Source organism: Sminthopsis crassicaudata, chromosome 2 (assembly GCF_048593235.1).
Source record: "Sminthopsis crassicaudata isolate SCR6 chromosome 2, ASM4859323v1, whole genome shotgun sequence".
NCBI classification, from domain to species: domain Eukaryota; kingdom Metazoa; phylum Chordata; class Mammalia; order Dasyuromorphia; family Dasyuridae; genus Sminthopsis; species Sminthopsis crassicaudata.
This window is the reverse complement of record NC_133618.1, coordinates 61,120,333-61,184,792: the sequence shown is the minus strand read 5'-3', so window position 1 is coordinate 61,184,792 and position 64,460 is coordinate 61,120,333. Positions and strand designations below refer to the sequence as shown.

Genomic DNA, 64,460 nt, shown 5'->3' with positions numbered 1-64,460 from the left:
GTTAGTTATAATCTAGTGGGTTGGCAATAAAGGAGGGGAGAGATATCACTGAACTATTTAAAATGTGAAGAAGAATGTTCAGAAGGAAACACTGACAAGCAGAAAAGTTTTTAAATTTGATAAATTTATTCCCTTAACAAATAAATTATTGTTTTTGGGTTTTGCACTTTCATAATTTTCCCTAGTATCCCTCCATACCTTTGGAGAGACAACCCATATAAGAAAAAAGTATTTTTAAATTGAGAGGGGGGGGGGGGAATGAAAAGGGAAATCAGCATAATCGATCAACATAGTGAAAATGTTGGGGTTTTGGTCTAAGAGAAAGATGGTCAAATAACTATTCTTTTATTAAAATACTGGCATCATAGCTGTCCCAGACCTAAAACTATTTTATAAATTAGCAGTCATCAAAATCATTTCATACTGGCTTAGAAACAAGAGATTGGGGCAGCTAGGTGGCGCAGTGGATAGAGCACCAGCCCTGAAGTCTGGAGGACCTAAATTCAAATTAGGCCTCAAACACTTAACACTTCCTAGCTGTGTGTCCCGGGGCAAGTCACTTAACCCTAATTGCTTCAGCAAAAACAAGAACAACAACAACAACAACAACAACAACCAGGGTAGCTGATTAGTGGAATAAGTGAATAAGTTAGTTTATAAGAGTCAAATACTATAGTAAATCCAAAGACCCCAGCTTCTATTTCACAAAAATTGCTGGCAAAATTGGAAAATAGTATAGCAGAAACTAGGTAATGACCAACACCTAACACTCTTTACCAAGATATGGTCAAAATGGATTTATGATTTGGACATAAAGCATGATATCATAAGCAAATTAGAAGAACCAACAAATCTGTGGAGAAGAAAGGAATTTATGGTCAAAGAAGAACTAGAGTACATTATGAAATACAAAATGGATAATTTTGATTATATAAGTTAAAAAGGTTTTGTACAAACAGAGCCAATACAGACAAGATTAGAAGGAAAGCAGAAAACCTAGGGAAAGGATTCTGATAAAAGCCTCATTTCTAAAACAAAGAGAGAAGTGACTCAAATTTATAAGAATACAAGCCATTCTCCAATTGATAAATGTTCAAAGGATATGAACAGACAATTTTCAGATGAAGAAATTAAAACCATTACTAGTCATATGAAAAAATGTTCTATATCACTATTGCTAAGAGAAATGCAAAGTAAGACAACTCTAAGGTACCACTACACACCTCTCAGATTGGCTAAATTGACAGGAAAAGATAATGATAAATGTTGGAAGGGATGTTGGAAACTAGGAGTATTGTCAACCGGTAATTAGCCTTAAGTGCTTGGTTGTCTGATTCCAGCGCACTAACTCAGAATTTCAGCCATTTACATCTCGCACTTTCTTTTGTTTTAGAACACAAGTGGTCATGCCATCCCTGACTTCTCAGGGAGGTAAGAACTCCAAAAAGAAAATGGTCACACATTCCTGACTTCTCAGGAAAGGAGGTGAAAACACCGAAAAAAGAGGTGATCATGTCCCCTCTCCCCCCCAACCCTGACTTCTCATGAAGGGAGGTGAAAGCACTAAAAAGGAGATGATCACATCCTCCCCCCCTGGACTTCTTAGGAAGGGAGATGAAAAACACCACAAAAGTAAATGGGGAGTCAAGCCATATATTGCTAACGGGTTTCTAGGCTAAAGGGTCTTATTAGAAGCAGGTATGCACAAAACCCATCAGCATGGGAGGTATTACACAAGCACATAGCAATAACACACAGGCTATTAGACATGACTCTACCCACAGCCGGTGCAGGCTCAATGTGCTGTAACAAACATGAAGTATACATGCAAATAGTGATAAAACAAACAATATAAATCAACATGGTGTTGTAAAAGATTTCTTGAAGTCCTAGAAGGAGGGTATGTAAACAACAGTCACACGTACACCTCCTTCAGCAGCCAAAAGATAGTCCAAAACCAATCTATTGTCCATTGCTTCACATGTCAGGGAATCCAATGATCTCTGGAAGTTTCTGAAGTCCTGCAATAGTCTTTTTATGTGTTAGGGAATCCAGTGATTCCTGAAGATTTTGAAGTTCTGCAACAATCTTATCATTTCTCAGAAAATCCAATGGTTCCTGAGGATTTTCAAGTCCTACAACAGTCTTATCATTTCTCAGAGAATCCAATAATTCCTGAGGGTTTTGAAGTCCTACAACAAAGTTATCATTTCTCAGAGAATCCAATGATTCCTGTAGGTTTTCAAGTTCTACAACAATCTTATCATGCCTCAGACAATTCAATAAGGGTTTTGAAGTCCAACAATTTTTGATGTCCATTAAGTCAAATACAATAACTGCCATGCTCTTTCAGTGGTGGGCACAGTCAGCAACGGAATCACCCAATGTTTCTTGAGTGTTCTTATTCGTTTCAAGGGTCTGCTCCATCTCTCTCCAATGATCAAGGCCAGGGGTTCTCAAACTATGGCCCATGGGCCAGATGCAGCCTGCTAAGGACATTTATGTGGCCCACCAGGTTATGGCAAATGGGCTGAGGGGTGGAGACAGAGTGTGAGTTTTTGTTTTTACTATAGTCCGGCCCTCCAACAGTCTGAGGGACAGTGAACTGGCCCCCTATTTAAAAAGTTTGAGGACCACTGGACAAGGCAAATACAGCTTGTTGGCACCCATCTTATTCCTTCTCCATCTGTAAAGATACAAGCAAACCCTCTCCCCGAAGCAGTTAACCTATCTGGTCCTTTCCATTCACTGCTTTCTGGGTCTCTCCACGTCATCTGGCGATTATCTAAAGACAGTGAAGCTGCTCGCACTGGACACTGCCCTTTTGGTGGATTATAAAACCTGTCTGCTGGAGCCAGTGCATCTTTGTTAAAAATCAAGAAGTTAATAGTATAAAGAGCTAGATTTAGAAGTTCTCTAGGGTTACCTGGGGCTCCCCCTTTCTTTTGTTTTTGGAGGAGCATCTTAATATCTCTGTTTCTCCTCTCTACTATTACCTGTACTTGAAGATTAAAAGGTATGCCAGTAGTGTGTAAAATGTTACATTGTATACAAAAGTATGCAAAATGTTTAGAAGTATATGCAGGTCTATTGTCTGTTTTTTATTGCTTGTAGCACACCCATAATTGCAAATGTTTGTATAAGGAATTCAGTGACCACTTAGGCTGTCTCTTTTGCTGCTGGTATTTCAAAAGTGAATCCTGAAAAGGTGTCTACCACAACATGGATAAAAGACAGACAACCAAAAGATTTATAATGGGTCACAAGCATTTGCCAAATTTCATTAGGTTTCAAATCACAAGGGTTCTTTCCGAGAGGGAGTATAGGAGCGTAGAAAGGAAGGCAAGCTGTACAGGCTTTTACTATGCTCCTAGCTTCTTCTCTTGTTATTCTAAATTGTAAATGTAAAGCTCAAGCAGCCTGATGGTATTTAAAATGAGATTCTTGGGCTTCCTGAAATAAAGCAGCATTGGCCAACATGGTTAGAAGGCTATCTGCCTTTGAATTACCATCAAAAATAGGACCTGGAAGTCAACTATGAGAGTGGACATGCAAGATAGAAATCTTACCTGGATGCTTTCTCACTTGCTCCTGAACTTCCTTAAAGAGCTGATATATATTAGAGGCTACAAATTTTATTTGGGCTGTGGCAAATCTTTGTACCACACCTACTGAATAGGCTGAATCAGGTATTATATTTCTATCTCCTGAATAATAAGTAAGAGCTAGAATGATTGCATACAATTCATTCTGCTGAGGACTGAAAAGGAGTTCTGACTATTCTCTTTATAGTTAAGCTACAAGAGTAGACAGCACAAATATTACGTTTGGATGCATCTGTAAAGATAGTTGGCCCTTTAAGAGGAACTTTAGAAACTTTTTCTTCAAGAATCCATCACCAATTATGTAATAGTCTGGTTATCTTTAATGGAAATCCCTATGTAAAATTTGGATCTGTAGCCATTAAAATTTGCCACCCTGGGATGGTTTCACAGGATACATTAATTTGTGCATTAGTATAAAAGGTGTATATCTTGTCAGGTGTCATCCCACATAATTGTACTGCTCACTTAATGGCCTTTAACAAAATTCTAGCCACAAGCACTGGGTAAGGAGTAAGGCTTTGTTCTGGTTGTGCTGGGAGGTTCACCCATTCTATCACACTGTCTCCTTGATGAAGGACTACTGTGGATGCCTCTTGTGTAGCAAAAACTGATATTTTCAAGGGTTTTTGAGTGACTCTTTCAACCACATAGGATAAAGCCAGTTTAACTTCTCTCAAAGCCTCTTGAGCTTCTTGGTGATCTGGCATGGTGAGTTTAAAGGAGTGTCTCCCCTTAAAATGTCATATAAAGATTGAAATTGATAGGTAGTTAAGCCTAACACTGGACGCATCCATTGGATATCTCCTATCAATTTCTAAAAGTCATTTAAGGTGTTTAGCTTCTCTGTTCTTAAGGAGAGTTTTTGTACTGTAAGTGTCTTAGGATATACTTCATATCCTAAATATTGAAAAGGAGCATGTCTTTGAAATTTTTTTCTGGAGCTATGTGCAATTTGTAGTTCCTTAGTGTTTCTATGGTCTTTTGTAGACATGCTTCTAGCATTTGTTCCTCAGGTGCACATCCCAATATATCATCTATGTAATGTAATAACATTACTTTTGGAAATTCTTTTCTTACTGGAGCAAGAGCAGCAGCAACACACATTTGACACATAGTAGGGCTATTTTTCATTCCCTGTGGCAAAACTGTCCATTCATGTCTTTTGTAAGGCTCAGCTAAGTTAACCCTGGACACTGAAAAGGCAAATGTTTTCATATCCTCCCTATCTAGAGGGATAGAATAGTAACATTTCTTAATGTCTATAACCCAAAGAGGCCATTTTCTAGGCAATTGAATAGGAGATGGAAGGCCAGGCTGAAGAGTTCCCATACTTTCCATCTGTTAATTTACCTTTCTTAAATCAGTCGACATCTTCCATTTTCCAGATTTCTTTCTTACACCAAATACTGGGAAATTCCAAGGACTTAGAGAAGATTGTAAGTGTCCTTGGTCAAGTTGCTCCTGTACTATAACTAATAAGGCCTGAATTTTATCTTTGGCTAAGGGCCACTGTTTTATCCACACTGATATATCAGTTTTCCATTGGATAGGAACTGGTAAAAATGTAGGCAGGCTTTCAACAGCAGCCCTGCCTAAAAAACCGAAGTACTCATTTGTCATTCTAATTGTTGTAAAATGTCTCTTCCCCAAAGATTGATGGGGATTTTTTCAACTATTTTTTCCCACATCAGTGTATGGATGGACACTTTTTTGTAAGTACTCTCAGGAGGTGAAATGGTCAAGCTTACAGTCTCTGGAGTCAAGGGATCCATAGGCTGGAGAAGAACAGATTTCACCTCTCCAGGGAGTATCTCAGTTGTCCCAGCTGCATACAACTCTATTCTCCCCAATTATAATACCTTTCTTCCATCAGACTTCCTGGCTGATTGATTGTGTAATCCCTTTCTCCCATCAGATTGCTTCCTGGCTGATTGGTCATGTCTGGGTATTGAACTACTAAAGGCTCTCTGAGTGTAGCATCAGTTGCCATTATGACCCAAGTATTTTTTGCCTTGGGCCCTGGGGCTGGGCCCCTCATCCCAGTTCCCTGAATCAGTCTACATTCTGATGCCCAATGGAAGCCTCTATTGCATTTTGGACATGGGGTATTGGGTCTTGTTCTCTCACCCTGTTTTCTCACTCTGTCTCTATGCCAACATTGAGCTTTCAGATATCCTACCTTACCACATTGAAAGCATTGACAAGTCTCTCTGGAAGTCCCTTGCCAAAAGGGACCCTGGTCTTCCCATGTTCGGATCTTGGGAAGTCTGCATCATAACGTGGCTATAAAAGGTATTTGTGCCCACTGTGGCACAGTTTCTTATGATCTCCTCTAAAGGAGCATTCTTGTGTAGTCCTAGTATAATTCTTCTACAAACCTCATTAGCATTTTCTTTAGCAAGGTGCCTTATCATAATTTCTGTTACTGCATTTTCACCAATAGTTCGTATGATAGCTATCTGCAAATATCCCACAAAATCAGCAAAGGGTTCATTTGGCCTTTGTACTATTTTTGTGAAGTCCTCTCCCTTATCATTTTTACCTGGAATAAAACCCCATGCTTTGATAGCAGCAGAAACAATTTGCTCATATGCTGATATGGAGTAATTAATCTGTACTGAAATGTCTGCATAAGAATCTACACCTATTAGTTGGTCATAGGTGATAGGAGTATTAACTCCACTTTGACTATTTTGTTAGGCTTGTATCCTACAGAGCTCACTATATTCAGAAAGCCACAAGAAGTTTTGTCCAGGTTCTAAGCATGTCCTTGCTATAGATTTCCAGTCCCTAGGGGTTAAGAATTCATAAGCCAAATTCTGTAATAACATCCTAACATAAGATGATGTAGTCCCATAAAAAGTGCAAGCCTTTTTTAAGTCTTTGAGGATTTCTAGATCAAAAGGAGTGTATCTTCTACTTTCTTGATCTGAAGAGTTAAACTGTTGAATCACAGAATACATTCCTATTCTCAAATCAGCTATATCCTGCCCTTCTTTTGTGGCTTTAAGTAGTGACTTTTGCAATCTAGTCATAAGAGGGGGTGATTGCTTGGGGGTAAGTATTGGTGGTATCATTGTCCCTCCCACTACTCCTTCTCCCTCCATCCCAGAAGATGGAATTGATAGGGGCATGTCAATAGCCTTCTCTGGTTTAAGCAGGGTTGAAGCTACCTTATGAGAGGGAGAATCACCATGCCCTTCAGCATCACTTAACTCCTCATGTCCTCTGGTGATACTGCCATTACTCTGTCCTTTGTCTTCCTCTTTTTCCTCACACTTCTTCATCTGGCTATTCTTAAAACTTTTCTTTTTTCTAGAACTTACAGGATTCTTTAAGATCAATTGTATTATATTGTATATATAGAATGTTTCCTTGGAAATTGAATCAGAACCTTTATCATTATAGTATTCACATAGCTGATCTCCTACTAGTTTCCAATTATCTGTCCCTATATCTTCTTCCTTTAAGAACCAAAGGGACGTGCATTCTAATGTACACAAGAGGTCATTGATTTGCTCCCAAGTTACAAGTAAGCTTTGTCCCTTGATCAACTTAAGTATGCTTTCTATAGTGCCCCCTTGGGGTAGGGGTGGGAGTGGAGCTCGGGATGGGGGAGAATCTTTTCCTAACATCTGCCCTATTTCAGCTAGAAAAGGTTAGTAGTGTAGCCCTTAACAAAGTAAGTTCCCTGTTTGTCTATTAAAATACTCACCCTATTTCCTAGTCACCAGGGACTTCTTCAGTGAAATTAGGATCCTTGGTTGGGTACCAAATGTGAAGTCCAGGTTAGTTCCCTAGGTGCCTTACAATCAGCCAGAGTCAGGATAAGCAAAAGTCCTTGGTCTTTAGGGGGAGAAGTGAAGGGAATGGATGCAAGCTTTTCATGACCTCCCTTCTCCTCATCTACAGCCAAAGTGACCCTTGCTTGTCTTACTCCACCCTCTAATCCCTCCTACAATTAATTATCTTTATACACCAAAAGATTGTGCCAGCACAAAATAGTAAGAAGGGCCATTTTCCAAGCATAAGCTAATAGAGTATTGTCCAATTAGTAATTAGCCTTAAGTGCTCAGTTGTCTGATTCGAGTGCACTCCAACTCAGAGTTTCAACCTTTTACAGATTGTGAAGACAATGTGAATCACAACATAGTATTTTCACTTTTTTTGTTGTTGTTTGCTTTCTTTCTGTTTTCTTTCTCCTTTTCCCCATTTTTGATCTGATTTTTCTTATGCAGCATGATAATTATGGAAATATGTATAGAAGAATTGAATATGTTTAACATATATTGGATTACTTGCTGTCTAAGGGAGTGAGTGGGGGAAGGGAGAGAGAAAGAACTGAAGCATAAGGTTTTGTAAGAGTGAATGTTGAAAACTCTTTGAATATATTTTGAAATAAAAAGCTATTTTTAATGGCATTATTAATAAAATAATTAAATTATCAGGGAAAAAAGAAAATAAAAAGTTGGAAAGCATGTGTAATATTCAACATCAATAATAAATCAGGCTGACGGGAATCTTTCTTCTAAATTAAAGCCCAAGGGAAGTAACAAATTGGGAAAATATTTTTAAAAGGAAAGCTTCTGACAAAGGTCTCATTTCCAAAATATGTAGAGAACTGACCCTGATTTATAGGAAACCAAACCATTCTCCAATTGATAAATGGTCAAGGGATATGAACAGACAGTTCTCAGATGATGAAATTGAAACTATTTCCACTCATATGAAAGAGTGTTCCAAATCACTACTGATCAGAGAAATGCAAATTAAGACAACTCTGAGATACCACTACACACCTGTCAGATTGGCTAAGATGACAGGAACAAATAATGATGAATGTTGGAGGGGATGTGGGAAAACTGGGACACTGATACATTGTTGGTGGAGTTGTGAAAGAATCCAGCCATTCTGGAGAGCAATTTGGAACTATGCCCAAAAAGTTGTCAAACTGTGCATACCCTTTGACCCAGCATTGCTGTTATTGGGATTATATCCCAAAGAAATACTAAAGAGTGGAAAGAGACCTGTATGTGCCAAAATGTTTGTGGCAGCTCTTTTTGTTGTAGCTAGAAACTGGAAGTTGAATGGATGCCCATCAATTGGAGGATGGTTGGATAAATTGTGGTATATGAAGGTTATGGAATATTATTGCTCTGTAAGAAATGACCAGCAGGAGGAATACAGAGAGGCTTGGAGAGACTTAAATCAACTGTTGCTGAGTGAAATGAGCAGAACCAGAAGATCACTATACACTTCAACAACAATACTGTATGAGGATGTATGCTGATGGAAGTGGAAATCTTCAACATAAAGAAGATCCAACTCACTTCCAGTTGATCAGTGATGGACAGAAATAACTACACCCAGAGAAGGAACACTGGGAAATGAATGTAAATTGTTAGCACTACTGTCTATCTACCCAGGTTACTTATATCTTTGGAAGCTAATAATTAATGTGCAACAAGAAAATGGTATTTACACACATATATTGTATCTAGGTTATATTGTAACACATGTAAAATGTATGGGATTGCCTGTCATCGGGGGGAGGGAGTAAATGGAGGGAGGGGATAATTTGGAAAAATGAATTAAAAAAAAAATTAAAGCCCAAGGAGGACAATGATTTCCTTGGAATCATGGAGCAAGTTTTTGGGAGAAATAACATGTATCCACAGAAACAGATACAAAATGTATACAAATTAATTACAATGTTGTCTCCTACACATAAACTTGCTTAATGTGTCATGATCAGATAGATTTTAATGATGTGGAATAAAATGTAAAATAAATGAATAAAGTCCTGTCAATTGTATCCATCTTCTTCCAAGTTATTTGATGGGTAAATTTTCCCCCAAGCATATACTAAGGTTTATAAAGAAAAGGAACATGGAGAGGGCAATCCAATTTATTTCTATTAATCTCATACGTTAAAGACAAAACAAGGACTATGCATTCCCTTCCCATCTTACAAGATGCCAGATTTCAACTAGTACTGGACAGTGTTGATGTGGTTCCAATTTTCCCAGTCTGCATTGGCCTGAATACTCTAGCATTCTGACTGAACTTGCAGTTTTACATTGTTTTCCACAATGATTAGATTAATTCACAATTCCAATCACACTGTATCAGCGTGCCTATATTTTCAGAGCGTTGCCAACAACTTCTTTCATCATTTTTTTCCAATTTACTAGATTTGAAGTAAAATCATAGGGCTTTTCAAAATTATATTTTTCTTATAATTAGTGATTTGACTAATTTCTATAAATTTGGTGATCATTTGCATTTCTTCTTTGAAAACTATTCATGTTCTATAATCATTTTTCTTTTAGGAATGCTCTTGGGTCAATTCCCTCTCTGTCTTGGTTATTAGATCTTCCTCAGGAGGTTTGCATGTTAAAAAAAATTTTTTCTTAATCAACAGTATTTTTCTTTTAATATTAACTAAATTGCTCTTTTATGCAAAAGATTTTAATCTTACACAACCAAATTGCTTTATATTTCATGGCTATCTTAATGCCTGGTTTATTTAAGAATACTTTTTATAATCAGTTTTGTAAAAGATACATGACATGAAATCTTATCTTTTTTTTTTTTCTTTTTTGCTGAGGCAATTGGGGTTAAGTGACTTGCCCAGGGTCACACAATCAGGAAGTGTTAAGTGTGTGAGTTCAGATTTGAACTCAGGTCCTTCTGATTTCAGGACTGGTGCTCTATCCACTGCGCTGCCCTGAAATCTTATCTTTAGGTCAAACGCAATTGGAACTTAGAATTTTATTTGCTTTAATATAGTGAACTACTAAACTGTTTTCTCATTTTCTCAGCAGCTGTTGTTGAACAGAACAATTGTGTCTGTGGGTTTAATGAACACTGAGTTACTCTGTTTAATTTCTTCTGGATCATGTTTATCTAGTCTTACATTCTTGATGATATAAGTCCTGTTCCTGATCATTTAATTCTCTTTTTAAACAATTACCAAATCGTTCTGATGATTGTTGATTTGTAATATTGTTTGAGATTTGTTTGTGATATGCCCACTTGAATTCAGATTTTTTTGGAAATTTTTTCATTTGAGAATCTAAGACTTTTTTCCTCCAAATTAATTTCATTAATTCTGTTATTATTTTTTTCTATTTCTATACAGTAATTCCTTTGTAATTTAAATGGCTGTCATAGGAGCTGTAAATGTGACACAGTGGAGACATAACTACATATATATTCTCTCCCATACATGAGAGACATAATCTCCATTGCCTTTTTGTACCATCTCAGTCTCTGGTGTTATTGGTGAAATCTGTAATGATTGGGGGGGGGGGGGAAGCTCATCCAAGATATATTAACAATTAACATGTATGTAATTAACATACATGTAACTAACATACATGCAATTAATACACATGCAATCAACATGCATGCAGAGCTATGTGAGCGTCTATAAACCAAAGCTATTCCCCGTCCATCCGTTGGGGAATGGCTGAACAAATTGTGCTATATAAACGTCATGGAATTCTACTGTACTTTAAGAAATGAGAACAGGGCGATTTCAGAAAAGTCTGGAAAGATTTGCAGGAATTGATGTTCATTTCACAAGAGTCACGTGAGCAGAACGAGAGCGCATTGTTTACTGTGTGATGACCAATTAGGATAGATTTCTCAGCCATTGATCCGAGACAATTCCAAAATTGGAATGGAAAATGCCGATCCACATTCAGAGAAAGAACTCTATGGTCAGAATGTAGATTGAAACTATTTTCATTAAATAAGTTTCATTTTTCTTTCTAGGCTTTCCCCTTTTGTCTGATTCTTCTTTCATAACAAAAGCAATATGGAAATACACTTAATATGATCATACATGCATAGGCTATATAGGATTGCTTGCTGTCCTGGGGGGGAGAAGGGAAGGAGAAAAATTGGGCCTCAGAATTTTACACAAATGAATGTTAAACACTAGTTTTATATGGAATTAGGGGGAATGAAATGCTGTTAAGTGGGGGCAGGTTATTTCCCAATAAACAATTGGTCAAGAGAGTCGACGCCTGAGACAAGGGACACAGCCCCGGAGGACTTGGAGGGAAACATGAGGCAGGAACGAGACCATCGGAAGCAAGCGAGGCTTGAGGGAGTTTTGCGACAGGCCTGCGTGGGTAGTGAGGTCAGTTCTGAAGTGCTTGACGGCATCATGGGGCAAGAAAGGCGGGAGTCTCCAGGCAGTGCGCATGCGCAGTGAGGCTCCAGGGCGGTGTCCCGAGGCGGGAAAGGCGGCACGCGGGCGGTTTGGGGTGGGGGGTACGGAGGGGCTATCTCGTGGCTGTTGCCGTTAACTACAGCGAAAAGCGGGTGGGGGGGCCCCGGAGCAGAGTCGGAGGAGACCTAGTACAGAGAGCTGGCGGAGCTGGCTAGGGCTTGCCTGTGTCATGGACTCCCAGATTAACTCCGACTCGGAGGAGAGGACTGTGTGGGGCTTCTTGGTCTCCATCAAGGGCATAGTGAAGATGATACGGCTGGTGAGGGGGAAGCTTGGCCTGGGGAGGGGGTGGCCACAAGTAGGGCACTTGGGTGACGGGGCCTCGTGGCAGGCACATTTCACCCTTAGTTCTGGGGCTAGATTAGACCAGGCCCCAGGGGCGAGGCCCCACCCCACCGCCAGGTCAGGGCCTTGAACCCTTCCGGTCAAACCCTCCCTCTTCCTCCCAATTAACAACTGAGGGGCGGGAGGACTTGTCCAGGTTGCAAACCTTTGAAGCAGGTGCTGAATCGGAGCCTGGAGCTGTTGGGGGAGGGATGGCAGGCAGGAACCAGACCCCACCTTTGGGAAAAATCGAGAAAAGAGCCTTAGGCTCCCGACCTGCTTCACTCTCTATACTTGAATATGGTCAATTTGGAAAATGGACCGAGAGGGTGTGGATGGTTTGAATATTTTGAATCAGTAAGATAATGATTGTACAATTTGAGATTTTCATGAAATATCATACAAATAGTCTTATATTTCAGGAAGTTGAGACTTTAAGATCTTAATAATAATGAGGTGTGACTATGAAGTATAACATTTTCACTAGACAGACTTCTCCTGAGCGCTTGCCACGTGCTGGGCTGGGGGGAGGGGTTAAAAAATTAGGGAGACCACGCCCCTGACCTCTGGGAATTTACAATCCAAGTAGGGGAGAAGAAGCGTCTGTCTAGATTATATAAATATCAGATAGAATTACTAAGTACCATTGGGAAGTAAAAAGTGCTGTGGGGACTTCCAAAGAGGAGGTCATCAGCTCCAGCTGGGGGCACCAGGAAAGGCATGGGGAGTCACCTTTTTTAATTCTAAGGTTTACAAAACTTTTTTTTTTTTTTTTTTTTTTTTTCCCCCAGCTCTGTATGGTAGGTTCATCAAATATCTGCTTTTTGTAGACGAGGAAGCTGAAGCTCCTAGTTGAAATGATTTGCTTATAATCACAAAGATAGTAAATAGCAGAGATAACATTCAGACCTTTTGGGGAGATTTGTCTTGAGAATTCTAGTTTGAGGTGATGAGGAAAGTGGAAATAGGAAATGGAAAGAAAAAAGGAGGAAATAGGATTCATAGGAGAGGATGAAAGACTATTTTTTTTAATAATAGTTAAATTTTTTATTGCATTTTGAAGTTAACAAACTGTCTGTGAAGGAAGTTTTTGTTTTTTGTTTTGTTTTTTTTAATTCATTTTTCCAAATTATCCCCTCCCTCCCTCCACTCCCTCCCCCCATGACAGGTAATCCCATACATTTTACATGTGTTACAATATAACCTAGATACAATATATGTGTGTAAATACGATTTTCTTGTTGCACATGAATTATTAGCTGATGAAAGACTATTCTAAGGCCTCCCACCAGATGGAGGGAGAATGATGGCGCTGTTGGTGATAGAAAGAAGTCAGAAGGAAGGTGTGAGGAAGGGAAAGGAAGAAGCTAAAAATAATGAGTTGTCTTTGAAAATGTTGGATTTGAGGTTATGGTGCCATGATCCTATATTTTATGTTTTGTTATTTACTGTATGAACAGATTTTTCTATTGTGAACCTGGATTCTAGTAAGCCAGTCCCTGAAGGGATGAATCTTGGGAAATTGATCATTGACCTGAACACTAAAAGATGGCTGGGAGAACCTGTTGGGCAAGAGAAAGGTCTCTTTTTGTTGTTGTAGTTGTTGGCCTCAGGGTATTTGTTTTTTCACTAGAGCCATGGAAGCTAAGAAAAATCATAGAAAGAGGTCCTTGGAAGGCATCTAGAAAGGTCTCTGTTGAACAGCTAAACCAGGAGTTCTCAAACTATGGCCCTTGGGCCAGATGAGGCCCACTGAGGACTTTTATGTGGCCTGCCAGGTTATGGCAAATGGGCTGAGGGCGGAGACAGAGTGTGAGCTTTTATTTTTACTATAGTCCAGCCCTCCAACAGTCTGAGGGACAGTGAACTGGCCCCTTTTTAAAAAGTTCAAGTAGTCCTTGAACTACTGAGCTAAAGAAAGCAAGATTTTGGGAATTTGTCCCCATAGTTTCTTTGAGCTATACTAATCCCTCACCAACACTTGGCAGAGATCCAAATAGTTAGCATTTACATAAATTACTTATTACCATGTTCTGTGCTAAGTGTAGGAGATACTAAGGAAAAAAAAAAAAACAGTCCCTGCCCTCAAGGAATTTACATTTTAATGAGGGAGACCACAAACCAGTGTATGGAGAAAACATCCCAAATGAAGAAACTGGAAGCCAAAAATGAGCCAGAGCAAGTCATATTCTTTCTGTGTCTTAGAGGAAGTTTCCTTATCCAGAAGTTCCATGTATCAATGAAATTGCACATCCCATTCTTTTCTCCATTACAGAGAGTGTGGGACAGGAGTAAGACTCCCTTTCCCAAAATAACTAGTCAGAGACATCTTCAGGTACAAAGAGAAAGCATTTATTTAATCCCTGCAGGGAGAGACCCAGCACGCCCAGGAGGCATCCCAGCTCCTGGAACCTGGCCAGCTTCTGACTTGTCCAAGATTTAAAAGCAAAAGACCTGAGCCTTTTCATTGAATAGACTAAAAAGACATAATCATTCTTGACCAATGGTCACCAATGTTGTCTGCTTCCTGTGCGTCACGTCACTTCCTGTAACTTCACTAACTCTGCATCCCAGAGTTCAAGGCTGGGAATAGGGATCATGTGACTTAGGCCTAGTCTCATAAACTTGAGAAAACTTCATCCACTCAGTCCCATTCAGAAGGTAACCTTAAAGAAGATGCTAAGGCTAGGGGAAGCAGGAAAGGCCGTCTAGAGAAGGTGGCACTTGAGGTAAATCTTGAAGGAAGTCAAGAATTCTAAGATGAGGAATAGAGAGTGAGTATTCCAAGCATAGAGGATAGCCAGTGCAAAGGGGAGAAGTCTGTGAGAAGCAAAAGTATGTCTGTACTTTTGAGTGCATGGAGAGGAGTAATGTGTAAGAACACTAAAAATAAAAAAAGATTCCCTCCTTGTGACTAGTTTGAATATGAAGCAGTGGAATTTCTATTTGATCCTAAAGATTCTACATTCTAATGCAGAAGACCAAACAGTTGTAAATTTATAGATCATAAATATAAAGTAATTTTAATGACAGTAGTTAAATAGGTGGTAGGAGAGGCTAAGAGGTAATAGATATTTAAAAAAAAGAATGCCCATACTGATGGGAACTCTAAACCAGATTATTTACAGAAATAGCTAAAACAAGCCCATCCTGTTTCTATTATCAGTCATAATCAGGTCAGTTTTCCCAGCTATCTTGTTGGCATCTTTAAGACAATCTCAATATTTCATTATATTCTCTAAGCCTTAACCCTCTCCTCCTCCTCTGAGTCTCTATTAAAAGTCATTACACACACATACACACATACCTTCAGAAGCAAGTGGTTTAATCAGTATGATTCTTCCTTGCTAAATTGTATTTGGTTAATGGCAAACTTTTGTAATCTGTGATGGATGTCTATGTGTCATTCATGGTTGTTCTATGTCACTAACCACGATCATCTCCCAAATCTTCATTGTGTTCTGTGAGAACATTTACTACTGAGGGGTGATTAGCACAGTATTACACGGTTTTCATTTGTGGCATCAGATTTAGAAAGTAGCCTCCGATTCTGCTGATCTTCAGGCAATTTGGCATTTTCCTACAGACTACACAACCATTTGCTGGAAAAAACCTTATTTTTAGATTTCCCATTAAATACAAAATAGATGTTGAGTTTAACTTGGATTGTAATGGTCCCAGATAACTTGAAAGAATAGTCTATAGTTCTTTAGAATATTCGTTTTCTGTTTCTAAAATATTCTATAGCATCACATTAAGCTTTTGTTAATTGCAGATGTATCAAAGCCTTTACTAAGGCTCTTCAATGCTCCTGACTTGGGAGACACTGCTTTTCTGATTATGATTGATAATAGGAACAGGATAGGCTCATTTTAGTAATTCCTGAGAATAAGCTGGTTTAGAATTCTCATTAATGCCAATGGAAGTTTTTTAAGTTGGAGAAGGAATAGTGTTAGCTATCAGACCTGTGCTTTAGAATATCACTTTATCATCTATGTGGAGGATGGATTGGAATGGAGAGAGACCTGAAGGTTGTTGAAACAGCTGATTAGATCACCAGGTGAAATAATAAAGAAAAAAGAAAACCTAGGACAGAGCCATGGACAGAGGACAAGAAAACCCAGGACAAAACTAGGACAGAGATACAAAGGCATAACATGGCCAATGATCCAGAAGGAGAGAAAGAGTAGTTGTAGGGAAAAGAACTAAAAATGAACAGTCATAGAAACCTGAAAGGAAAGAGTATCTAGGACTTAACAGTCTCATATGATAATTAAGAAAAGGCCATTACATCTGGCAACCAAGATCTAATTGATAACTTTGGAAAAATGGAGTCAGAAGCCAGATTGCATAGGCTTTAGAAGAGTGACAGGAGAGGAAGTGGATACAACAAGTATAAACTGTTTTTTCATAGTTTAACTGAGGAGAAACAATCACCAAAATGTATCTAGTGTGTTTATTGTTGTTATTTTAGGATTAGGGAGACATGGGCATACTTTTAGGAGCATAAAAGAAACCAGGAGATGAGGAAAGTTTGAAGATTAGAGAAGGGATGATTAGTGAGAGCAATAGGCTAGAGAGGCCAAGAAGGAATGGTATCTTAAATTGAATGTATTAGGAATTAGCTTTGGCTAGCATGAGAGCTTCTCCATCAGAGACTGGATGATACCAGGATAATGGGAGGAAACATCTTAGTGAATGTCCTCAATTTAAAAGGTGTGGGAGACAAACAAGGTCTTTAAACTCAGGTTTGAGGCAAGTCATTTAATCTCTCAGAACCTCAGCTTCCTTAGTTATAAAATGAGGGATTTGAACTAGATAGCCTCTAAGATCTCTTCAAGTTATAAATGTAAGATTCAGTAATCTTAAATTACAGAAGTGAAAATTGAACCTATAAGGAGATGAGATCACCAAGAAAATTTGGAGAGAAGTGAGTTTACAGGACTTGGAGAACAGCAGGAAGATGATGATCTTTCAAAAGAGACCAAGATCCTAGATTATCTCTTTAACATGTTTGTAACATTCCACTCATCTGGCTTGTTATTTTAATCCTTTGAAGGTTTCCTTGTAGTGCTTAACAGTTAAACACCAGAAAGAAACACAGAGAATTTTAATTATTTTACACACACACACACACACACAGAGTTTTTAGAGAGCAGGGCAGAGAAGGGGGAAAGCCTTAATCTAAAATCAGTCCATGTTTTCTCCTACACAAAAGGACAGGTGACAGCATCAAGAAACTAGAGAAGGGAACCATTGGGCCAAGTCCTAGGATTGACAGATGCAAGAGATATTAGTCTTAAAGACCCATAGTCCCATAGTGATAGTAAAAAGAGGCAAATGGAAATGTCAAACAGTTGAGGTTGCAAGTCTGGAGCGTTGGATTAGAGAAGCAGATTTTGAGGAAGTGTAAGAAAGCCAGAATTGTGGGTCCAGAAGCCAGATTAAGCATTTAAAGTAGCTGAGTTATAGAATGCAAATGTGGAATATTTTTAAAGGATTTTGACTCTATACATAGTTTTAAGGGATATTAGAGTTAAAAGAATAGAAAAATTATCTGTGTTTTTAGGATAGTAATTAATAACAGTTGACAAGGACTTCCATAATGCTATAGTAAAGCAGATAGTATAACTATAACTACCATTTTACAGCTTTATAGTTTAATCATCTTATTCATGGTCACAGGTAACTAGAAGTACATGTTGAAAACAGGACTCAAAACTCAGGTCTCTTTTGACACAAGCCCAAATGTATTAGCTTCCATGATACCATGCTACTGTTGATATATCTAAAAATAATAATGAGCATTTTTATATTAAATAAATAATAGCATTTCTCAAAGTATTTGGTCTCAAAATCCCCTTATACTGTCAAAATTTTATTACTGAGGACTAATATAGGAGCTATTTGCCATATTAGAAATTAAAATGGAAATTTTGTAATTTTTATTAATTCATTTAAAATAATTTAATGACCCATTATATGTTAGCAAAAAATAACATTTTATGAAAAAATACTATCTTCCAAAACAAAATTTAGTGAAAATTGCAGTTTTACATTTTTATAAATCTCTTTGTTGTCTTAATAAATAGCTGTATTCTCTAATCTGCATTCTCTGTTGTAATATGTTGTTGGACATCTATGAAGAAAATCCAACCTTCAAATACATAATTGAAAAAGGGAGATGTATTTTAATACTTTTTTCAGATAATTGTAGATATTCTCCTTTGATACTAATTGATCAAAACTTAAGTGTCAGTTATTTAAAGATTAGTTGTAATATGGAATCTGAAATCTTAGTATATTTTTCATACTTTCTTATATGAAGCTTCATTGATTTATCTTGAACTTTAATGAATTGTTTACTCATGCAAAATTCTGAAACATCATGCATTGGTTATTTAAAAAAAGAAAGAAAGAAAAAATTGTTTACTGAGTTTTTAAGATTTCCCAAATAATGACACATTTCATTACATGTGTTATAATCACTACCAATCTCTTCAAAAAAAGTCTTTTTAAGTACAGTGGCACCTCAGCATTTCTTTGTCCCAAAACTCATTGAATTCATATTCTATACGGTTTGATGAAAAAAAAAAAAAAGTGGGGGAGGGAGGGGAGGTGTTTCAGCATTTGACTGTTGCTCAGTATTCATCCATGCTTGGTGAATGAATAGTAGAGATCTGAGGTTGTGCATGCATACTGCCCAAATACCCTTGCTACTGCCTTCAGCTGTGGGCATCTCCTCCCCAGGGAATGCAGTGGTGTGTAGGCCTGTCAGGTTAGAGCCCACGATACTGAGGTTAGCAGGTTCTGGGGCAGTTCTGCAGGACGATGTGGCTGAAGCATATAGTATCCTGGCTGCCAAAACAGTAGTACTGGAAAGGTCATTGAATAGCCAGTGTGTTCAGCAGGGAGAGAAATACCCACAGCAGCAGTGATGGTGCAAGTAGCTACAGTGGAACCTAGGTAAAGAGGCAGCAAGGGGGGACCCTGAACTTCTGACAACCTAAGCCTGGGTAGAGGCCAGAATCCTGAGCAGGGCAGGATGTGGGACCATAGTTTCTGCCTCCATATGCAGGCCTCCTCTTTCCTGATCCTATCCTACCTGGAAAAAAGCTTGGAGGATTTATTTAAGATGGGAAAAGAGTATAAAGGAAGTGGCTCCTTAGAAAATGAGTAGTTGAAGGAAAGAACTTGGCTGAGTTGGGCTGGCCTTTTTTCTACAGTTGGAAACCCCACTTTTCCTTTGAGGCATTGGATGGGGAGGGGTGATTAGGCTACAGGCTGGAGATTTATTCCTCGTGGGAAAAATTCACTTGACACTTGTTTTTGACATTCCTTATGCTTTCTGGAACCAATTAGCAATGACTACTGAGATACCAATTATTTAGGAAATTCAAGTTTATGATGATGGATCCAAGTTTTCTAAAATTCCAGTTTTTGCTTGAAAGCTCAAATTTTGTCATTGACAACAAATTCTGTTTGTTTTTTTTCTTTGAAATGACAGGTATATTTCATTTCTGAGAAAATATCTAGCAGATATCAAAAGTCTGAATAACTAAAGTTTGTCTATTAGTCATTATTATTCTCAGAGGAGAGAGCACTGTGCCTGCTGTCAGCAAGATCTGAGTTCACATCCAGTCTCAAGACACTTAGTAGCTGTGTGACCCCAAGCAAATCACTCTAATTTCTATTTGCCTCAGTTTCCTCAACCGTATAATGGGGAAAATAACAGTACCTACTTTGCAGAGAAGTATTTAAGTATTTAGCATAGTGCTGAGCACATAGTACATGTTAATGTTTTTCCTCACCTCCACCCCTCCATTGGCATGTCTGTACATTTCTCCATTTGTAAGGCAAAAGTACAGTTCTTCAGATTAAAAAGTAATTTAGTCTCTGTGTTCCCAGCTAAATCTAATACAAAGGTCATGTTGCCTCTGAAAACACTGTATGCTTATAGAAGAATGAGATTGAAAAAGGCAAATCACATCTTATTATTATCAGAAATTTTTACTTCATAGACCTCCTGTAGGAGTCTGATGAGATCATACTCTGAAAACTGTTGGCATAATAATTAGAGATGTGATCTTAGAAAACCTGAATTCAAGCAGTGCCTCAGACCCTAGGTAAATCAGTGTTCCAGGCAATCTGAGGTTCCCACATAAATGAAAGAAAGGTCAGTGTTTCCCCACACTCTCACTCCCAATGTACATGTGTTTAAATTTATAAAAATTTATAGGGTAGCAGGAATTTCCCCATTGGAGAATGGGTGTGAGTGTTGTAGATTGAAGAGAGGAAGAAGAATTGATGAAGCAAAGAGCTGTGAGGAGAAAAAGAAAAAGGAAAAAAAAATTATAAAGGGCACAGATACTCGAGGACTTTGCCTCATCAAGGAAAATAAGAAATCAGTCTTAATACTTCATAATCATACCTCCTGCTTATGTATTTAGAAAGCAATCATAATTAGAAATGTTTATAACTTGAAACAAAATTATATTGAAGTAAATCCTTTTTTTTTCTTACAGATTTTGATTATAGTAGCCTTGATCATATATATTGTTGCTCAAGCTCCTGAAACATACATAGTAATCACAACTTTGGAAGCCATCACTGTATTTTTTTTCGTAATATTATATTTACTAAGACTTGACCTAATGTTGAAGTTTTTGTTTTGGCCTTTGCTCGTAAGTGTCAATTTTTTATAGTGAATTGTTTTCTATATAAGTTCTTTATTGTATAATCTCCATTCTTTAATATTAAAGACTTTTTAGCCCAGGCCAGTGGGTTACTCTCTCTACTTTCTTTCATAGACCTCTGTTACGCAGCTGTGCTGTATATACTCTTTGACCCATTCATAGAATGGTCTTGGGAGAATTGGCCAGTAGGAGTACCTCTAACCTGTAGGCTTCAGGGTCTTATCCCACTTAGTGTCTGGGTTGGCCCCAGGTCGCTCTGCACTTATCTTCAGAGATGCATAATTCAAGTGTAGCATATGATAGATACTTACCAGACAAGAGTACACAGGCAATTCTGTAAAATTGTTATCTTAAACTCAGAGGCAAAAAAAAAATAGCCCTAATGGAATACAATATAGCACAACATGCTAGGAAGAAATAGGAAGAAAAGGGGCAGCAAAATGGTGCAATGGAGAGTACTAGCCCTGAAGTCAGTAAAACAAATCATGCATTGATCATATCTCAAAATACATGTCAAAATACATGTCTTTATCACATTTCTTGTCAGGAATTGGTCCTCCAGAGTTATAGCTCATGACTGCATTGAATAGCAATCTCAGTGTTTTTCTTTACACTGTTAATAGTTTTGTATAAATTGTTCAGTTCTACACATTTTATACATATCTTCCCAGTTTTTCTGACTCCATTCCTCTTAACATTTTTTTAACAATTCCAAAATATTGGTAGGCAGAGCCAAGATAGCAGAGTAAAGGCAAGAACCAAAATATGCTCTATTACATTCATACACCCCAATTTTTTCATCTAGCCCCTGTTGATGGACATCAGCCATATTCTTTAAAAAGGATTTTCTTCTATGATATCACTCTACCTACTATATAACTCCTACAGACTCGTGTAGCCATAAAAACAGAAAAACTGTATTAGAGAAGCCTATTCTAAAAGATGACAATTAAACCCATCGGTCACGTTAATCTATGAGTGAACCTCAGACACTCAAGAACCCGTATAACTTATGATGCAGATCAACCTCAAGTAGACCTGGCCTAAGTAAAGTTATTTTTAATATCCCCTTCACCTTTTGATCACCATTTTGAGCACCCAACTCCAGATCCTGTTTCTACACCCCTACTAGTATTTATTTCAGACAGCAGTATCGCCACAGTAACATATTCTGATCTCCCCCTTTCTGCAATCTGATCTGATGATTGTTGAGGGCAAGGGGCTACACCCAGGCACAGGAACAGATTTTTGAAAGGCCAGGGCCACTTGGCAGCAAAGAGTAAGCATTTGTCTTGCATTTGCATTTCTTGCCAGTTCAAAGGAGAAAGTATTAAGCACTGCTCATGGTCTTGTGGAGCTACAGGGATCTGATAAGGCCTGACAAGACCACTTAGACTGCCTCCACTGACTCTTGGTGGGAGGCTTTGGTTAGTCAATTGCACAAAAGTCCCACTTGTTGAAATTTACATTTACTGAAATCAAATATTATAGTTCATATCATGTTGGGTTGCTGTTTATCCAAATGTCATAACTTGTAACTTTACCAGGGATAATGGCATATATGACAATCCAGTTGTCGCATTTGGCAAGATGGATATTGACTGAGGGTTTTGTTTTGTACAAATTGTCCCACAGCAAAATAACTCAAAGGATACTGGATGAAGGACTGGAAGGGTCTTTAAAGCCAAAAAGTACTTAATAAATGCCTGACGTATGCCCAGCAGTACTATGCTAGGCCCTAGCCTTAAAAGTCAGCTAAACCAACCCTTCCTATGGGTGAGGAGGAGCCTAGGCCCAAGGAGGTCACACAGGGCAGGTGGCAGTAGTGTGATTTGAACTCAAACCCTCTGGCTAAATCTACGTGCTCTTTCCACTAACCATCCTGCCTCATTATTTAAGTTGGAACATATGTCATTCGTGAGTATTTCCCTGTACAGACAGTACCTAAATACTGAGCATTGCTGACATACCCCCAGAGCCTCTCCGTCCTATCTAAAATATCTCATCCACAATTTGTGCTCAGGATCAGTAACTGGCTTAACTATGACAGAGAAAAATAAGGACCACTGGTGTCAATCTGAGCCACAGATAAAGGGCGCCTCATTTCTCCTCATTGACATTTCCACAACACTGCAGGATTGAAGTGCGCTTTAAGATTAGCAAAGCACTTCATACATATCTCATTTGATCTTCACAATGATTTCAGTAACTAGTTTGGGTTTTGTCATCCCCAGTTCACAAAGGAAGAAACTTGAGCCTTGGAGAAGTGACTTGCAAATAGTTGCCTAGTTAAACCATGGAGGTTTAACCCAATTCTGACACCCAAGTCTCTTTCCATATTGCCTTTCTTTCTTAGACTTTATTCTATTGATTTAAATATGTATTTTTTGTCAGCCTCAGTTTTCAGGAAAATCTGACTTCTCTATGCTGTGTTTTCAGGATATTATAAACTCTCTAATGACCATAGTATTCCTTATGATCGTGTCTGTTTTGTCGTTGATACCAGAAACTAAAATACAGATTGCTGTTGCAGGGGTAAGTAGCAGTCTTGTTAGCTTCACTCCCTAAATGAATTGATGTCAGTAAAAGTCTATTTGAATAGGTATCAGTTGTGTGACCAGAATTGGAGTATCATTTTACACCAAAATTGGAATACCATTTACTTCTGAAAATATAAAATGGATTTCTTCACATTAATGTAGCAATTCCAAATCTGTAAGGGCCATATAGCTGAACTGTCTAATAATTTTTTTAAAATGATATGATATACATTTCTCTCAAGATTTGCACAGAAATAAGGTCATAGAATCTCACATTTAGAAGGGACCCACAGAAGTCATCTGATCTAACCCTTATCCTGAAATTACTGCTATCATTTCCAGTGAGTGGTCACCCAATTTACGCTTAACCATTCCCAGTGATATGGACTCATACCTTATCTTCCACAGTCAAAAAATCTGCTTCCCTATTGCCTCATTAGCTAGTTCTAATGCCACTTTTATATGTTAACTCTTTAGACTTTGAGGGCAATCTACATGTATCCCCTAAACTACTGTTATTCCAGTCTTCTTCTCAAGTTAAAAGTGCCCAGTTCTTTCATAGGCCTGGAAAGTCAACTTTTGGAATGGAAAGAACACAGAATGTATAGTCACTGTCCCTGGATTTTAATTCTACCTGTGGCATTTACTACCTATATGTCTTGTATCACAGTTTCCTCATCTTTTAAATGAAAAGAGTAAGACTTGATGATTAATAAAGTCCCTTCCAACTCTTTAAACTGTTATGCTGTAATCACTCATCTCCCACTTATTAATCTCTAGAGGAAGAAATAGTTTTTCACATTTTTAGTCCAAAAGAGTCTGCAGAGTTTTTGCATGCAAACATTTTTGTCCTCTTCAAAAAGCTATGGTGAGCCAGGACAGTAAGTTTGCCTGTCCCTACTGCAAACCCAAATATTCCAAACACTTAGAATGACATTATGTTCAGAAGAAAGAACAGAATATGGAGGGGAAAAAGAGGAGTGATTTTTCTTTGTTAAAATAAACTCTCAGGAGTCTTTTTCAACAGTATCCTCCTCTATGTAGATTTGATCATTTGCTTGGTCTTTATATGGCATCTTTAATCTTAAAGGTATTTTATTAAGACATTAGTTGCCATCAGCTTGTTCCTCAAGGGCATCCTGGACAACACTAAAATATTTACTATAAATAAGTTATATTTTTCAGGAACCTTAAAGGAATCCTAAAAATGTTATTTCCCCTAAGTAGATGCAGCTCAGTTTGTGACATCTATAGCTCAGTTGTTTATACATTCCATACAACTTCCCTAGATTGAGCTGATTCCCTTTTACCCATTTCACTAAAAGAATGGTATCTCTGGAGGAAGTACCAGACTGGATGGTAGGAACCTGGATTCATATTTTAGCTCAACCACAAATATATTGTGTGAATTTGAGCAAATCATTTTCCGTTTATGGAACTTAGTTTCCCCATTTGTCAAATGAGGCTAGTTGTTATGCATCCTTTCTGCTTTATATTTCATGATTCCACTACAATCAAGATGTTAAACAGTAAACACAAAAATACAATACTAAGCACTTATGAGTTTATACAGTGCTCTATAAAAATAGACTCCTTGGCTCTAATACACAGGTAACTACATGAAAGACAGGTAAATATTTTTTCAGGCCTTTTCTGAATAACTAGCCCTTCTCTCATTTAACAAATAGTTACTAGAGAAAGTTTTTTGAAAATAACTTTATTTTTCATTTGCCAGCATTTATTTTCTCTTCCTATGTATTGGAAAAACTTTGGACAAAAGGGAGATCTTTGACAGAGATAACAATAAGGAGAAAGGGGGATTAGATTAAATGAGCTTTATTTAAGATCTCTACCAGTATACATTTAAGCAAAGGAGTTAACCTAAAGAACTAGATTGTGATTATGAAGATTTTGTTAAAAATTACAAGGGGGAATGGGAAATTATTCTCTTCCATGAATGATTAAAAGTAATAACTTTTTCTTTTAAAAAACAGATCCTTGGAATTGTGGCAACTGTGTTTACTGTTGCAGACGCTGCTCTCATCTACAGAAAACTTATGTTTAATCCAAGTGGTCCCTATGAGAAAAGGCACACTCATGAAAAAAAGCGACGTTCTCGTCACTCTCGCCACTCTCATCATAGTTATCATCCTCGTCTTTCTCAGGAAAAAGATGAAGATTTGTAACTTTGTTTCTTCTAAGTTCAAATATATTTCTGTAGTCTTCCATATTTTCTCTAAAGTGTGAAATTGGGAAAAGGGGGAAAAAGTAAAATAAGGAAGAATTTCCAAATTCTGGAAGCAGAGGAAGATTGATAATGTGTCTGCCTTTAGAGGTAGAAGATCAGGATGGACTCAATTCTGTGATCCTGGTTCCATCTGAATGGCAGGTGGCTTGGCCTTGATAGTTGGCTGCTTTCCTCTATAAAACCAAGGAGTTGGATTAAGTCATCACTAAGGTCCCTACTTGCTTTGAAACCTGTAAATTGCCAGTCTCTTCCCAGCCTAGGATATTGGGTTGTCTAAAAACTATTAGAATCAGAAATTGAATAAGGCAAGGTTTAAAAATTGCATTCCTGCCTGTGTGCATAGGAAATATAAACTTTTGCAGCTTATTTGACATGATGAACCATAGATTCTTCCAACGGAAGGAACCTTAGTGGTCATCTATACAACACTCCTATGTTATATAGGAAAAAAAAATAGGCCTATCAAAAAAATCCCTGCCTACTGTGAAAAACTTTTCTTGCATTAAAAATAAATGCATTTATAAAAAAGGAGTCTTGAAAAATTCTTGAGTGGTACCCTATCTTTTTTATCCCTAGTCCTGCTTCTGTACTACACAGATGTGCCTATATTCTCCTTGCAAACACTGAATTGGTAAAGATTTTTTATACAGATAGTAACAGAAGACATATAGCAGTTTAAAGTCTGCAAATCAGTTTACATGCATTGTTACAGACAAGATCTTGGGTCAAGTTAGAGAATGTAGCTGTAGGAAAGAGTAAAGAATTGATAAAGGAGGATTGTAAAATTTATGGGGATTGGGGATGGCAGAGAATCACATGAAGTCTCAAGAATACAGGCTGATTTCAGGGCAGCAACTCTGCTGTTGCCCATAGCTAGAGGGATTCAACTTCCACAGGTCTAAAACTTTAGTTAGAACTGAAGCTGACCCCCCATGACCATTGAGGAGAATAGGATCAGTGAAGAAAAGCAGAAGATGAAATGGACAGAAAAAAAGTTCCCTTCTCCCATCCTGTTATCCCCTGAAGGTTCTGGAGCTGGTGGGAAAGTCAAAAAGAGAAACATGGCAGGAACCTGAATGGCTTCTGATAATTGAAGATCCCACAGTTTATCTTATGAAGAAGAGCAGGCCTGAGGTAACATCTTTATTTGGAAAGGAGAAAAAACAAAAGACTGAAATGCCCAGTACAGCTCTCTCTTGGACAAGCACCCAAGGTATTCTGTTAAGTGCTGAGGACACAGAGACAAAAACATCCTCTGAAAACCTGTGTGAACAAATGAAGAATGAAGTGAGCTGGACCAAGGAAATAATTTATGCAGCAACTACATTCTCAAAGGAAAGCAACTTGGAAAGACTTAGAAGAATTCTAATCCATGCAGTATCAGCAGGTTACCAATCCAAAAAAAAAAGGATGAGCATGTCACAACTTATTTAAGTTCTAGATATGGAAAGAGATGTCTTTTCATACTATCAATGCGTGAATTTGTTTTGTTTGGGTACTTTGAGGGGGAAGAGAGAGCAGACAGGGGCACAGAGGGTTAGAAAGGGAGAGAGAAATGGGGAGAAGGCCTAAGTGAAATATTTTAACATATATACAAAAGGTATTTCAGAAAGGGACAGACAAGCAGGGCAGAGGTGGTTAAATCTGATATATGCTTTTTAAAAACCAAATTAATACAGCATAGAGATAATTTCATAGATAAGCCCCCTTTTTGTGTATTGAAACATTTGTATGTGGTGTTTGTCAAATTCATAATAAAGTATTTTTTAAAGAACAGTCACTTCAGGTAGTGTATTCTAGTTAAATCAGTAATTCCATGTGTGTAAAAAAGCAACAGGTTCAGCCTGCCTAGTTTATTGATACAAGGTTGTGTATATGTATATGTATGTGTAATGAATGAAATGTGAAAAGAATTAGAAAACTATAACATGCTATAAAAAGCAAGATATTATTAACCAGTCTATTAAATCATTCAAAAAGTCAAAAATTAATTCAAAATCAAATATTCAATGAATCCAAGGTGTTTCTGGTAGTGCTTGGCTGGGTTATGTGACTTCACTGCCGCCTTGGTTCTGAATATACAAAATGCACACTTTGTACTGCATATGCATGAACACTGCCAGAAACACCTTGGCTTAGATTCAAGATGAGGTTACATAAAAATTTCTTGGACAAAAAGGGGTCATAAGTGGGAGAAATTTTAAAAGTCCTGGAATAGATTAGGCATGCAAGATACAGTAGTAAATTACCTTAGTAACCTCATGTTTGATAAACTCAGAAAGACTCCAGTTCTTTGAGATAAGAATTCACTATTTGACAAAAACTGTAGAGAAAACTGGAAAACAATACATGCATAACCTCTCACACCATATACCAAGATAAGGTCAAAATGGATGCATGATTTAGATATAAAGGATGACACCAGAAGCAAATTTGAATAACAAGAAATAATCTACCTATTAGATCTATAAGGAAGGAAAGAATTCATGACCAAATAAAAAGACAGCATTAAGAAATGTAAACTAGATAATTTTGATTATATTAAGAAGCTTTTGTACAAAAACCAATGTAGCTGAGATAAAAGCAGAAAGGTAGGAAACAATCTTTACAGCAAATGACTGATAAAGACTTCATTTCTCAAATATAGAGAAATGAGTCACATTTATAAGGAATATAAGTCATCTCCCAATAGATTAATGGTCAAAGGATGTGAACAGGCAATTTTCAGATAGAAGAAATCAAAGTTTATCTATAGGCTTTTAAAGATATGCTCTAAATCACTTCTGATTAAAGAAATGCAAATTAAAACTCAGGTACTACTAGATTGGCTAATATGATAAAAAGAAAGAAAATAAGTGTTGGAAAGGATGTGAGAAATACACTTATGGAGTTGTGGACTGATCCAACCATTATGGGGAGTAATTTAGAACTCTGCCTAAGAGCAACCAAACTGCGTATTTTTTGCTCCAGCAATACCACTACTAGGTCTGTATCCCAAAGAGATCATAAAAATGGGAAAAGGATCTATATGTACAAAAATATTTTTAGCAATCCTTTTTGTAGTGGCAAAATATTGGAAATTGAGGGGATGTCCATCAGTTGGGGAGTGAACATGCTGTAATATGAATGTAATGGAACACTATTGTGCAATAAGAAATGAACAGATTTCAGAAAAACCTGTACAAAGTGATGCAAAGTGAAATAAGCTGAACTAGGAAAACACTATACACAGTATCAGCAACATTGTATGAAGACCACCTATGAATGACTTGGTTCTTAAATCAGCAACACAGTGATGCAAGATAAGTACAAAAAACTCATGAAGAAAAATGCTATCCATATCCAGATAAAAAACTGATGGCTTCTGAATGCAGATTAAAGCATATTACTTTCAAAGGATTTTTTCCCTTTTCAGCTGTTTCTTCTTTTATACCTGTGAATAATATGGAAATATTTTTACATGATTGCACATGTATAATCTATCAAACTGCTTACTATTCTCAGAAGAGCAGAGGGAAGGGGAGTGAGGAAAGAAGAAAAATTTAGAATTTTAAAATTTTGTAAAATTGAATGCAAAGGGGCAGCTAGAAGGGGGAGTAGATAGAGCACCAGCCCTGAAGTCAGGAGGACTTGAGTTCAAATCCAGCCTAGCTTAATACTTCCTAGCTGTGTGACTCTGGGCAAGTCACTTAACCCCAATTGCTTCAGAAAAAAAAAGATGCTAAAAATTGCCCTGACATGTAATTGGGAGAAAAATATTTTTTTTTAAAAGAGATTATTGCAATATTCCAGGTAAAAGGTGATGAGGGCCTATACCAAGGTGACATCTATGTGTCTCCAAGATAAGCCATATACAAGACCAAGAGAGATATTTAAAAATAGGAAGAAAAGTAAGATTTGGCCACCCCAATGACTTACCAACAGGATCAAATATAAATTTTATTTGACATTTAAAGGCCTTCCTAACCTGGCAACTTCCAATCCTTCCAGCCTTCTTACAACTTTCTTTCTATGAACTCTAGGTTCAAGCCACATTGCACTACTTAGAATTTCTCAAACATGACACTTCATCTTTCATTGTTCTGCCTTTGCATTTGACTGTTCAGCCCTCTCAACTCCACCTGTTAAGTTTCCCTGACTTTCTTCAAGACTCAGCTCAATAGAGCCAAGAGAACCTTGTATACAGTAACAAGATTTTGTGATGATCAACTACAATGGACTTGACTCTTCTCAACAATGTGATGATTCAAGGCAATTCCAATAGACTTGGGATAGAAAATGCCATCTTCATGTAAAGAGAGAACTATGGACACTGAACATGGATCAAAACATATTTTCACTTTTTTTTCTCATAGTTTTCTTCCCTTTGGGTTTGATTTTTCTTGCACAACATGATAAATATGGAAATTTGATTAAAAGAATTGCAAATATTTAACCTATATCAGATTACTTCTTGTCCTGGAAAAGGGGGAGGTAAGAGAGGAAAGGAAGAAAATTTAGAATGTAGTCTTTTAAAAAGACTATTTTCAAAATACATGCAAATATAGTTTTCAACATTCACCCTTACAAAACTTTGTGTTCCAAAATTTTCTCCTCTCTTCCTTCCCCCCTCACCTAGACAGCAAGAAATCCCATATAGCTTATACATGTGCAATTCTTCTAAATATTGGAATATAAAGTCTTACAAAAATGAATGTTGAAAACTATTTTACATATATTTGGAAAATAAAATACTATTGAAAAAATTTTAAAAGACTCAGCTCAAATCCCATTCATGCCAAAAGCCTTTCCTGTTCAGCTTCCTAAGGCCTTTTCCCTACATATTATCCTGAGATGCTCTATATATGCTCTTTACATAGCATCTCCTCTATTAGAATGTGAGCTCCTTGAAAATAGACTTGTTTATTTTACTTCTATTTGGAGGGGGGAGGACTGTATGTTCCTAAAGCTTAGTACAATGCCGGGTGTATTTATTGTTCATTTGTGTCCAACATTATGTGACCCCATGGACATTTGTCCATGAGATTTTTTTTGGCAAGAATATTGGAATAATCTGGCATCCCTTTCTCCAGGTGTCCCCATTTTACAGAGGAAAAACAAATGTAATGAGGAATTAAGTGATTTGCTTGGGGTCACACAGCTATAGTAAGTCTCTGAAGTCAGATTTGAACTTAGATTTTTTTCTCACTCTAAGCCAGTTTCTCTATCCACTGCACCACCTAACTGGACTACTTGGCAGATAAAAGGTGCTTAATAAATGTTTGTTGACTGGCCAATTGAAATATAATACTGGCTTATGAACTTGGTCAGGTAAAAATCTCTCAGTGTTCTTGGTATCTCTATAAATCTCAAAGACTCTTACAGAGCTGTCAACCTGCCTTTGAAGTTTCTGCATGTGAGAATTTCCTATACCAATGAAATCAAAGATCAGAGTTCCGTTCCTGATTTAGACACTGTTATGACTTTGAACAATCATTTAATTACTTGGGCCTCAGTTTCCTGTTCTGTAAATTCCAGAACTGGATTTCATAGCTTCTAAGATCTCTTCCAGCTCTTAAAACTCAGGTCTCACAGTAATATATAAATCTCCAGATGTGGAAAGACCCTTAAAAATATAGAATGAAAGAAAAAACAAATAAATTAATTTTAAAAGAGCATTTAAAAAAACCAAAAAAGCAAAATAGGAGGTAGTCGGAGTTCTAGTCTCACCTCTGACATACATAGATATATATAACTTATACCCTATAGCCTTGGGCTATTCATATCTCAGTTCCTTTGACTCTAAACACATCCGTAATGTTGTATACATATAAGTATATACATAAATACACAGTGATCAAATCACTGGTCCAGTTCTGGGTTTTATGGAAGCGTAGATCTAGGGGTTGAATTAGGGGCAGTGGGAAGAAGCAGTCCGAAAGCACCGAGTGGAGTGAGCGAGGCAGGGGTGACGCGGCCAGTGCCAGGATGCAGCCGTTAGTGGGGCGCGGGGAAGAGTGCTGCTGCTGGGGGGACCCAGTGCCTCTCACTCATTACGGCTCCCGGACTGGTGGCCCCAAGCTGGGCCCGACTCCACTCCCACCGCCACCATGGACAAACTCAAATGGTCCAAGGGACTCAGGATAAGACTGCGGGCCCAGGGACGACTGAAAGTGCACCCCAAGATGGCCATAGCGGCAGTCCATTACCTAGTTTCGGGACCCGGCATGTTGAAGATCACCAGGATGGTGAGCGCCCGCCTTTAGGAGTCCTTCCGCTCCATCTGCCCCGCCCCGCTCCGCCCTGGGGCGCCCTGGCTGGGCTAGGTTTGGGGGGGGGGGGCGCTGAGGCGGGGAAAGATAGAGGACGATAGGGAAAGACAGGGAGCGGGTCAGACAGCACTAGATGCTAGAAGACCTGGAAAAGGAAATTGTCGATCAATTTTGAGAGTAAGAAGTAGGGGGGACGTCATAGACCATATGATCCGATCGCCCCATTTTGTAAATGGGGAAATCAAAACCCTGAGAAGGAAAGGACTGGCTTCCGATTCCATAGCTTAGTAAGCTGAGGGCTGAGTCTTTGAGATGCTAATAGGTTATCCAGGTGGAGCTGTCCAGCAGGAAGGTGGAAATCCGGGCCTGATCTCTGGGGAAATTAAAGCTGGATCTGGAAGTTTGAGAGTAATCCACAAAGAGATGATAATTGAGCTCTGGGGGCAAATGAGACAATAAAAGTTAGCATAGATATAGAATCTTTTATTTTTCCCTCTACATCTATCTCTATTGAAGGAAGAAGTAGAAAAAAGACCACATTAGGTATTCACAGGATGGGGAAACCACATGATGCTGTAAAAAGAACTCTGGGTTTGAATTCAAACCCTGCCTCATTTTGGGCATCTAAAAAATGAAGGATTTGGTCTCAAAGGTCTTTTCTAGCCATGGAGGTCTATGTCAATGAGTTCAAGGGCAAGGACATTTCAGTTGGTTGAATATAGTATAGAGAAGGAATGGATATGACATTCTGGAGAGAGAATCTGCAGGCCTTCATCACTGTTTGGATGAAGGGAGTTTTGAACAAATACAATACTCTATATGTGGGATGGGAAGACTTTTTGGTTACCATCAACAGAAATAGAGAATTTAGGAAAATAAGAAGACTAGCTTGTAAGAGAAATTGATAAATTCAGTTCTGGTCATGTTGAGTTTAAGACACCTAGGAGACATGTAGATAGCAGTTGGAAATGCAGGACTGAATCTCTGGAGAAAGACTGATGCTAGGGAAGTATATTTGATAGTAATCTGTATAGATTTAATCATTGAACTCACTGGAACACACGATTGAATAAAAGTTAGCATTTACAGCTTAAGGTTAGCTCTTAACCTTTGCAAAGTGCTGCACATAGGTTATCACATTTGAGTCTCACATGGAGGTAAGGTGCTATTGTTATCCCAATTTTACATTTGGGAAGACTACATCACAAAGAGCCTGAATGCCCCGGCCAAGGTCAGAGAGCTATTAACAATCTGAACTACTCCGAACTTTCTGATTCCAAGTCCAACTCCCTTGTCTGTTGTACCACTCGTTGTCCACTAAAGAAAGGAGTATACAAAGAGGTGAAAAATGGACAAGGAAAAAGTGTGGAACACTAGAACAATAGAGATTCATGTTGATCTAGCCAAGAAGACTGAGGAGTAATTATTCAGGCAGGAAGAAAACCAGGATAGAGAAATGTTTTGGAAGACCATGGAAGAGTGTATCCAGGAAGAGCAAACAGATGGTTAGCAATGTTGAAAAGTGCTTGAAATCAAGGAAGATGAAGGAACACCTAGGAAAGGTTAACAGACTTAACAATTATGAAGTCAACAGCAGTCTTTAGAAATGCAGTTTTATTACAGTGGGAGTTGTTTATGAATTGATATGTGAAGAGTTGATAGGCAGACAATTCTAGCAATTTAACACTGAAGGAAATTACATATATATGTATATGTACATGTATGTATGTATGTAGCTTAAGGAAATGGTTGAGATAAAGCATGTTTTGTAGGTAGCAGGGAAGGAGCCAGGTTAATAGGGAGAGATTGAAGATAAGGAAAGATGCAAAGCCCAGTCTCCTCACTTTACAGGTTGTAAGTGATAGTGCCCAGATTGAAATCTAGATACCAGATTTCAAGTCCAAAGGCTAAGACCAAAGCCCAAATCAACAGTCCTTGAAAAATGATCTTTTTTTCCTGATTGACTTTGTGACTTTATGAATCCATATTTGGTGGGTTTATTTTGACTAGCTGATCAGTCCTTACTTGCCAGTTGCTTAACTAAAATTAACTGGTCAAAAATTGGTCAATTTCCATTTACTTCAAAATTTATTAGATATACCTATTAGATGCAAGGCCATGTATTAGGTATAAAGTTTTAAAATAATGCAATTCTTGTCTTTTAGGAAATTACATTCTTTTTCAAAGCACTACTGTCCCCTAGTTCTCTTCCTACCTATCAAACTCCTCTTTATCAGCCTGTTTTGCTGGATTTTTCTCCAAAACATGCTCCCTAACATAAGTGTTCCTCGGATCATTCTCTTTTCCCTCTATTTATCTTACTTGGTAATCTTTATACTGATGATTCTCAACTCTACCTTCCTGCCCCAGTCTTTCTGCTGACCTTCCAATCTCACATATCCAACTCACTTCTAGATATCTTGAACTGAATGTCCAATAGACATTTTAAACTAAACATGTCCAAAATGAATATCTTTCCCCACATGCTTCCTTCTATTTTGCCTATTACTGAAGAAAGCAACAGCATCTTCCCAGTCCCTCAGACTTGAAACCTAGACTCCTCCCCATCTCTCACTCCCTCCGCACCCTTAGGACCCTATAATTTGTTGCTAAGGCTTGTTGATTTTTCCTCTTCAACATTTCTCCAATATGTCCCCTTTTCTCCTCTGAAACTATCACCACTGGTACTGGTTCTCAGTAACTTATACCTGGATTATTGGGTCTTATTAGGTCTGTTGGCCTCAATTCTCTCCCCATGCCAGTTTATTCTCCAATTAGCCATTCAGGGGATTTTCCTAAAGCACAGGTTGATGATGTTCCCTCCCTACTCAGTAAACTCCAAGGGCTACCTATCACCTCCAAAATCAAATTCAGAATCCTTTACTTGGCATTCAGATCCCTTCATAACCTAGCCCTCCTACCTTTCTAGTTCCATACTCCCCTCCACATTCTTTTCAAATCAGTGACTCTGGCCTCCTTGACATTCTTCAGATGAGAACACTCATTTCTTTTCCCCTGGCTGTCTCCCATTCCTGGAGTGCTCTCCTGCCACATATACACCACTAGCTTCCCCAACTTTGAGTCCCAAGTAAAACCTGCTACACAAAGCCTTTCTCAACTCCTCTTCATTCCTGTATCTTCTCTCTGTAGACTATTGCTTATTTATCTTCTATAAAGCTTGTGTGTGTGACTCTGTTGTTCCCCCATTAGATTGTGAACTCCATGAGGATAGGGTCTATCTGGTCTCTCTTTGTATCCTCAGCACTTAGCACTGTGTTTGGCTACGTAATTGGGGGAAAGATATTTTTACAAAATTAAGATAAAATGAATGAATTGTCTGAGCATGATCAATTTATTAATTAGGATAGTGTAACCAATAAATTGGGCCAATAGCATCTCCCAATGACCAAAGGCCTTGAGGTAGGACTCACCAGCCTTAATATAGTTTGGGAGAGGGGCAGCTAGATAGTACAGTGGATAGAGTAGCAGCCTTGGAGTCAGGAGAACCTGAGTTCAAATTCAATCTCAGACATTTAACATTTACTTGCGTGTGACCCTGGACATGTCACCAAAAAAAATTATATAGTCTGAAGGAGTAAAGAGCTGGCTAGGTGGAAAAGGCAATAATTGGTTGCAGGGTAAACAGGAACAACATGATTGGTTATTTTAAAGAAAGTGGGCTAGCATACTTATGGAGAGCTGAAACCACCCTTCTCTGGCAATTAAGGAATATTGTTTTATAGTACCCATCAGCTTTTTGCAGATCTTGCTAGTAGACTTGAATTAATAGACTCCCTAGTACAAGAAGAATGTCTTAGGGAGACAAGACCCTCCTTAATTGTACAAGGACAGGCAAGGATGAACTATATACCTTTTGGAGATCATAACAAGTTAATTCTTAACTTTAAACTAACTCAAAGGGAAAAATGAGTCAATTGTGAAGTTAATATAGCATAAAATCATTTAAGCTCACAGTAGAACAAGAGGTAATAATAATTTTTATATGTTCACATACTACTTTCATACTCCTTGGTCTTCTCTTTCCTCATCTGTGAGATGAAGGAAATGGGCTTGTCCCCAAATGAGATAATCAGAGGAGCACCCATCTTTTGCCTTTTTTGTACCCCCAACTCTTAGCACAGTATCTGGTTGTTGTTCAGCCATGTCTTATTCTTTCTTATTTTGGGGTTTTCTTGGCAAAGACACTGGAATGGTTATTTTTCCCTCCCTCTCCACCATCCTAAAGAAAGCTACAATTAAAAATGGATGTTATTCATAAATTTCTATAAACATGTACATATATATTCATATAAATTATGTAAGATCATATTATGTATATTTCCACTTGTCATCTCTTTCTTTGAATATTAGCATCCTCTTTCATGGGTCCAAATTAAGCCATCATTTCCTACAACACAGCAATATTTCAATACAATCACATCCCATCTAAGAGATTGTCCATAAAAATCCCCCCCCAACCACCAATTTTCTACATTCTTTCTATTCTTGGCTACAATGGTTTTACTTATACAAGAAAATTTTAATTTAATATTTTACATATATATAGTATTTTATACTTCAATAATGCTTTCACCTTATAATATAGTTTAAGGTCTGATATTGAATATATTTCCTTTATGTCTTTTTTCTCTAGTTTCTTTGAAATTTCTGACCTTTTCTTCTTCCAAATGACCTTTGTTATTATTTTTCATAACATAGTAAGATAATTTTCTGGTAATTTAATTAGGATATTGAACATTTTGAACAAATTAAGTAAAATTGTCATGTGTATTGACATATTTATTTATTGTCTTTACCTACCCATAAACAATAAATATTATTCTAGTTATTTAGATTTGACTTTATTTGTAATAAAAAATGTTTTATGTTTATGTTCATATACTTCCTGTGTCTGTTTGGACAGGTACACTGTCAGGTATTTTATTTATCTTGTTATTTTAAATGATCTAAAACAACATTGAACAATATTGCTGATCCATAGTGCAGTTTCTCTTTTTTTCTCTTTTGATTAGATCTATTTTAGCTTTAATTTTGCCTGAAATCATGATTACTACTATCCTGCTTTTTTTTAACATAATAAGTTCTATTTCTGCCCTTTATTTTATCATTTTGTGTTTCCTAAAAGCAACATGTGTTGAATTTGCATTTTTAATCTGCTATCCATTTCTGTTTTATGGGTAAATTCATCCCATTCATATTCTAAGCTATAATTGCTTGTTATATCTATTTTTCCTCCTTATTTTTCTTCACCATCCTTCTCATTCTACTTACCCTCACTCTTCTACCTTATTTTTACGGGCTACTTTGACCTCTTCCTTAACCTATCCACCCTTGTAGGAGTACCTCCCTTATCTCTCTCCATCTCCCCCACCTCATCCCCTTGCCCTCATTTTTTTTCTAAATTTAGAAGATTTTTATACCCATTTAGATTTATATGTTGTTCCCTCTTTAATCCATTCCCAATGAGAGTAAGTGTCCATGAAATTCTTGAGAAATAAGAAAGATTAAAGAAAATAGTATATTTTAAATTTGGCTAGCATTAAAAATGCTAAATTCTTATTTTATGCCCACTTTGAAGAAAGAACGAGTTCACTGAGCATATTTGAAGGAAACCAATAGACTACAAAACACTATGTATATAATTTATGCACAATAACCAAAGAACCATGTAGCCACAAACTCTTAAGCTGGAAAAAGAGCCTTAGAACAGACTATAAAATATCATAACAGAAAAGAACCTTATTGAGCCTCTCAAGCCATAAGGCACAGTAGGAAGAACTGTGGACTTAGAAATGGGCATATACAGGTCTGAGTCCAGACATGTATAAACTGTGATCCTGGGCAGTCACTTCCTTTCTTCTTCATCTCATTTTCCTCTTTGGGCTAAAGAACGGCATCTGTCTAATGGGACCATGAGGATCAAATGAGGTCATATAGATCAAGTGCTTTTCAAACCTTCAAGTACAACCAAAAGGTCAACTGCTGGTATATCCAACCACCTCATGTTGTCAATGAAGAAACTGAGGTCCCAGAGGTGAAGAGACTCTCTCAAGTTTTTACCATAAGATTTTATTATGATTGAATTAGTGTTAAATTAAATTAAATTAATTTAAAGTCTGGGAAGAAAACAGTACAAGTGTTGTGATCCATTTTACAAATGAAGACATCATAGAGAGATGAAGGGAGGGGCCTGAGCTGGTGAATTTGGCCCTTAGGTTAAAGCCAAAGGCCTTCAGTCCCATGTTCCATCCATTTCCCAATAGCACTGAAACTATTAACTATGTTTGGATACAATTTTGATTCAATCCCACATGTCAGATTGGGGCTATGGGTAACAACAAATTTAAATGAAAACTCTCTTCTCTTACAGCTTTTTGTCCTGGGAGCAGCCATCAGCTTTATCATCGCACCAGCCCATGAATCCTACATAGCCATCCTGCTACTGGAATGCTGCATAGTTCTGTCATTCATTATAATATATGTATTAGGTCTACACCACTTGTTAGTGTGCATATTATGGCCGGCATTTGTAAGTGTTCATTATCTATAGTTAAAATGTAAAGTCTACAATTCAATAAGGCTTTGACCATTAATTGAGCCCTATTCTCAGGAGGTCCTACAACGGTCTCTCTCTGTCCTTTTGTTGTGCTTTGTCCCTTCTCTCCTGTCCCTCAAAGATGCAAGATTCAGTTGTAGCTTCTAAGGGAGTCTCCTCTAGAATCTAGGAGAGAATATAACAGGATACATAGGAAGGTTCTTACATCCTAGACATATTAAGATGAACACCCCTAAACTCACTCAGGACATAGAGGAAGTGGAAGAAATCAGGTAGTATAGGAAGAAGAATAATAAAGTTGAAGTTAGATTTCTGGGTTAAAATACTGACTTAATCATTGAATTGACTGTATGACTTCAGGAAAACTGTTTTTCCTAAGCCTTAGCTTCCTGTTATATGAAGTGGGGATAATTATATTTGCCCTGTTAAGCACGCTGATTTAACAAATATGTAGCAAACGTGTACAATGAGCAAAGCTTTATACTCAGGGCAGGAAATATTCATCCTTCAATATATCCAATATCCTACATCAATGGAAACTGTGATCTCACTGATAGAGGGTATTCCCTCCATGGTTTCAAATTGAAATCACACAATCATTCTCATCTTATGCGATTCCAGTTAAGTCAAGAAACTTCTATCCAGTGCCTCCTGCTTATCAAACATTGAACTAAGCATTGGGTATTTAAAGAAAGGCAAGAGAGTGCCCTCAAGGAACTGGAGATAATATGCAAATAGCTCTCTGTACAAATAAGGATAAATTGAAAGTAATCCCAAAGACAAAATACTAAACATTAAAAATAATTCGGGAAAATAATTTTATTAAAGAAAATGACAACATACCAAAATTTGGGTGATGCAACCAAAGCAGTATTTGGAGGGAAATTTATATTTTTAAAATCTCCCATCAAAAAAGAGAGAAGAGCTTGAAGACTTAGATATGCTTTGTCTGCATGCAACTAAAAAAAAACCAGCAACAAATTTAAAATGTTTTGCATAAGTAAAATTAATGTAACTAAAATTAGAAAGAAAACAAGCAGGAGGGAAATTTTCATAGCAAGTTTCTCTGATAGAGATTTCATTTTTAAGATATATTGGTTACAAATTTACAAGAATAAAAGCTATTTCCTCAATTGATAAATGGTCAAAGGATATGAATAGGCAGTTCAGAAGAAGAAATCCAAATTATCAATAGCCTATTGAAAAGAATGTTCTAAATTACTAATAGTTAGAAAAATGCAAAGTATATACATTAACAAAAATGAAAAAAATGGAAAATGATAAATGTTAGGTTGTCAGAAAGCAGATATAATAAAGTACTGTAACTAGTCCAACCATTCTAGAAAGCAAAAATCTATAAAATTGTGCATACCTTTTGATCTAGAAATGTCCTACTAGGTCTATGGCTCAAAAACAGAAAGCAAAAAAGGACTCATGTACAAAAATATTTATAACAGCTCTTTTTTGTGGCAGCAAAGAATTGGAGGCTGCCTATCAACACAAACCAATAGTCCTCCAAACAACTTTAAAATAATGCCTCAAATCAAATTTTGGAACAGCCAAGTCAACAAAAGTTCAGGATGAGCCATTTCTCTAGCCTAAGATAATTTAAGAAGTCAGAAGAAGTCTGTGACTTCAAGGTAGAGGCTTGTCCATAGCTACCACCACCTCTGCAGCAACAGCAGCTTCAAGATCTCTCAACCCAGAGGCAATATGGGAGTCAAATAACTGGGCAGAAAGAAATTACAGGGTATTCTTTGCTGGCACTGAGTTTTAGCTGTTGTTTCTTGCAGTTCTGAAGAGGAGAGGACTGATAGTCATTCATAAGAGAGCCCTAGGTCCTTCATGGGTAAAGACCATAGTACAAATTATTAAAGCAATAACTGTACTTCTCCCAGGATCACACTACCTTGAAAACATCAAAAACTTGCAGACCACCCAAAACTAGTTGCGAAGATAGAAATACCAAAAAAAAAAAAAAATCTTGAAGCTAAAGATTATCATCGAAAGATAAGCAGAGCTCACCTTTAAAATAAAACTCAAAATCAAAGGTAGCTTAGAAAAAGTGAGCAGACAACAAAAAAAGATACCATAAAAGCTGGTGGCAAGGAAGATCAAGATACTCACAAGAGGATGACAAGATAAAAAAGTTACAAACAAAGCCTCAAAAATTGATGCTAATTGGACTCAAATCCAAAAAGATTCCTGAAAGAGTGAGATAAAAATGGTAAACAATTGGGAAAATAAATGAGAAGATGCAAGAAAATAATGAAAAGAGAATTAACAGCTTAATAAAAGAGATACACATACATAATACACAAAAGTACTGAGGAAAATAATATCTTTTAACAACTGGCCAAATGGGGAAAAAGGGGCATAAAATCTCACTGAAGAAAATAATTCCTTAAAAAACAGAACTGGGAGGAGCAGTTAGGTGGCGCAGTGGATAGAGCACCAGCCTTGAATTCAGGAGGACCCAAGTTCAAATCTGGTCTCAGACACTTAACATTCCTAGCTGTGTGACCCTGAGCAAGTCACTTAACCTCAGCCTCAGGGGGAAAAGAAGAAAAAAACAAAAAACTGCACAAGTAAAAGCTAAAGAATCCTCATCAGAAAAACAACCAACCAGGAAAATAGATAAGGAGAGATAAATTAACTGTCTTGACCAAAGAAATAAATTATCTTTCTTTCAAGAGATTTCAATATTTCAGGAAATTATCAAGGAAAACTTCCTGATAAGATAGAACTAGAAGATTAAACAGATATTGAAAGAAACCACTAATCACCTCCCAGAAAAAAATCTCAAAATAAAAATTCCCAGGAATATTATAGCCAAATTCCAGAGCTCCCAAATAAAGGGAGAAAATATTGCAAGCAACCAGAAAGAAACAATTCATATATCACAAGATCACACAAGATCTTGTGGCTTCCAAGTTAAAAGATTAGAAGCCTTGAAACATATTCTAGAAAACAAAAGAGCTAGGATTACAAACTAGAATAACTTGCCCCGCAAAACAAAGGGGGAAATGGACATATAATTGAATAGAATGCTTTCAAGAATTTTTAAAATTCATTTTATTTGAAAAAACAGGAAAAAAAGAATAGAAAAGGAATACAAAACAAAATAAAGCAAAACCAAAGAGAAGATTGTCACGTGCCCAACAGAACATCAAAGAGGATTCAAAATATATAACAAATTACCAGATCAAGAAAGGATATATATATTAGAAGAAATTATATTCATAAATGTCCATTTTTTCTTTACTTCCTTGTAAATTGTTCTCTGACACTCTGCTGTGCACTTTATTTACTTTATTTTCTCCCTTTCATCTCCCTCAACCACCCCCAAGCAAGCTACAATTAAGAAAAGATATATTTATATATACATATGTAGATACATATGTATCTACACCCAGATATCTTTGCTATTCCTGCTGACTGCTTTAATTCTGTTCCTTAACTTGCCTTGTTATTACTTCACCTCTCCCCCACCCATGGATCCCTTCCTTGTTTTCTTCCCTCATCCTTTGCTTCCCCATCCACTCAACCCCCCTTTATTTCTTTATAGATTTCAGGGGGTGCTATATCCTTCATGATATATATCTAAATATATATCATTGCTTATTAAAGCCATGTCCCAATGTGAGTAGGTTTTTATAACTTTGAGCCCTTCTTCCCTCTCTAATGCCTCTGTTTATTCTTCCTCTGCACCTCATTTGCATAACATGATTACTATTTTTACCTTAAATCTGCCAGTTTTTCTTTTAAGCTACCCTCTTGTTGATATGAATCTCAAACATATAACATACATTTCCTATGTAAAAAAACAAAAACAAAACATAAATAATTAAAACAGTTTGTCCAAGTTGAGTTCCTTAAAATTGATCTTTGATATTGTCTCTTATATGTTAAATTTTCTGTTAAGTTCAGGTTTGGTTGAAAGAAAGTCCTGAAAATCTGCAAGTTCATTAAATGTTCATTTTTTCTTATTCAAAATTATAGATAATTTTGCTGTATGTGATATTTTTGACTGCAGACTTAGTTCTTTTGTTAGATATGATTCCTGAACCTGCAAACTTTTATTGTAGCTCCTGATAAGTCTTAAACAATTCTAATTGTAGCTTCAGCATATTTGAATTGGTTTTTTTTCTTGTTTCTTGCAAAATTTTCTCTTTGATTTGGAGGTTTTTAAATTTGGTAATAATATTCTTCTGCATTTTCTACAAAGGATCTCTTTCAGGTAGTAATCAATGGATTTTTTTCTATTTCTACTTTCCCTTCCTGTTCTATTACTCTAGGACAATTTTCTTGGATTATTTTCTATATTGTTGTGTCAAGGTTCTCTTTTTAGTCACAACTTTTTGGCAGTCCAATTAATTATTTTATGTTTTCTCTTCTTGATCTGTTCTCTAGATCTGTCTTTTTAGTCACAACTTTTTGGCAGTCCAATTAATTATTTTATGTTTTCTCTTCTTGATCTGTTCTCTAGATCTGTCATTTTTCTTATAAGATGTTTCATATTCTGTTCTATTTTCTCAAACTTTTTACTCTGTTTTGTTATTTCTTGGTCTTTCATCGCTTCAGTGGCTTCTCCTTGCCCAATTCTAATTTTCAAAGAATTATTTTCATCTTTGAGACTCTAACTTCTTTTCTAGTTGGTTAACTTTTTTTCATTATCTTATTGGTTTTCTTGGATGGTTTTTATTTATTTATTTATTTATTTTAGTTTATCCTCAATGTCTACATTTGATTTTTAAATTCTTTTTTGGGTTCTTCTATAAATTCTCTTTGGGCAGGAAACCATTTCATATTACTCTTTGGGGGAGAAGCTTTTTTATTTACTTCAGTGTCCTCCTCTGAAGACAAATCCCAGTCTTCCCTGTTCCCATAATATATATTAATGGTGGGGTTCTTTCTTCTTTGCAGGTTCATTTTCTTTAATAAGATGTATTAGTGTAACTGTGGGGTAAAAGATGGTGCCTCAAGCTTCCCTTCAGCTCTCTACTCTGACCAGGAACCCCAAAGCAAGAATTCCATCCTCCTGCAAGTGCCCACAGTCAGCAGCCCTGCCCCACTGCTTCTGCACTCTCTGGGTGCTGGTTCCTTCTCTCTTCAGCTGCATCTCAGCAGTACAGATGAGCCTGGTATTCCCAATCAACTGAGGTTCTGAGGTTCACTCCATCTTCCAGACTCAAACTCCAACTGGACAAAATAGTCTAGGAGATGAAAGTACCCTGTGATTCCTGCTGAGGCTCTATCCACACCCTGCTAGCCTGAGGGTTCCCATTTGATATTTCTTCAGAGCTAACCCGAGGTATTTGTGCTTCAGACAGGTTAATCCCCAGCTTGGGGTCTTTCTTCAGATATTCTTGGTTTGTATCAGGACCCAGAGGTTCTGTCCCAAGTCTTTTTAATTTTTCACCAGTCTATGTTTGCCCTGAGGCACAAATTTGTTCCATTTGTAAGGGAAATCAGGAGAGCTTGAAATTTATTAACCTACTCCACCATCTTCCCAGAATCCACTTTCTTTTTTTTTTTTTTTAATTTTTTTATTATATATATATATATATATATTTTATAATATTATCCCTTGTATTCATTTTTCCAAATTACCTCCCCTCCCTCTATTCCCTCCCCCCGACAACAGGAAATACCATACATTTTACATGTGTTACAATATAGTCTAGGTACAATACATGTGTGTGAATATCATTTTCTTGTTGCACAATAAACATTAGAATCCGAAGGTACATGCAACCTGGGCAGACAGATATTAGTGCTAACAATTTACATTCCCTTCCCAGTGTTTCTTCTCTGGGTGTAGCTACCTCTGTCCATCATTGATCAACTGGAAGTGAGTTGGATCTTCTTTATGTTGAAGATTTCCACTTCCATCAGAATACATCCTCATACAGTATTGTTGTTGAGGTGTACAGTGATCTTCTGGTTCTGCTCATTTCACTCAGCATCAGTTGATTTAAGTCTCTGCAGGCCTCTCTATATTCCTCCTGCTGGTCATTTCTTACCGAGCAATAATATTCCATAACCTTCATATACCACAATTTACCCAACCATTCTCCAACTGATGGACATCCATTCATCTTCCAGTTTCTAGCTACAACAAAAAGAGCTGCCACAAACATTTTGGCACATATATGTCTCTTTCCGCTCTTTAGTATTTCTTTGGGATATAATCCCAGTAGTAGCGCTGCTGGGTCAAAGGGTATGCACAGTTTGATAACTTTTTGGGCATAATTCCAGATTGCTCTCCAGAATGGCTGGATTCTTTCACAACTCCACCAGCAATGTATTAGTGTCCCAATTTCCCCACATCCCCTCCAACATTTGTCATTATTTGTTCCTGTCATCTTAGCCAATCTGACAGGTGTGTAGTGGTATCTCAGAGTGGTCTTAATTTGCATTTCTCTGATCAGTAGTGATTTGGAACACTCTTTCATGTGAGTGGATATAGTTTCAATTTCTCCTCTGAGAATTGTCTGTTCATATCCTTTGACCATTTATCAATTGGAGAATGGTTCGGTTTCTTATAAATTATGGTCAGTTCTCTATATATTTTGGAAATGAGACCTTTGTCAGAACCTTTGTTTTTAAAAATATTTTCCCAATTTGTTACTTCCCTTCTAATCTTGTTTGCATTGGTATTGTTTCTACAGAAACTTTTTAGTTTGATGTAATCAAAATCTTCTATTTTGTGATCAATAATGATCTCTAGTTCTCCTCTGGTCATAAATTCCTTCCTCCTCCACAAGTCTGAGAGGTAGATTATCCTCTGTTCCTCTAATCTATTTATTATCTCCCTCTTTATGCCTAAATCATGGACCCATTTTGATCTTATCTTGGTATATGGTGTTAAGTGTGGATCCATATCTAATTTCTGCCATACTAATTTCCAGTTTTCCCAACAGTTTTTTCCGAATAATGAATTTTTATCCCTAATGTTGGAATCTTTGGGTTTGTCAAAGATTAGATTGCTATAGATGTACCCTTTTTTGTCCTTTGTATCTAATCTGTTCCACTGATCTACCGGTCTATTTCTTAGCCAATACCAAATGGTTTTGGTGACTGCTGCTATATAATATAGCTTTAGATCAGGTACACTTAGACCACCTTCCTCTGAGTTTTTTTTCATTAGTTCCCTTGCAATTCTTGACCTTTTATTCTTCCATATGAATTTTGTTATTTTTTCTAGGTCATTAAAATAGTTTCTTGGGAATCTGATTGGTATAGCACTAAATAAATAGATTAGTTTGGGGAGTATTGTCATCTTTATTATATTCGCTCGGCCTATCCAAGAGCACTGAATGTCTTTCCAATTATTTAAATCTGATTTTGTTTTTGTGGCAAGTGTTTTGTAATTTTTCTCATATAATTCCTGACTTTTCTTTGGTAGATGGATTCCCAAATATTTTATACTCTCAACATTTGTTTGGAATGGAATTTCTCTTTGTATCTCTTGCTGTTGCATTTTGTTAGTGATATATAAAAATGCCGAGGATTTATGTGGATTTATTTTGTATCCTGCCACTTTGCTGAAATTTTGAATTATTTCTAGTAGCTTTTTAGCAGAGTCTTTGGGGTTCTCTAAGTATACCATCATGTCATCTGCAAAAAGTGATAGTTTAATTTCCTCATTTCCTACTCTAATTCCTTGAATCTCTTTCTCGGCTCTTATTGCCGAGGCTAGCGTTTCTAGTACTATATTGAATAGTAATGGTGATAGTGGGCAACCTTGTTTCACTCCTGATCTTACTGGGAAAGGTTGCAGTTTATTTTTTATTGCATATTATGCTTACTGACGGTCTTAAATATATACTCCTGATTATTCTAAGGAATAATCCATTTATTCCTATACTCTCAAGAGTTTTTAGTAGGAATGGATGTTGGATTTTGTCAAATGCTTTTTCTGCATCTATTGAGATGATCATATAGTTCTTATTAATTTGATTATTAATATGGTCAATTATATTAATAGTTTTCCTAATATTAAACCAGCCCTGCATTCCTGGAATAAATCCTACTTGATCATAGTGTATTATCTTGGAGATGATTTTCTGAAGTCTTTTTGCTAATATCTTATTTAAGATTTTAGCATCAATATTCATTAAGGAGATTGGTCTATAATTTTCTTTCTCAGTTTTTGATCTACCAGGTTTAGGTATCAGTACCATGTCTGTGTCATAAAAGGAGTTTGGTAGGACTCCTTCATCCCCTATTTTTTCAAATAATTTATATAACATTGGGGCTAATTGTTCTTTAAATGTTTGGTAGAATTCACATGTGAATCCATCTGGCCCTGGGGATTTTTTCCTGGGGAGTTGATTAATAGCTTGTTCTATTTCTTTTTCTGAAATGGGACTATTTAAGCAATTTATCTCCTCCTCTGTTAATCTAGGGAGCCTATATTTTTGGAGGAAGTCATCCATTTCACTTAAGTTATCAAATTTATTGGCATAAAGTTGGGCAAAGTAACTCCTTATTATTTCTCTAATTTCCTCTTCATTGGTGGAAAGATCCCCCTTTTCATTTGTAAGACTATCAATTTGATTTTCCTCTTTCTTTTTTTTGATCAAATTTACCAAAGGTTTATCTATTTTATTGGCTTTTTCATAAAACCAACTCTTGGTTTTATTTATTAATTCAATAGTTTTTTTACTTTCAATTTTATTGATTTCTCCTTTTAATTTTTGTATTTCGAGTTTAATTTTTGGTTGGGGGTTTATAATTTGGTCTTTTTCTAGCCTTTTAAGTTGTAAGCCCAATTCGTTAATCTTCTCTTTCTCAATTTTCTTCAAATAAGCCTCTAAAGATATAAAATTTCCCCTTATTACTGCTTTAGCTGCATCCCAAAGATTTTGATATGATGTCTCATCATTATCATTATCTTGGGTGAAATTGTTAATTGTTTCTATAATTTGCTCTTTCACCCAGTCATTCTTTAAGATGAGATTATTCAGTTTCCAATTACTTTTTGGTCTATTTACCCCTAACTTTTTACTGAATGTAGCTTTTATTGCATTGTGATCTGAGAAGAAGGCATTTATTATTTCTGCCTTCCTACATTTAATTTTGAGATCTTTATGTCCTAATATATGGTCAATTTTTGTACAGGATCCATGAACTGCTGAGAAGAAAGTATATTCCTTCCTATTGCCATTCAGTTTTCTCCAAAGGTCTATCATACCTAGTTTTTCTAATGTTCTATTTACTTTTTTAATTTCTTTCTTGTTTGTTTTGTGGTTTGATTTGTCTAAATCTGAGAGTGCAAGGTTGAGATCTCCCACTATTATAGTTTTACTGTCTATTTCTTCTTGCAGTTCTCTTAACTTTTCCTTTAGAAAGTTAGATGCTATACCACTTGGTGCATATATGTTTAGTATTGATATGGCTTCATTATTTATGCTACCTTTCAGCAGGATATAGTTTCCTTCCTTATCTTTTTTAATGAGATCTACTTCTGCTTTTGCTTGATCTGAGATAAGGATAGCTACCCCTGCTTTTTTGGCTTTACCTGAAGCATAATAGGCTCTGTTCCAACCTTTTACCTTTACTCTGTATGTATCTCCCTGCTTTAAGTGTGTTTCCTGTAGGCAACATATTGTAGGGTTCTGCTTTTTGATCCAATCTGCTATCCGTCTCCGTTTGATGGGATCGTTCATCCCATTTACATTTACAGTTAAAATTACTAATTCTGTATTTCCTGCCATCGTATTATCCCCAGATTATGCTTTTTTTCCCTTGACCCCCCTGATCCCCCTCCCCGATATTTAATTTACAGACCCCCCTTGTGACGCGCAACCCTCTCTCTCTCTTTTTTTTTTTTTTTTTTTTTTTTTAGGATCCCTCCCCCCTCCCTCCAAGTCCCTTCACTTATTCTCCTTTTCCTTTTCCCTTTTCCTCTTCCCCCTTTTAATGAGGTGAGAGAAAATTCTCTGAAAAACAAATATGTTAATTATTTACTCTTTGAGCCTCTTCTGATGAGAGTAAGATTCACACAATGATTCTCCCCCTCACTAAGTTCCCTCAGATATGGTGTATTTTCTATGTCTCTTCCTGGGATGTAGTTTCCCTCTTTTTATCACTCCTTCCCCTTTTTCTGAACCGACCTCCTTCCCTTTACTACACCCCCCTTTTTTTTCTTTTATATCAGTAAAATCAAATTATCCTTGAGTATTTTTTATATACCCACAACAGAGTTACAGTTCTCAAGGGTTCTGTGTATCTTTTTCTGTTTCTCTTCAGTCTTGTGGATGTAGATCAAATTTTTTGTTTAAGTCTGGTTTTTTTCTTAGAAACATATAGAATTCCTCTGTTTCATTGAATGACCATCTTCTTCCATGGAAAAAGATGCTAAACTTAGCTGGGTAGTTCATTCTTGGTTGCAGTCCTTGATCTTTTGCCTTACGGAATATCAGGTTCCAGGCCCTTCTATCTTTTAATGTGGAGGCAGCCAGATCTTGGGTGACCCTTATTGTGGCACCTTGGTATTTAAATTGTTTTTTTCTAGCTGCTTGCAGGATTTTCTCCTTTGTGTGGTAATTCTGCAGCTTAGCCACAATATTCCGTGGTGTTCTTTTTTTAGGGTCTATTTCAGAAGGAGTTCGATGAATTCTTTCCACATCTACTTTCCCTTCTGTTTCTATTATCTCTGGACAGTTCTCTTTGATAATTTCCTGTAAAATAGAATCTAGGCTCTTTTTTTGGTCATAGTTTTCTGGAAGTCCAATAATCCGCAGATTATCTCTCCTAGATCTATTTTCCAGGTCTATAGATTTTCCCAGTAAGTATTTGACATTGTTCTCCAGCTTCTCATTTTTTTTGTTTTGTTTGACTGATTCTTGGGTTCTCTGTGAATCATTCATTTCTATTTGTTCCATCCTGACTTTTAAGGAGTTATTTTCTTCTTTCACAGTTTTTAGTTCTTTTTGTAAATGCCCAATTTCGTTTTTAAATGAATTATTTTGCTCTATTGAATTTTTTTCCATTTCCCTAATTTTTTTTTTGAGAATTATTTTCTTTTTCCAATTCAGAAATTCTATTTTCTTGAGACTTTTTTATCTTTTCCAATTCAGAAATCCTACTTTCCTGTGTTTTTTTAACCTTTTCTAATTCACTAATTTTGTTTCCCTGCATCTCCTGTGAATTCTTTATTTTTTCCAACTCCAATTTCAGGACGTTGTTATTCTCTATCATAGCTTCCCTTTCCTTTCCCCATTTTTCTTCGATCTCCCTCAATTTTTTAAGAGCTTCTTCTAGGAGAGAGTTATGTGATGGGGGGCAGGAATCGTTCCCCTTTAGGTTGTTATCTGCTGATTCTCTGCTGTCAACTTCCTCGGGGTTGGATAACCGCTCTTTCTCTGTATAGAAGGAATCTATAGTTTTTCTAGCTTTTTTGCTCATATTTAAAAAAATCTTTTGGGGTCTGTCCCTGGGGTAGGAAATTATTTACTTCTTTACCAGCTTCCTCCCAGACTGGATGGATGCAGCGGCCCCTGAGCCTGAGCTAAGAGAGAGCTCTGGGAGAGAGTTCCCCACCCCCTCCCTGGAAGTGCCTCAGAGGTGATTAGCACTACTGTGCTTCGAGGGCGTAGAATAGTGAAGACAGCACGAAGCCCAGCCTATGTGTCCGGGTGGGGAGTGGATGTCTGCAGCAGGTGACGTGAGAAGCCCCTGTGCTCAAACTGGAAGTGTCTGCCAGAAACCACGGTCCCTAGTTCAAAGGTTCCGCTTCTCTGGGACTTCCTGGAGCTGAGTTCCACTCCCTCCAGCTAAACTAGGCAGAGTGTGTTGCCTTGGGCCGTATCCACCCACTTGTCAATCTCTTAACTATTCTCAGGTGGTAGCTGAGGCCACACCCCCTGGTGCCGAGTCCCTGCTGAGTCACCCCCAGGATCGGGGAAAATCTAATCTGAGTTTTAAAATATTTTGGCTTTCTCTTCTGAACTGCTAAATAATTAGCAGAGAAGAGCTAACAGCCTGTGCCAGATTCCTTTACCTCAGTGGCTTCTCTGATCCCAGAGTCCTTCCCAGCGCAATGGGCGCAGTGTGCCCCTACCCCACCGTCTGTGCTGGTCTCTCTTATTCCTCCCCTGAGAACTGACCTTTCCTGTTGAAACTCCAGATTCTCTTCAGCTGGTAAGTCGTGCTTCCAGTCTTTGTGGTATCTATCAGTCCTGAGCTAATTTTGAGACTTAATTTATCTAATTGGTTGTGAGGGAGTGAGGACGTTCACTGAGTCGTGTGTTTCTTCTCCGCCATCTTGGCTCCGCCCCCCCCCAGAATCCACTTTCAAGAATTTCTGATAAAAAGATCAGAGCTGGACAAAAATTTTACATTCAAATAAAAGACTTGAGAAGCATAAAAAGGTAAACATAAAATCATAATCATGAAAGATTTATAAAGTTAGACTATTTATATTTTTATGTGGGAAGATGATACATGTAAAACTCCCAAGAACTTTATCATTTCTGGGACAGTTAAAAGGAACTTATATAGAGTTCCTAAGTCCATTATTGAAATGATCTCAAAAAAAATAAAGATACAAGAAAGAGGGATATACCGGGAGAAGGAGAAGGGAGAGGTAGAATGGGCAAAATTTTTCCCATATAAAATAAGCATGCAAAGAAAAGTTTTTACAATAAAGGAGAAAAGGGAGAGAAGCAATGCTTGAACCTTAGTCTAATCGGAATTGGTTCAAAGAGAGAATACACACAGAGAATTGTGTATAGAAATATTGCAAGGGGATAAGGAAAAGGGGGAAGAGGATGATAAAAGGCAGGACAGATTAAGGGAGGCAGTGGTTAAAAGCAAGAGGAAGAACAGGATTAAAAAAAGAGAAGAAACAAGAAAATAATATAGAGGGAAATAGTAATCAAAATGCGACTGTGACTGTAATGAACTCATCCATAAAACAGAAGCAGATAGCAGAATGAATTAGAAACCAGAATCCAACAATAGATTGTTCACAAAAGACACATATGAAATAGATGAACACACACAGTTAACATAAAAAGACTGAAGCGCAGAATCCAATATGCTTCAGCTGAAGTATAAAAGGCAGGGGTAGTAGTCATGATCTTAGGCAAAGAAAAAGCAAAAGTAGACAAAACACAAGGTACCATAAACAATGAAGTAATAACAATGTTGAAAGCACTTAAAGAGATTAATTTCTCAAATATGTAGAGAACTGAGTAAAACTAGCCATTCCCCAAATGATAAATGGTCAAAAGATATATAAACAGGCAGTTTCAGAAAAAAATCAAAGCTACCTATGGTCATATAAAAATGTTCTAAATTGTTATTGGAGAAATGCAAATTAAAGCAACTAAGATTACTACTCCACACCCATCAGAAATGATAAATGCTAATGAACTGTTGCTGGAGTAGTCAACTGGTCTAACCATTCTAGAGAGTAATTTGTGTATACCCTTTGACCCAGAAATACTACTTACAGGTCTGTATTCCAAAGAGATGAAAGAAAAAGGAAAAAGACATATACAAAAATATAGTAGTCCTTTTTGCGGTGACAAAGAATTGGAAATTGAGGGGATACTCATAAATTGTGGAATGTGTAATGGTGAAGATGTGAAGAAGTATTATTGTACTTTAAGAAATAATGAGGGGGGTGATTTCAGAAAAACATGGCAAGACCTATATGAACTATACAAAATGAAGTGAGAAGAATCAGGAAATCATTTTGCATAGTAACAGCTATATTGTAATGATCAACTGTTGTGAAAGACTAGACTATCAATATAATGATATAAAACAATTCCAAAATACTTATAAAAAAATTCTATCCATCTCTAGAGAACAAGTTGATGAAACTGAAGTATAATTTTCTCTATTCTTAGATTTTTGAAATATGGCTAAAACAGAAATATGTTTTGTATGATTTCACATGTATAATTGACATCACATCATTTGCCTTCCCAGTAGATGGGAAAGGAAGGGAAAGAGGAGAGAATTTGGAATTCTATTTTTTAAAAAGTTTAAAATAAATAATAAAATTGGAGGAAAACTATCAAGGTGGTGAATCTGAGTGATTGGAAGGATGGTAATGTCCAGTAACAGAACTTTACCTACCTATTAAAGAGTCTGTTGTCTTCTTTGCATTGCAGGATATTTTGAACTGTTTACTTACTGCGGGTTTCCTTATAATTGTTGGCATCCTGGTTCTCTGGGAAGAGGGAACAGATGAGTACATCATAAGTGGAGCAGTAAGTAGAGGACTCCTGACTTTCTCTATATTATATGAGAATTAAAATCGTTTTGGGGGAAAGAGTTAATACTAATCTTTTATCATGTAAAGTTCTTTGCCGCTTTTTCCAAATAAGCTAATTTCTGGGAGACTACAAGGCAGATTTAATGGAAATGTAACCTCAATCAATCAATCATGTAACAAGTACAAAGAAGTACTCTACTCACAAAGGTTCTAATGCAAGAGATAAGTACTTATAAAATATAAATAGGTTAATAATATAAATATATATTATGTTGTTAAAACATAATATGATTTGGGAGCAGGGGTTTAGGGTGTATTCAGGGAAGACAGAATCTCTGGTGTGAGGGCTGCTGAGCTATTACAAGGCTACTTTTCCCCTTGGTGTCCACCTGACTCACCCAACACTCACATGTAGCTCAAAAAAAAAAAAAAAAAAAAAAATATATATATATATATATATATATATATATATATATATATATATATATATATATAGGGTCATCTTCTCACTGGAAACAGCAGTAGAATTAGGTAGTCCCGTGAGTATCTGAATAGCCCTTTTTAAGGATGGCATTATTTCTAGAAGGGGCTAGGAAAAATCCCCTTAAAAAATGTCTGTTTTATCCAATCCTGGCTTGTTTACCATAGCAGGAATAGATCTCACCCTGTAGTCAACACACACACACACACACAGAGACAGAGAGAGACAGAGAGAGAGAGAGAGACAGAGAGAGAGAGACAGAGAGAGAGAGACAGAGAGAGAGAGACACAGAGAGAGAGACAGAGAGAGACAGAGAGACAGAGAGAGAGAGACAGAGAGAGAGAGAGAGAGACAATGAAGCAGAGTGCTGGACTGATCACACACTTATCCTCCCCAAGCAAAATGTTCACATTCAACAAAAGAAGTAACCCCAAGACAAGCTTACCAGAAGAGTAAATGACAACAGATTTGAGCACTTCTCTGAGGGGGAATAGTTTGTTGCTATGTTGGAAGGAAAACTGAGCCAACACATGGTTAGAAACAGTAGAGCAGAAAAGGAGTAGGTAGCTTCAGTGTTGTACAGTACTTACTGCATTTACTTCTCTGGGCCAGAACATTCATAAACATCAAGATTGGTTTGATGAAAATGACAGGGAAATTCAGAGGCTGCAAAACAGAGACAGACAGACAGACAGACAGAAACAGAGACAGACAGAGAACTTCACAGCATTTACCAAGTATAGTTCCTAGATCTCAGTCCTCATCTATAAAATGAGCTAGAAAAGAAAATGACAAACACTCCTGTTTTTTTGCCAAGAAAACCCCATGTGAGCTCAGGAAGAGTTAAGACTGGACTGAACAACAATAGCAACAATGACAAGACCTGGAGAAAAATTACTTTGACAGTACTGTGTGGTTTGAGGTAGAGAGATGAGGGACTTGAGCCACATAGATCAGTCCAAAGAGTGTTGTAAGGCCAGAGGAGATGAGAACCTGAACTTAGATGGTGGAAGAGTAATGTGTGGTAACTGAATATCTACATGAAGACTGAGTGAGGAGCTGAAGATAATGCCAGTCTATAGGCTTGACTCATCTCTTTATATCTCAGTTTCTTCAACTATAAAATGGGGATAATAGCACCATTCCCAAGAATGATTATGAGAATTAAATAGGATACTATTTCTAAAATGTTTAACACAGTGCCTGGAATGTGGTAGTTACTTAATAAATGCTTATTCTTTTCCTCTTCCCTTCCCCCTTCAAAAGAAATAGGAAAGTTTGGAGGAAGGAGGGGTTTTGAGGAAAAGATAATGAGTTCAGTTTTGGACTTGTTGGATTTGAGATATCACAGACATTTAGTCTGATATGCCTTAGAACTCAAGGAAGAGACTTGATATTGATATATTTCTGCACACAGAAATACAATTTTGTGTATGTGTTTAAATATGAGTTATCTGCATAGAGACGATAATTAAACCCATGGGGGCTGATGAACAGGTTAAAGATTAGCTGGATAGATCTACTTGCAAGTTTTCAGTGTTGTCAAAGTAGTCTGATGTAGAGTAAAAAATCTAATTGCTGCCTCTCTGGTCTTAACTTTGCAAGTTCCTGACCTAGCTTTGGGTCTAAGGAAGAGTAGACACGACCTCTATTAGCCAGCTGGAAATCTGTTGGTTCAGAGTGGCAAAATTCTACATTTCCTTTTGGTCTGGGATTCCTGTCCTCTGGGTTTTATGCTAAAAATGAGACTCTAGTCTATGCCTGGAGTCTGAGCCACACCACTGACAGTTTATAAACTTTTTTCTTTCTTGTGCAGCAAGTCCCATGCAATTCAAAAGCTGTCCCCCAACATGTGACAGAGTACGTTACTATGTGACTTGAAAGAAGATAGAATAAACATCTCTAGCTTCTTCATCTTTCTCCAATGGAGATTTTAATTCCTTCCAGAAGGGGAATCAGGAAGTTGAAACCAGAAATTGACCCCTGTGCTATCTTCACAGGGAAAAGGTAGCAAGTTAGAACTTTATCTATCTGCTCCTTTAAATACTGTTCATCCAAGGCAAGGCTTCTTAAACTTTTTCCACTCATGGCCCATTTTTGACCAATAAATTTTCATACTACCCTAGAGAATATAGGTATATAAAACAGATATACAAATCAAACATTTAATGATAATGATAAAGAAATTTATTTTAAAACAATTCTTTAGTATACATATACTTTTACCATTTATTAAAGACAATCAAATTTGCATACTGAGATGGATGTGCTTGTTTATTTTTACATAAATAAAAGTTAGTAGAATATTTGATACTGCAAGGCATAGAACATTTAGAAAACTTGTATGGCCGTCAAATTTTTTGCAATCCCCATGTTCAGTTATATGACCCCATATGAGGTTGTAACCCATAGTTTAAGAAGCTTTGATTTAAGGGATATAATTTTCAGGTTCAATCTAAAGTCTGATAACTATTTTATTAATAGAGAGAAAGCAGGACCCCAATCTTTACAAATCTCAATCATTATCCAAGAAGCCTATTTATTCAATTTGATGGCAAAACAGAAATTGGAAAAAGTATATATAGAATATATGCCAGACAATATAGAATGAAGGAGCTTTTCCACGAAGAAGAGGTAACTTAGCTCAAATGAGAGAGTCCTAGATCTCATTGAAGGGGAAATTTCCCAAAGTCTCTAGTCTAACAAGCTGGAGACAGGCTCAGGTGGGAACTGCTATTCCCTCTCATGGCTTCTTTCCAGTCTCTTCCTTCAGTAATCTTAATTGGAATGGGTTTCTTTCATCTTCTCTCTCAAAGCTGGAACCTGAAGAAATCAAAGTGACTTTTGAGCATGAAGAGGAATGAAGACCTACTTCTATCCCAATCTCTCCAATTCTGCATGGCATCTTGTGCAGATGTAAGGCATTGCCCTCCAAAGCTAATGGGCTAAGGCTACACTTGGTATACCCCCCAGAGTCTCCTTTCTCCCTAACACTAGCACTGTGCTCAGGGTCCCTTCTCTCTCTACCATGGATCTGGCACCCAGAAATGAGTAATGGGTGATAAAACTTCCAGTTTGCACCTGCCCCCCCTTTTGGCTCCTCTTGTCCTACAGTACATAGATCCCTAGATGCTAGAACACTTACAGGTATTGAGTTCCCAGTGTCCATCAACCTCTCTATCTATCTTCTTATGCTGAAGTAGATTTGACAAATGATTCACGGTGACTTTTTCAGGATTTCCCTTTTTGGATTCAGTCTGGTGCCTTTTCTAGATGGGGAAGAGTTTTGGAGCCTGGAGAAATTTTGTGGATATATTATTTCCTCCCATTCTGTCATCCCTCTGCTCCCTCAGTATGGGCCCATTTGAATGGATGATCTAGTAAAGGATTTGGGGTTGGGTTTTTTTAAGGATGGGAGAGACTCAGAGGTGTCTAAATGTAATAGGGAAACAAATCAGTAGCTAAGGAGAAGTTATAGGTGAGAAAACAAGAAGATTGCAGTTGAGGATGCAATCTTATAGAAAAGACAGAAAGGTATGTAATCAAGAACATATGTAGATATATTAGCCCAGGAACAAAGTGAGTCTGTTTTCCAAAAAATAGCCCAACTAACTACATAAGGAGAGTTTCTTATGTTGAGGGCTGGGTACTTGGTAGATTAATCAGGAATGGAATGCTATGATATCCCAGAAAAAGGGGTAGAGGGCACTATGAATCACACCATTTTTAGACAATCTATACAACTTCATTTGATTGCTGATATTCTAAATGTGAGAGTCTTGTCCAAGGACCATGATAGACATCCTACTGGAGGACCTCAATCGTGTCTTTATCTTGACTTGATATAAATGAAAAGTAGGAAAAGGAAAGTTAGGAAAAGAGGAAGTTACAGCTAAATGGAAGAATGAATGAATGAAGCACTAAGCATTTACTATATGCAAGACGCTATGCTAAGTATAAGGGAATATAGAAAAAAATTAAAATAGTGCATGCTGTCATAGAGAATGTAATTCTTCCCCTAACTCTAAAGGTTAGAGACTCTCTTGAGGAGTAAGAAGGCAGCTATTTATCATCAGGATAACATTTTTTAAAAAGGCCTGTGGCATACTGGGAGTTTTGAATCCAAGATATAATAGAAAACTTCCAAAGACCTGTCAAAATGAATGACTACCACACACTTAGCTGGTAATTCATAAAAATCGATCATAAAAGATAGCCAGAAAGGACATAGAAAACAATGGAAAAGATTTTCATCTTCTCTAATTTCTGTTTATCAGTTTGAATAAATAGCTTTATTTTACTGAATAAATGGTTGTATCTAATGGTCCTTGTAAAACTGGAATTTGAGGGAAAGATGTCATACTTTGGGGTCTATTGCTTAGAATCTTTTTCTTCCCATTCAAGGAGCATGATCTGAAGAGAGGCTTGCACTAAAAATTAATTTCCCTAGATTACCAATATTTAGATAAGTAGCTAGATATAATTCTAGCCAGAGGAAAGCAGATTAGACAGCTCTTGGAACTAAGGGAGACCAAAGAAAAGCCCCAATCAGAATTCAATTAACGTCCAATTGTATGTGAAGAACTATATACCTGGTGCTGGGGATACAAGCATGAATGAATGAATGAAACTGTATATACTGGCAATGAGCCATTTCTCCATAAGGTAGGATTTGAGCTGAATTTTGAAGCAAACCAGGGAAGCCAGGAGGCAGAAATCGGATAGCAACAGGAAATGGGTAATCCTTGTTCTACCACTTACTAGGTATATTCCTTTAGAAATGTTATTGAATTTTTTTTCCTTTAATCTCAATTTCTTTTTTTTTTTTTTTTTTTGGCTGAGGCATTTGGCAGCTAGGAAGTGTTAAGTACCTGAGGTCAAATTTGAACTCACATCCTCCTGATTTCAGGGCTAGTGCTCTATCCCCTGTGCCACCTAGCTGTCTTGATCTTAGTTTTCTTATCTGTAAAGGAATGGTTTAAATGTCCCTTCTACCTCTTAAATCTCTTATGAGCCTAACCCTATGAGCCTAATATGACATAATTCAGTGCTTCTATATCTGTTGCTAAACAGTAATACCACTGCTGGAGATGGATTAGAACATCCCTTTGAAAAAGTAATGTGGAATGATAGAATACCTTTTGAACTAATGATCCCAGTACTAACACTATGGCCTAAGGAGATTATTACCTAGAAACACGGACTTTAGCAATCCTATTTATAATAATTCCAAACTGGAAATAAACTAGTTGTCACTGAAATGGCTCGTGTTAAATAAGTGTGTGTGTGTATGTGTGTGTGTGCATGCATGTATAAGTTGTCACTGGGGATGATTCCATGATAATAGTGTGTGCGCGGATATTATATCTATATTTATAAATGGTTGTGTATTGTGTGTACATACAGTATACACTATTATCATGTAACTATTCCCAATGACAACCAATTTGTTTCTACTTTGGGATTATTACAAATATGTAATTATATGTGTGTATGTATATATATGTACGTGTACACATATACACATGTCTCTATATGCATGCGTGTATCTAAGTATGTGCACAATATATAAACACTCATTTGTGAGAGGCAACATAGTGGATTTGAAGTCAGAAAACTGCTATTGTATAATCAAGGGCAGAAAAGTTATTAATTCTCAGTTTCTTCATATATATATAAAATGATGAGAAATATGAGAAGAGTAACATGAAGTAATGCTCAGGGAAGAAAGCATAAAACAAAAACACACTGACTGAAAGAATACAATAGCAATGAATACAGGTTATATAATTATAAAGTCCAGGGACCATGAAATAAAGACAAAGTGGATGCTCAATTTTAAAACCAATATGCAAATCTTTTGGGATTGTAACTGGTTTCTAGACAAACATACAATGATTTTCATTATTGGGGTTCTTTTGTTTAATCATTATCATTATTCCATTTTCTTTTTTTAGGTTCTGGTTTGCATATGTATATATCAACTTATCAACCAATCCCAATATATTTCCTATTGATCATTTCATTTCTTCCAATGTCCAGTTGCATTTTGGTCCTTCAAACTATTTTCCTACCCAATTTAATACCTTTGATTGATTAAATAAGGGTATTGTAGCCTGATAAAAGTGTCAGGATATAAAATGTCTATTTACTTTAAGTGGGAATGGAATAGGGTTTCTGATTCAATTAATACTCATCCTTACAACAATAAAAATAATTAATATAAATAAAAATGAGAGGATTAAAAAAGAAGATTCTAAGATCTCTGCCAAATTCCCAAAATCTTAAATCTATGAAATGCCAAATCCAGTGATCTTCCTTTCCTTCTACATTAAAGTTTTCATCTCAGAAGCATGGTTTCCATCAAGTGCTTATATTCCACAAGGTTCCTAATGTTACCTGAGCCACTTAGCAATATACAGCAATACCTTATTTTTGTCTTTTTCCTCTTCTAGGCTTGCTGTTTTATGGCCGCGGGTCTATGTGTCCTTGAGGTGTCTTGCCAGGGAGGCAGCATATGGTATAAGAAATGGAAGGAAGCGGTGAAAGAGAAGATGTTAGCAGTAAACGATGTAAAAAAAGAGTCTTCCGAGTTCACGAAAGAGAAGGCAGTGGCAGAAGAATTAGTGGCAAAGGCAGTAGCGGAGGCAGCAACAACAGTCATGCAATCAACACCACCAAAAAAACATTCATCAGCAAAATGAACAGAGCAGCCCTCCAAGATTGTCAATTTTCAGAACTGTGGTTCATTACGCTTAATAATCAGTGCTCACAATGCATAAGAACGTTTTTGTCCTTGATTCTTTCTTTCTTTCTTTCCAGAAAGATTTCCACTTCATTCTAGAAAGAATAGTTTCTAGTTAGGGAAAAGTTTTCAGTAGGTGGAAAGAAGAGAGGAGAAATTAAAGTATTTGTGATATAGTGGATAGACTATATTGATTTTAGGAATCAGAAGATTGGAGATTAAGGTGTGGCTCTTGAACTTAACTATTTGAGGGGCTTAGGACCAACTGCTTTTTCTGGACTTTGGTTTCCTCATTTCCAAAATAGCAAAATGAAGAGGGACGGTCAGCTAAAAAGCAACTGAATGTCTTCTATCTAGGAACATAAAAAGCTACAAGAGACCTCAAAAGAGTATCTGGTACCCTCTGTTCATTTTATTGATGAGAAAACTGAGAGCCTGAGATAGGAAATGGCTATGTACAGAAAAAGATTTTGAACTCGGGTCCTCCCATCCCAAATTCAGGGAACTTCCACTAAAAAGCCTTTCCAAATCATCTATTAGTACAGAGCAGAAGGGCAGCATGAATAAGACCACAAGCTTATGCTGATAGTTTTAAGATTTTTGCATAGCTTTTTACAAGCAGTTTATCCAATCCTTACAATAAATACAAATTCAACTATAATTTCCCCCACTTGACACAGGCCCAGAGAAATAAAATCTTCATAGTCACGACAGAGCTATTCAGTATCCAAAGCAGAATTTGTATCCACATCTCCCTTGAATCTTAAGTCCAGAACTGTTTTAACAATACGGTATCATAGTCACATCCCTGGGATTGATGAAAAATCAACTACCAAATTCTAAGACTAAATCTGGAGGACAAGGATTCTGCTCTGATTACACCAATAAGGGGTGGAAGAATGTCTGAGAGAACTCTGATATTGAAGAAAAAAGGGCTGTCCATGTCAGCATGGCTATATATGTATAGATTTATTAGAGTTCACTGGGCTAATTGGTCTCTACCAGTCTTTGGCAGCAAGATAACAGAATAGTAGATCCGGTTTGCCAGGTATAGAAGAAAAACAAAAGAACGCATATGCCAGAGAGGGCCCAGGATCACGTGCAGATTAACTTTTGTTTTTCCTTCAGTATTTTATTTTCCCAAATACACAAAAAGCTAGTTTTCAGCATTCATTTTTGTAAGACTTTGTGTTCCAAACTTTTCTCCCTCCCTTCCCCTAGCCCCAAGCAATCCGGTATAGGTTAAACATTTCCCATATTTGTTATATTGAATGTGCAGGTTTTCTGATAAGATGGGAGATTTTTTCTGTTTACATGAAGTCAAGGTAACAGCTTTAACTGTAGAATCCGAAGTTGAGACTGACACACCTTTCAAGGCTCAAATGCCCTCTGGGCTGTGCTTTTTAAATGTTTCAAGCAATAAAACTTAGTGAAATCAATAAGCTTTTACTATTACTGAGTGCCAGGCCCTTTGCTAAGCACTGGGGATAGAGAGGCAAAGAAATGGGCCTCTGTTCCCCCCAGGTCACGTAATGGGAGAGACAGACAAGGAGAAGTTGGAGGCATTTTAAGGGGAATCGGGAAGTGCTTTTTACAAAGGGGAGGATTTTGGCAGGAATCTGAAGGAAGGCGGAGAAGCTAGAAGGAAGCAGATGCAGTCAGACTGTGCTTTAAGAAAAGCAAGCTGATAAGTGAAATGATCAGAACCAGGAGATCATTGAACAAGCAACAGCAAAATTACACGACGATCAATTCTGATGGACGTGGCTCGTGTCAACAAAGAGATGATTCAGGCCAGTTCCGATGGTCTTGTGAAGGACTGTGGGGGCTGAGTGTGGATCACACACAGTATTTTCACTCATTTTGTTATTGTTTGCATTTTGGTTTTTTTTTCTTTTTGAGCTGATTTTTCTTGTGCACCGTGATATTTGTGGAAATAGAGAGAGGAATTGCGCATGTTTAAAAAAATAAAGCTGTACATCAGCTTGAAGAGAAGCTGCTAATAGGAAAAAAAAAAAAAAAGCTGAGTGAAGAATGAATCAGAAAAGCAGGTAGACCAACAACGGACTAAAAACTCCAAGGGAAACAAAAAGCCTCCTGACTTAGCTCCTTCTAGATAAAGCAGCCAAGAATGAGGGGACTTGCTACTGAAAAGCCTATGCAGGCACCAAAAAGCATCAGTCTTGCACGGAGGCGCACGGGAGTCCCTAGGCAGGGGGCGCGCAGGGCATGCCGGGCAGTAAGTGGCTCCATGGAGACGCGCCCCGCGACCACAGAACGGAATGAAGCGGGGGCAGCAAGCCGTTGGGGTACCGACTCCGCAAGGAAGGCGTCTTGGGACGCGGCCGCTACCGGCCCGGAGTCCGTCCCCGCCCGCCACTCGTCATGTCTACCGCGGAGACCTCGGAGCGACCCGCCACATCGACCTCGGAGACCAACGTCTCGGAGCGGCCCGTCACGTCGACCGTGGAGACCAACGTCTCGGAGCGGCCCGTCACGTCGACCGTGGAGACCAACGTCTCGGAGCGATCTTCGGCTGCAAAGCAAAAAGTCTCGGAGCGACCTTGGGCTGCAAGGCATAGAGAGGGCTTCGCCAAATACAGATGGGAGTGCAAGAAAAGCTCTTACAACTACTTCATCAAAATCGGTTCCGGGGATTTAAAAGTCCTGTCTGTGGTGAGACCCCGCCCAAAGCTGGGGGCTGGGAGCCAAGCCGGAGGCCGCTCCGCCTCGCGAGACTGGGAGGCGGGCCCTCAAACTCTGGGAACTCTGCGGATAGGTTTGGGGGCGGGGCCTCGCAACCTTGGGAGTCTGTGGATAGGTTTGGGGGAGGGACCTCTGGCCTGGAGGCGGAGCCGATCAATTTGGGAGGGTGTGGATAGGCGAGGAGAGGGGGAGGGAGGGACTCTGGCATGGGGGCGGGGCCTCTCAGCCCTGGGGATTCAGTAGATAGGTCTGGAGGTGGGGCCTGAGGAGTCTGGGGTTAGGAGCACAGCCTGGGCATCACAGCCTGGGCATCCCAGCCTTGGGAGTGTCTCCCACTGGGATGGGAAAAGAGAATCTGGCCGCACAGTTTCTGAGAGTCCAAGCGAGGCTGGGGTGACGGGTCCTGATGCAGGAGCCAGGAGAGACGGCTGCGGTTCCAGCTCGTCCCTTTGGAGGCATCCTTTAGGGACCTGGCTCTTTGCACTCTCTGCGGACATGGGCCCCAGCTGAGATAAATGCAAATGATCTGTGCTACCTTAACAGCTGGGGCTCGAGAGCAGGATCTCGGCTCCAGATGTGGCCTGGCCGTGCAGGAGAACGTGAAGTTCCCTCACCCTCTGCCCCTGTAACCTGCTCTTCTCCCCTCCCCAGTTTTCTCACACACACACTTCGAGATCCGTGACACTAGTCAGTGTCTGAGCTTCAAGTCCTTCCCGCATTAAGCGTTTATTTATGGGACTAAGACACAGTCTTGAACGAGTAAATCCCGTGCTGGAAAATCTTCTGTGTCTGCCTCGTGGCAATCGGCTGGGTGAAGTCCAAGTTCGGTAAAACAGACGGTCAAAAAGGCCCCTCTAGGGCAGCTCCGCGTTAGAAATGGGAGCGCCCAGAGAAGTCCCGGAGACGCTGCACAAACGCAACCTCCAGCCGCCCGGTCCGTCACTGAAAGTTCTAACGGGGTTCTCACTGGTCTGGCTGGGCAGACTTTGCCTCCCTCCCTTCCGCAGCTTATTTTCTGGCGCACGCACTGTTCCCGGGGCTCTGTGGGCCAGTGCCCCAGGCTGTCCCCCACTCTGAAAGCATGCCTGCCTCCCCTCCACCGCTTCGAATCTCTCCATTTCCTTCTAGAGTTCTCTGAGGCGCCACATCCTGCCTCACAAGCCCTTCCCCCGCTCTCCAAAGGAGCTCTCTCTTCCTCCAGAAATGATTTTGCTCTCATTTATTTACCCGCACTGTGTCCCCCAGAAGAACGTAAACTCCTTGAGAGCAAAACCTGTTTTTTTTTCCCCTCTTGGTGTCCTTAGCCGCCAGCATCCCGCTCCACAGTCCGTAAGTGAGGGATTAACAAGCATCTCTTGGATTGCCCTGGCTGTCGCTCTGCAGGCGCATTTTAAGCTTGCAGTCTATTAAAAATCTTAGCCCTTTTTCCCACACAACTTATCTGGCAAGCCTCTCTTTTTTTCTCGAGCAACTGATTTTTTAAAAATACGTAAGATGTGCACTTTATTCCTAATAGATTTTTGTGGTTGAATTGAATCAAAATTGATCTTCACTAAAATTCTCCTCCAAAATTTCCTTATGGAGTGAGGACAACCTTAGGACCCCAAGGGGTGCCACAGGAAGTGCAGGTTCTGAAAGAATCCGCCAAGCGACGACCTTGGAGGACCAGCCTCGCTCTTTGAGAAGACACTGCCCGGTTAGTTCCCGGATGACGAGGAGGAGAGGGGAAGAAACATTCCAACTAGGGAAAAAGAGAAGGGAGGGGCCGGAGGAATGAAATTCCAATTGCTTGGAATATTG

The 64,460-nt window shown here is 37.8% G+C and overlaps 3 protein-coding genes across 5 annotated transcripts in view; all 3 read left to right on the top strand.

Annotated features, from left to right (window-relative positions):
- Positions 1–11,911: 11,911 nt before the first annotated feature.
- Positions 11,912–26,186, top strand: LOC141554549 (chemokine-like factor). Its single transcript, XM_074286546.1, has 4 exons — positions 11,912–12,109; positions 20,700–20,858; positions 23,310–23,405; positions 25,405–26,186. The coding sequence occupies exons 1-4, from the start codon at positions 12,020–12,022 to the stop codon at positions 25,594–25,596; spliced, it is 537 nt and encodes a 178-aa protein (XP_074142647.1). The 5' UTR covers positions 11,912–12,019; the 3' UTR covers positions 25,597–26,186.
- A 5,447-nt stretch (positions 26,187–31,633) lies between these two features.
- Positions 31,634–59,991, top strand: LOC141554548 (chemokine-like factor). 2 transcript variants are annotated; one of them, XR_012485890.1, is made up of 5 exons: positions 31,643–31,885; positions 38,301–38,459; positions 52,625–52,723; positions 56,026–56,125; positions 59,665–59,991. XR_012485890.1 is itself a non-coding variant. In XM_074286545.1 (4 exons), exons 1-4 carry the CDS (start codon positions 31,748–31,750, stop codon positions 59,911–59,913), a joined length of 645 nt encoding a protein of 214 aa, XP_074142646.1. In that variant the 5' UTR covers positions 31,634–31,747; the 3' UTR covers positions 59,914–59,991. The 2 variants fall into 2 exon arrangements, 1 of the variants encoding a protein (XP_074142646.1); XM_074286545.1 differs by lacking the exon at positions 56,026–56,125 and having other exon boundaries at positions 31,634–31,885.
- Positions 59,992–62,210: 2,219 nt separating this feature from the next.
- Positions 62,211–64,460, top strand: part of CMTM2 (CKLF like MARVEL transmembrane domain containing 2) — a 9,063-nt gene continuing 6,813 nt past the window's right edge. The window contains exon 1 of one of the 2 annotated variants that reach the window (XM_074286544.1): positions 62,211–62,630. In XM_074286544.1, coding sequence (XP_074142645.1) covers positions 62,340–62,630 — 291 coding nt within the window. In that variant the 5' untranslated portion in view covers positions 62,211–62,339. The remainder of the gene's footprint in view (positions 62,631–64,460) is intronic. The other variant, XM_074286543.1, reaches the window with a different exon arrangement.

Excerpts from the sequence above, each read along its gene's own strand:
- LOC141554548 (XM_074286545.1), top strand. The coding sequence starts at position 31,748 with ATGGACAAACTCAAATGGTCCAAGGGACTCAGGATAAGACTGCGGGCC. Across the intron at positions 38,460-52,624 it reads GCATATTATGGCCGGCATTT|GATATTTTGAACTGTTTACT; the intron begins GTAAGTGTTCAT and ends TTTGCATTGCAG. Across the intron at positions 52,724-59,664 it reads AGTACATCATAAGTGGAGCA|GCTTGCTGTTTTATGGCCGC; the intron begins GTAAGTAGAGGA and ends TTCCTCTTCTAG.
- LOC141554549 (XM_074286546.1), top strand. The coding sequence starts at position 12,020 with ATGGACTCCCAGATTAACTCCGACTCGGAGGAGAGGACTGTGTGGGGC. Across the intron at positions 20,859-23,309 it reads TTTTGTTTTGGCCTTTGCTC|GATATTATAAACTCTCTAAT; the intron begins GTAAGTGTCAAT and ends CTGTGTTTTCAG. Across the intron at positions 23,406-25,404 it reads TACAGATTGCTGTTGCAGGG|ATCCTTGGAATTGTGGCAAC; the intron begins GTAAGTAGCAGT and ends TTTAAAAAACAG.